Source organism: Bidens hawaiensis, unplaced genomic scaffold (assembly GCF_021521415.1).
Source record: "Bidens hawaiensis isolate Kalapana, Puna unplaced genomic scaffold, B.hawaiensis_p1.1 tig00017942_1, whole genome shotgun sequence".
NCBI lineage: Eukaryota > Viridiplantae > Streptophyta > Magnoliopsida > Asterales > Asteraceae > Bidens > Bidens hawaiensis.
In genome coordinates, this window is record NW_027492707.1 from 274,975 (window position 1) to 347,063 (window position 72,089).

At 36.5% G+C, this 72,089-nt stretch overlaps 2 protein-coding genes across 2 annotated transcripts in view; both read right to left on the reverse strand.

Annotated features, from left to right (window-relative positions):
- Positions 1-4,597: 4,597 nt before the first annotated feature.
- Positions 4,598-53,725, reverse strand: LOC143555005 (uncharacterized). Its single transcript, XM_077044647.1, has 8 exons — positions 52,922-53,725; positions 52,685-52,874; positions 50,840-51,072; positions 44,607-44,615; positions 29,380-29,545; positions 29,193-29,282; positions 20,995-21,311; positions 4,598-4,804 (listed from the first exon to the last, which is right to left on the reverse strand). Exons 1-8 carry the CDS (start codon positions 53,723-53,725, stop codon positions 4,598-4,600), a joined length of 2,016 nt encoding a protein of 671 aa, XP_076900762.1.
- Positions 53,726-64,802: 11,077 nt separating this feature from the next.
- Positions 64,803-72,089, reverse strand: part of LOC143554993 (calmodulin-binding receptor-like cytoplasmic kinase 3) — a 7,578-nt gene continuing 291 nt past the window's right edge. The window contains exons 1-4 of the mRNA XM_077044635.1: positions 71,836-72,089; positions 68,510-68,614; positions 66,083-66,257; positions 64,803-65,032 (exon numbers count right to left, since the gene is read on the reverse strand). The exon at positions 71,836-72,089 is cut by the window's right edge and continues 291 nt beyond it. Coding sequence (XP_076900750.1) covers positions 64,835-65,032; positions 66,083-66,257; positions 68,510-68,614; positions 71,836-72,089 — 732 coding nt within the window. The 3' untranslated portion in view covers positions 64,803-64,834. The remainder of the gene's footprint in view (positions 65,033-66,082; positions 66,258-68,509; positions 68,615-71,835) is intronic.

Sequence of the window (72,089 nt, forward strand, 5' to 3'; positions counted from 1 at the left end):
TTTGGGGTCGTTTCGCCTTCCGGACCCTTTGACGGTGTATCTTCAGAAGACTCATCTTCAGAATCATCGCCTAAATAGCTCCGCAGCTGCTGCACGCCATCTTCGGCGGATGCAAACTCCAGAAGCATTTGCTGAAGCGGGAATACTAGGTCATCATGTTCCTTTACCCGCGCAGCTCGCGCCTGCATGACGTCCAGACCATGAAGCGGATGATCCTTAAAAGAACGATTGCTTTGAGCATAATTCATCCCTTCATGGAAGCCCGTCACACGCCCAAGTGAAGAAGAAGCAGCCATCAGATTGGCAAAACTATCGTTAAGTTCTTTTCTTCCCTTGATATGGCGGACGACCTGTCAAGGTAAAAATATAAGTTTTCTTTATCAAAAATGGGAAATAAAACAACAATCATCAAAGTATAACTTACAGCATCAACCCCTCGAGTGAGGAACCACTGACGGTCCTTCTCCGCTCGTTCAGCTCGCAACTGAAAAGTTTGAGATTCCGCGGCTTTTTCTTAATGAGCTTTCAAGAGGGAGTCGTAAGTAGCTTGAACCTCAACGGCACTCTTGTTTTTGAGCTCAGCTTGCTCCCTCTGCAGCTTTAACTCCGCTTCAAGCTCCTGGATTCGAGTACCCTGACGGGTAACTTGATCTTCCAAAGCCGAGTTTGCTTCTTGAGCCCGGGCTAAATCATCTTTTTCCTTTCGATCTTTCGCTCGAGCAGCTTCAAGAACGGAATTTTGCTTTTCACAAGCTTCCTTCCATCGACGAGCAGAGGCAGCATTGCGATCCTGTTCACTTTTGAGGGCGTTTTCCGCGTCGACTTGTTTCCATTTAGAAGTATGAGCCGCAACACGGTGTTCCTCAGCCTCTTTCTTCGCAGCCTCAACAGCTCGACGAGCTTCTCCTACTTTCCCACCTAGAGTACGCCACTCACATAAGACTTCCTAACTACTGGCTAAAGCATTAGTCAGATGATAAGCTACATTTGTATGAAGGTCATGGCGAGAAAGATCACGCTGATATGCCTTCTCAGCAGGAGGCGCACAATGTTCGACGAAATCCATACAAGTCCCAGGATGAGAAAACCGGGACCCATTAGTAATATCCCATGGAGGGACAAACAGATCATGATTATCACCCAAGTTCGTATCCTCGTAGTAACGGGAACCCGAAGGTTTGAAACGAGTTGGGGTTGAGAAAGGCTGTTGTGGAGGAGGTCGAGGAGGAGACTCCTCAGTCCTGAAATCCTCCTCATCAACAGCAGGATTGTTCTACTAAACACCAGCATTACCCCCAGCTTGAAAAAGATAGTCAAAGCGAGTATCAGTTTCAGACTGGTTATTAATCCCTTCTGTTACAATATCAATCGGCGGAGTCGGCACCCTATCTTCTATGATAGTCTCAGTTGGAGGGGAGGTCGGCCGATCTTCCACAGTAATGCCACTTGGCGGAGTAGGCGGCTTGTTCTCCACCTCTTTTTCCGGAGGAGGAGATGGTTGCTTCTCAGTTTGGGGAGTTGGTGTCGGCAACATCTCAGATATGTTTTCATCGAAGATTAGTGGATCTGTATAAAAGTTATACTCAGATGAAAACATCCTAAAAAAGCATAATGCTTGAAGATAAACGCATACCTTCTATAGTATCAATGCGGTCCGCAAGACTGTATTGGGCTTCTTAGGGCGATGAGTTTTTCGTTTTTTCTTCGACGGCCCCGCCTCTGTATCCGCAACCTTTATATCCGAGTGACTTGCTTGAGATGTTAGAAAAGCTTTCTTTTTCTCCAACTCTGCTAATAAATATGACACAGAGGAAAATTCAGAAGCATCCTCATCAGAGTTTCCCTCCTCTTCGGAACTAGAAAAATCAGAAGCATCGCCATCATCATCGCTTGATGATAGAATGGCGATAATCCCGTCAAAAGTAATGGCATTAAGGGGGAGGAGGGTTTAGAACATACGCACCTGTTTCAAAGGTGGCATTTGAAGTGATAGGTTCAGCTTGAACCCTCTTGGGAAAAAGAAATTGAGACTTGGTTTTTTCAAGGATATGTTGGTCTCCCGCATCACGGATACTTATACGAACACAACCTCTATCCTCAAAAAGAGCGTTAATCATAGAGCTCCGACCTGAAATGATGGAAGCTTAATCATAAAAATATTCAAGGGAGAAAAGGCAATAAAAATAACTTACGCTCATTCAGGTTAACAAAAATGGGCTCCATAAATTCCGTTGGCCACAAACGGCTCATGCCTGCCCACACTAAGGCTTCCTCTGGCAAGGCCCGCATAGGTGTTGGCTCCGTAGTAAGAGCACGGTACCACTCACGACCCTGGTGAGCAGCCGTGACAACGTTTGGAAGAGCGGAGTTCACGGGGCGACGAACCATGGCTATAGGAACCACGTTCTCAGAAATCCAAAAAAACTTGTTCCGCCAGTCTTTGGATACCTTTTCAACTTCATATCCGATACTCCGATCGGAAAACCCTTGACATGTGTACCAACCATTACGGTTAGTAAGACGGTAAAAAACTGGAAACCAATCAATGTGTGGCACCATGTCATGTGCTATACATACAAATTCGTAGTGACGAATCTGCAATATAGCACGAGGATGCAGTTGAGATAAGTGGATCCCATATGCAGTTACCACTTTCTGCAAAAATTTCGTTATAGGTAAACGAAAGTTCCCATAAACGAAGTAATCGGCATACACAGCCATTTTCCCAGGCGGTGGGAAACTGGCTATAGAACTAGGGGAAGGAAACTCCGGCCCCCATTCAGGTGGAATACCGTAAGTTTCCAGCAATTTTTCATACTCCGAGTAATCCCATAAAACTTCTATCTCATCAACTTCAGTCTGAGCGTTCGACATTACAAATAGAATTGAGAAAGATAGAAGAAAGATATATGAAAAATTCAGAGAAACTAAGAAGATAATCAGACGAAAAGAGTGATAAAACTTCGAATAGAAAGAGTCTCTCTTTATTTATACTCATCGCAATTAGTGTGATAGGATATGAACAGTAGAGAGAGAAAAAGTTGCACAGTCGGGTACAGTGACAGCCGTCAAAAACGTTCCATCATCTGTTCACGCGCCTGCGAGTGGTCAACTTGTCCTTTCTTCATGATTATCCACACCAACAGAAGATATTTTCTACCTAATTCCAAAAGATTCAAAAACCCCAAAAATACGTTAAGTCCAGAATTTCACCCGCATAAAAGACTTCACTTGGAAGAAACAATGGACCGGGGGACTTATAGAGGTAGGGTATCAATAAGACCCAAATACCCTTAAGTACCACCCGCGGGTCACAGAGGAACCTCTAATAGGTCACCCGCGGGACATATGGATCACCCGCATATCATGGTAGAGGAGGAATGTCCTCATACCACCTGCGGAAGTATCCTGGCATCCTTAGAGGCCATCCGCAGGACAAGACATCTGTCCGCCAAAATGATCAGAAGGCAAAGCCAACGGGACAGTTGTCAATAACTAACTACACTCTAGAAGAATGTCCACGATTGTTACTTGAGGAATACGTGACCTATCAGCTAATGGGCAAAGGACACCTGGCCAAGTTGTTATAACGGTGCACATGGCCAGGGTGCGACCCGTCCTATCATTGGGCGACGCGTGTCCAGGTTGTTATACCCATGCACATGGGACGTATAGCTCAACCTATCATAAGAGGACACGTGTCCAGGCGGTTATCAAAGATCTTCTAGAAGAGGACAGCTGGCATAATCATCTTCCCACATCCTTCGGCTATAAATACCTTATCAAACGGTATGAGGTATTCATTCACTCACATACATTCTGACTACACTTAGTCTTTATACTTCAGTACTTTCTCTATTTACGAACGTTACTGATTCTCACGCCGGAGGGTGGTTACAGGAAGACCCCCTCCTCTTGTCCTTCCTGTAACGAGACTCACGGTGTCTATTTTGCAGGTTCCGGTCATTGGACTTTGGGAAGTTATTCTCATATCCTAGTTGTAGTTATCGTATTTTACTCTGTGGACACATTGGATCCAGGACCCATACCCGGGGATCGGATCCTTATTTCTTCAGAAGGGTATATCACTTTTTGATTTAACAAATCCTTTAAAACCAAGATACAACTTGGTAAAAGATCGGATGTTCTCAATCTCAGGCATCCACACACGTCGTAGGTGTTAATAATTCCTTGAATGTTTATATCGTCTAATGCATTTGTACTATATCTACCAGAGTCTTGTGTACTTGTATTTTTGTACTAATAATCAAACTATATCTGAAGTTTGTGGTTTCGAAATTTACATAATTCGACATTTTCCTCCATCTTAAACAATAAATCCTGTTGATGGTCGTGTTTGTGCAAGACTTAAGACTTTCGATTAAAAATTGGAACATGTATCGTTGAGATAGTTTATTTTCCTTGCTTTGTGTGGATAATCACGTCACTGAATCCATGCATCATTTAACTAATTAACTGTCTATTGACCTATTTAAATGGCTAGTAAACTATAGATAATACTGAGATTATTAGAATAATAAGTTAGAGTATATATAGTCGTCAAAGCATGAAAGTTTGATTGATTCAAATGAAAGCGTCAAGCATTTTCATTTTTTAAATACTCCACTCTAATGGCCCACAACTGCTCGGCCACCACCTTCATATCTGGGCGGTCCGCTCTTGTCGGTGCTGCACATTGAAACGCTAACTCAAATATTTTTCTAACTATATCAATGTCCAGAGCTTCTTTCATTTGAGGGTCAACCAAATCCATAATGTCACCTTTTATATACTTTCCAAATGCCTTCAATCAATAATTAAGCAGGTCAAAACGGTTCAAGCAGATTAATAACATTTACAGCCACAAATGCACAAGTGAACAAGGTATAATTAGTGCATATGGATGGAAACAGCGCTAAGAAGGTGCAAAACAATGTACGTACTAACTGATCTTGTAAAAAATGCTTTTAAACTTTTAAATACAGTACACAGTACAAGGACCAAGGTACACCTTTATCATTATATGTACGATGGTCCGATGGATGAATCGTTGCAACACTAAATCACACATGTTCGATTTGTATATAAAGAGAAGACGTCATCATCATCGATCATCAGTTGATCAATCAAGAAAGTTTGTTCATATAATTCTGTGTTTCATCTTTATTCTACCAAATCTGTTGTTAAGATTATTAATCTGGGTAAAAGATCGAGATTAAAAAAAAAAAGAAAATCCATTGTTTCCCTCAAACCGGTCACTCTAGCCATCCAAGGTTGTTCAACCTTTATTTCTCATGCAATTTAGTTATGGGTTCTTATTTTATTATCTGTTTTATCTTTTATTATCTAACAATTAATATCACATATAATTTGATTTTAGTTCCACAAACTATATTATTTAACTTTAAAAAAAAAGTTAAATGAAAGTAAGTCTTGTTTAGGGTTTTTTTTTTCCTTTAAAAATATTTTGATATATATTTTAATAAAGACAAAATGGCAAAACTAGTCCTTTATGTTTGCACGTTTTTTCAATGGTCGTCCTTTGACAAACTTAATGACAAAAAACATCCTTTATTCTTAAAAACTCTATCACTGTATGTCCTTTGTCCCTAACCCAGTTATCTTTTCTCGTTAAATCCGGTCATGTGCATTGCACATGAGGGTAGTATTGTAATTTTACATATTTATTTAAAAATTGGAAATAAAAAAGAAAATATATTTAAAAGTAAATACACTCTCTCTCTCACACACAAAGCCACCATTACCAGGTACCGCCGGCCATTAAATCCGGTCATCCGCCACCCACAGCCACCATTAATAGTCATCGCCAGCCATTAAATCCGGTCATCCGCCACCCACAGCCACCATTACTAGTCATCGTCGGCCGTCTCCACCTACAACCACCATTACTAGTCATCGCCGGCTGCTTTAGCCCTAAATCCACACATTAAAAACCCTAAATCCACAATACTCTTCAATCTTCATAATTACAAAATCAAAAACCCTAGCTTTAGCCCTAATCCATCTCCACCATCTCTGTTTAGCGATGATCACCACCACATCTTCGGTAACCATTACCACCATCGCCGGTGACAAACACCAGAGCGTCGCACCATCAATCCACCATCGCCGATTAAAAAAATTCTCTTTTTAACCATCATTTCTTCCTCAAATATTCATAACCCACCATTAACACCACCCACCACCCATCATCATCATCTTAGAAACCCGATTGGGAAATATCAAACTTTCTCCTTCCGATCAGTAGATTTGCGGGTTACCTGATCCGAGTTTCTCTCGGTTTCCTGGCTCTTTCGATGCTTGACAATAAACACCTATTTTGTGGGGGCTTCTTGTTCAGTAACTGTAGCGACAACAGGGACATGGGTGTTTTTCTTCTCGGGTTTTTCTGGGTTCAGTTTGAATTTGAGTTCGGGCGGAGACGGGTTTGTAGTACTGCTGCTAGTCTTGCTACAACAAGCACCCATTTTGGTTTCAGATTGGTTGCAGAAAGAAGCAGAGGGTTTAGTTTAATGAAGGAGAAATAATGTGATTTATAGTCGTTGGGTTTTAAATTAGGAATAGATTTGAATAGATATAGGGTTTCCGAGATGATGATGATGATGATGGGTGGTAGTTGGTGTTAATTGTGGGTAATGAATATTTGGGGAAGAAGATGATGGTTAAAAAGAGAAAAAAAAATTATTTAAAGCCTAAAATTTTAAATCAATTACACAAATAACCCCTGAGGGGTAAAAAGGCTAAATTGCCCTCACATGAGGTGCACATGACTGGATTTAACGAGAAAAACTAACCCTCGTTAGTGAAAATGACGAACCGTGCAATGTTTTTTTGAATATAAAGAATGTTTTCTGTCATTAAGTTTGTCAAATGACGTCCATTGAAAAATCGTGCAAACATAAAGGACGTCTTTTGCCATTTTGTCTTTAATAAAAAGACAAGTTCTTTAGAACTAATGGGTGCTAAAACTTGGGTTGGGTTGGGTAATAGGATTGGATTGGGTTGTATTTATATATTAAACGGGTGCCCGCGCGATGCGGCAGGTATTTGATATTCATGGTTCAGTCTGAACCTTTAAAATCGGTCATTGGTGTGGTTTTCGACATCAAAATGTTACTAACAGTTGGACACACGGGTTAACATAGGGCCGTCAAAACCAACCGTGAACACCCAACGTAGTAATTTATTTAATTTATAAAAGGGATTAGTCTGTAAAATGGTAACCAAGTTTCAGGATTGTTCCAATCAGGTCATTGGTTTAAGTTTTTATTCTAATCAGGTCACTTAACTTTTAAATTTGTTCCAATCATAGATATTTTTCCTGAATAACAGGTAATCCAATTCATTAACACTATAAGATTACCAAAATACCCTTTAATAATACAATTTCTAACAAATTATATATATATATATATATATATATATATATATATATATATGGTTCAAATAAAAAGAAGTTGTTTCCTAGGAATGGTAAAAACCAATAGAAAATTTTGACATTTGGCATTAAGACCGATGGTGAAAGAATAATTCTAGGAAACTATGTCAGTTATAATGGTGAAAGAGTAATTCTAGGAAACTATGACGGTTTTTGTTAATTTTAAATCTCAACCATTGATTGATATGATCCAATGGCTATGATTTATTCTTAGTCTTCTTAGGAAACTACTTATTTTAGGATAACCCACCCATATATATATATATATACCCTCTCACTCTGTTTCTTCACACCATCACCGGACCATAGTACCACACCACCTCCTTCCGTCGACATCCCCCGACACTTTTTTCCTTCTCCTTCTACGAGTTAGGTGTAATCGGAGCAGCACAATCGGTGATGTTTGGGTATAATAGCAGGTGTTTGCAGGCCGCCGAAAACCAAAACCGAAGGTGTAATACAAGATCAGTTCGCCGAAAACCACCTACGATATCAACACAAGATCGGAGCACGCGGTGGTGTTTAGGTGGCCGGAAAAACGAAATACACTCTCTGCCTCTTGTCATCCTTAGCACCGGCACCACCAAGACCAAGACCCTCGCACAACCCCACCAGGATCCCCATTTTTTGCAGTTGATAACTTGCAAAATATTATCGCAACGGAGATGGATATCGGGACATCGATGGTGGCGAAGTTTCGGCATTGGATGGTGACTTGGTTTGAGGGTGGTGGCCGCACTTACAGGTGGCTGGGGTTGGCATCGGCAATTCCTGGTGGCTGTGTTTACTCGGTTTATCTTATTTGTTTTATTAATTTATATAAATCCTAAATAACATGTTATCTCAGGTAAATTACTTTTAAAAACACCTAACTATCTATGATTGGAACAAATTTAAAAGTTAAGTGACCTGATTATAATAAAAACGTATACCACTGACCTAATTGGAATAATCCTGAAACTTGGTTACCATTTTACAGAGTAATCCCTTTATAAAACTATAGCAATATCATACTCAAATTAAAGTAAATAAAAGGCTCATTTTTATGGTGTAACTTTTTTTAGAAAAATATTAATGTACGAAAAAGTTATGGTCGTTTAAAATGTGCGGGGGAAGTCGATTTAAAATTGAAATTTAAGTTATTTTATGGTTAAAGATGAAGGGGTAAAATGTAACTATTATTTTATTTGACAAAAGTTCACTAAAGTTTAGGTGCGAAAATGTAAATATTTTAAAGAGTTAAAATAAACCGTATGAATTGTGTGTTTAATAGACAAGTTTGTCCTTTTTTTATATATGTACCTTGTGCATTATTGGTTGTAAATTACTTAAAATCTAGTGTCTTAATTTTCTCTTGTCTCCTATATTATATGGAAAATTGGTTTTAAATACTCTCAACTATGCTCTATTGGCAAATAACGGTCCCTACTTAACACTTGGCTGGTGACGGTCCCAACTAAAGGTGTATTTATTTTCAACGGTCCGCAACTAATGAAAAGTTAACTCCGTTATAATGATGCTTACGTGGCGCGATATGTTGTTAAAAACTAAGTATGTGGCAGCTTAAGTGACAAAGTTTCATTCTTTTATTTTTTTATTTCTCTCCCTCTCTCTTTATTTTCTGGAACTCAACCAAACACCACCACCACCTACCGTCACCAAACCCTAGCACCACAACCACCTTCTCATCAATCAAAATCAATTATAAGATCAAAAAGCTCTAATTTATATCAACAAGCATAATTCAATTCCTTAACAAAAAGCCCTAATTTATATCAAAACCTAACAATGCCGGAATACATATTCAGACTTCCGCCATCACCTTCACCGGAGACACAAATTGATCCGGGCTTACCGTCAATACGACATTGGCAAACAAAATAGTCCAACCTGCAACAAACCCGCTATTTACTCGGCTCGCCATCTCTTTGTAAACCCCTTCAGATCTGCTTGCCAACACCCTAGTGTCGGTGCCTGGTACATCTGTCACACCCTCAAAATCCACTAACGGAGTTTTACGGTCAGAGGGTGTGAACTAACAGGATCGGAATCATTAATTATAATCAAACCATAAAACAAAGTTTTAAAACCATGAAAACGTTTACGAGTAATTAAATGCGGAAGCGTAAAACCATAGAAACCAATGTTGCGTCACGCAGGACGACTTAAAACCCAATGATAACAGTCTAAAATAAGTTTGCATAATTAAAAGTGTTTCAAGCAATGCATGATCCTAAACCGCGCGCCCGCCTCAGCTACCTGAGAATAACATACTAAAAGTGTCAACACAGGGTTGGTGAGTTCACGAGTTCAAATAAAATAAAGCGTTAGCGTTTGCGTTCAGCGTTTTGCGTTCAGCGTTTTGCGTTAAGCGTTTTGCGTTACTAGATAGTGTTATGTCAATTATATATCTATAGGTAGCTAGCCTATAAAACAAGTATTACTAAGTGTTCGACACCGAAGCTGACTGTTTATCATTTGCCTTGCCACCAGGTCTATCCCGACCATGGTATGTGTTTAGCCAAGATTACACCCACTCGACCTCCAGTCGAGTTTAGCGTTGGGTGGGGTTTGTCAAACCCAGTAGTACTACTCAACAATGACTCGCTATTATCCAATATTAAACGGTTCGATGTGAATGAAGGACTTTAGTTAACGCGTTTGCCACTTAGTCTTTACAAGTGATATATAATCTATATTAACAAAATCTTAAATGCGTTTTCGGAGTATGTTATCTCCCCCAAGAGAAAAGAATTTGAAAACAGTTTAAAAGGGGTAAGTGAACTCACTGTTTGCAAAGTATTCCCAAAATAATTCACCAAGATGCGCGTCACAGAAAACTCTCTCTAGCGTTCTAAAACAACAAAGAGATTTTTCTAAGTGTCGGAATATTATCGAGTCTCTAGACCCGGCCTATGCACACAGCATGTTTCGTGTTTCGTTTGTGAATCGTGTGTGACTTTAACAAGTGTATTTGTGATACGTTACATGTGTGAGCAATTATTTACGTGTCATGTATTCATAATGTACATCACTAGCAATTACTCCCCGTAAGGGCAATTTGGTCAACACATAACAATTAACTAGCAATTATTCCCCACGAGGGCAATTTGGTCAAATCATGACAATCAATTAGCAATTATTCCCCGCAATGGCATTTTGGTCAAAACACGATAATAAATTAGAAATCACGTTGTTTCATGCAACTTTAACAAAATTCAGCAACTAGTTTCTTAACGACAGAATTCTACTTGAAAAACTAGTCTATCCCACCGATCATAGCATCACAATTAATTTACCAAAAATCATCAAAAAAGCATATATGTCCTAGGTTTCCAGAACATATTTTATTATATGTTTATTCCACATAGGTTTCCCACAATAATCAAATCATTACAGCAAACTCATAAAAGTCAAATTCATGCGCAACAGAATGTTATTTGAAATTCCCGTTAAACGAAAAATCCAATAAATGCAAGACCACTTGGGTTAGGTTTCTAACTCAAAAATTCAACTTCCAGAAATGGAACCAACCCAATTGGTCTCGTAGTTCATGAGATATAACATTTACAAAACAACCCAACAGTAGGTCTAACAACTCAGCTTTGCACAACGTTTTTGTAAAATCATAAAGGTTAACTTTTACACGTCCAAAAATTGCAAATTTACATTCTTTAGAAACTAGACTCAACCTAGTTTACTGTAGTATCAATTATCTCAATAAATTTTTACTTTTACACCCCGTTACAGTCAATCAAACATCAACAACACAATCTGTCCAGAAACTGTTTGCATCCAAACTCAACAATTTAACTATCTATGGACCACAAATCATTCATATAACATTCTAGATACCATAACTACTATCCATGCATATCAATTACACCATACATACATAGTTAGGGTTTTATTTGATCTCAAACTCAAAGACACAACAATTAACATGCAATAATATCAAAACTAGTTATCAAATCATCATCAATACATCATCAAATCAACAGCAATCATATGAACACCATACATACAAAAATCGGCCCCTAGGTTTTTCAATTAACCCATTAAAAATCGAAATTAAGTATAAAGGATGCAAGGGATAGTCGTTTATACCTTCCTAGCACCTTAATCTCCAATCAAAAGCTTGAATAATTGATTGTATGTGTGTATATGAGGCCGATCGCAGGGGGGGGGGTCTAGAGTTGCCGTCGGGTTTGGGAGAAGTGGGAGAGGGACCTAGGGTTTGATAATATTATATAATAATAACATGTTACACTTTAGTACTTAAACTTCCAAATGTTACATCTCTAGCTTAATTAACTTAGTTTTGCACATTGAGTTAACATTATATAACATGTTATCACATAACACATAATCCTAACACATAATTATCACATAATTATTGTTTTGACGTTTCTCGTTTATTCACCAATCGTTTGCGTCAACTCATTTGCGTTTCGGTGCAATTCCCGAAAGACTACAGATGTAGTAAGTGTCAAGCGTCATTTAAACCCTAGTTTAAATGTAATGAGGTGTGCGTTATAGATTCAGTGATCTAAAGTTTGAATTGACGGAGTTGAGTTAACGGAGTTAACCTGAAATTGACGATTGTCACATCATTCCCATGTTAAAGAATTTTCGTCCCGAAAATTTGAGTCAAGTCGTGATGAGTGTCTGAAAAAGTAAGAAAAATTTTCAGTTTGTCATATCATCCCCTAGTAGAAAGAAATTTCGTCCCGAAATTTAATTCATACCTCCGGTGATTTCTGACGGTTTGCCGGGTTTCGCGGTTTTCTGTGTTTGGTCAGCCCTTCAAAAAGGTGAGGATACTTTTTCATCATTTGATCCTCGTGTTCCCACGTGAACTCCGGTCCACGTCTCGAGTTCCAACGAACCTTAACAATTGGAATTTTGCTGTGCTTGAGCGTTTTGGTTTCCCAATCCAAAACCTCAACTGGTTCTTCAATGAAGCGTAACTGTTCATCAACTTGCAGTTCATCCAAAGGGACTACTTGAGTTTCATCGGATAGGCATTTCTTTAAATTCGATACGTGAAAAATATTGTGTACACTGCTGAGTTCCGCTGGTAAGTCCAGTCGGTACGCCACTGGACCAACGGGTTCCGTTATCCGGTAAGGACCAACATATCGTGGGTTGAGTTTGTTTCGCTTTCCAAAGCTAACCACACCTTTCCAAGGTGAGACTTTGAGTAACACTCGATCGTTCACTTGAAATTCTAGAGGTTTTCGGCGCTTGTCGGCGTAACTCTTGGCGATCTCGTGCTGCTGCCATGCGGTTTCGGATTTGAACAATCTTTTCTGAAGTTTCGAGTACTAATTCTGGACCAGTGATTTGGCTATCACCCACCTCTGCCCAGCAGAGAGGTGATCGACACTTCCGTCCGTACAGTGCTTCAAACGGCGCTGCTTTAATACTTGTGTGGTAGCTGTTATTATACGAAAACTCTACCAAAGGTAGGTGAGGTTCCCAACTTTTTTCGAAATCCAACACACATGCACGCAACATGTCCTCTAAGGTCTAAATAGTTCGTTCACTTTGCCCATCCGTCTGAGGATGGTATGCTGTGCTCATATCAAGACGGGTGTCTAATGCGCTCTGTAGTGACTTCCAAAAGTGCGAAGTGAAACGGGAATCTCGATCAGAAATGATTGAGACAGGCACTCCGTGTCTAGACACCACTTCTTTCATGTAGACGCGAGTCAGTCTTTCCATTTTGGCCGATTCCTTAATCGCTAAAAAGTGTGCCGACTTAGTCAACCGGTCAACGATCACCCAGATGGTATCGCATCCCGTCGGTGTCTTAGGTAATCCCGTGATGAAGTCCATTGAAATGTGTTCCCATTTCCACATTGGAAGTTCCGGTTGTTGTAGTAGGCCAGATGGTTTCTGGTATTCTATTTTGACTCGGGCGCAAGTCAAGCATTTGCTCACGTAGGTGGCAATGTCGGCTTTCATGTTTGGCCACCAGTAAAGTGCCTTTATGTCATGATACGTTTTATCTGAGCCAGGGTGGATAGAATATCGGGACTTGTGTGCTTCGTCCATCACCAGAGTTCTCAACTCTCCGTATCGTGGAACCCAAATCCGGTTCTCAAAATATCGGACCCCGTCCGTTTTGGTTTCAAGTTGCTTGTTCATGCCCCACATGAGTTCTGATGGAAGATTATCATATTTCAAAGCTTTGAGTTGTGCATCGCGAATCTGATCGGGTAAATTGGTATGAATCGTGAGTTGCAATGCTCGCACTCGTCTGGGTTTATCTGTTTCTTTTCTGCTGAGAGCGTCGGCCACTACATTGGCCTTGCCAGGGTGGTACTTGATGGCACAATCATAATCTTTAAGCAGCTCGACCCAACGACGCTGTCGCATGTTCAGCTCCTTCTGATCATAGATATGTTGGAGACTCTTGTGGTCGGTGTAAATGGTAAACTTGGTACCGTACAAGTAATGCCTCCATATCTTAAGGGCAAACACCACAGCTCCGAGTTCCAAATCATGGGTCGTGTAGTTCTTCTCGTGAACCCGTAGTTGTCGAGAGGCATAAACTATAACCTTCTCGAGTTGCATCAGCACACAACCGAGACCTTGTATCGATGCGTCACAGTGTACCTCAAAATTCTCCGTTCCCTCGGGTAGGGCTAGAATAGGGGCGCTACAGAGTTTGGTTTTCAACAGTTGAAAAGCGGATTCTTGCGCGTCACCCCAATTGTACTTAGTGCCTTTGTGAGTCAAAGCGGTGAGGGGTTGGGCAATCTTTGAAAATCCTTCGATGAAACGCCGGTAGTAGCCGGCCAGTCCTAGGAATTGCCGCACCTCAGTCGAAGTCTTAGGTACTTCCCAGTTTTTGATGGCCTCTATCTTACCGGGATCGACATGGATACCATTCTCGTTGATCACATGTCCTAAAAAGTGAACATCGCGAAGCCAAAATTCGCATTTCGAGAGTTTTTTGCGTACAGTTGTTCCTTCTTCAATAATTCCAGAATTACCCTTAAGTGTTCCTCATGGTCAGCCTTGTCCTTGGAGTAGACGAGGATATCATCAATAAACACAATCACAAACTTGTCGAGGTACGCCTTGCATACTCGATTCATGAGATCCATAAATACGGATGGTGCATTGGTTAGACCAAAAGGCATAACCGAAAACTCAAAGTGACCATACCGTGTTCTGAAAGCCGTCTTTGAAATATCTTCCTCGCGCACTCTAAGCTGATGGTAACCGGATCGCAGATCGATCTTCGAGTAATAACTCGATCCTTGAAGCTGGTCAAACAGATCATCAATTCGGGGTAAAGGATAACGGTTCTTGACCGTCACCTTGTTCAACTCCCGGTAGTCGATACACATTCGGAAAGTCCCGTCCTTCTTTCTGACAAATAAGACAGGGGCTCCCCATGGCGATGAGCTAGGTCGGATAAAACCCTTATCCAACAAATCTTGCAACTGAGTGGACAGTTCCTGAAGCTCCGCCGGTGCGAGCCGATACGGGGTTCGTGCTATGGGTACTGCACCGGGTGTCAACTTGATTTGGAATTCGACTTGACGAATAGGAGGGAGTCCAGGCAAATTCTCCGGGAAAACTTCCGGAAAATCTCGCACAATCGGTATATCTTCAATTCGCTTCTCCTCCACGGGTTTCTCAACAATATGCGCCAAAATTGCCGGATAACCCTTTCGTAGATACTTCTGCGCCTTCATGAGGGTAATGACGCTGGTGGTCATGCCGCTTCTCTCGCCCCGGATCGAAATGATCTCGCCGGAAGGGGTAGTAATGTGGACTATCTTGTCGTGACATATAATCTCCGCTCGGTTTTCGGATAACCAGTCCATGCCGACAACGACATCGAAACTTCCAAGCGTAAGAGGAATAAGGTCGATATCAAAAACATGACCTGACAGTTTTAACTTACATCCCGCAAGTACATGAGTCATTATTATAGTCTTACCGTCAGCTAATTCAACAGGAAACTTAGCATCTAACGGGGTTGGAGTTAAGTCTAAGAGTTGACTAAAGGCGTTCGACACAAAACTCCTATCAGCTCCAGTGTCAAACAATACAGAAGCAAAACAATCGTTCACAGGGAACTTACCAGTCACCACGTACGGATCATTGCGGGCTTGACCCGACCCAATAACAAAAGCTCTTCCTTTACCATTGTTTCCACCACCACTGCCACTTCCATTACCTCCATTGTTGTCGTTCTGTTTCAGCTTAGGGCAGTCCTTCTTAAAATGTCCCTCTTGTCCACACTCAAAACATCCCTTGGTTGTCATGGGTGGTTTAGGAGCACCCTTTGCCGCAAGGTCTCCTCTACATTCCTTTGCTTGGTGACCCATCTTTCCGTATCTCTGACACTTGACACGGTCACACGGGCCAGCATGATGATAGTTGCACCTATTGCACTTCGGATATTTCCCAGCATATCCGCTCGAACCCTGCCCGCCACCGTTGTTATTGTTATTGTGACCCTGATTTTTGAAGCTCCAGGTGAATTCGGGCTTTCGGTAGTGTTGCTGCTGTGGGGGGTTCGAGGATGAGGATCTGGTGTTGTCAAACTTTCTCTTTCCATAGCTCTGGTTGTTGTTGCTGCTGTTGTCAGTACTCGGGTTGTCACGGGCTTTAGTGGTTGAACCCCTAGGTGGTAGCGCACATTGGGTCACTGCTTGATCCGTTAGCTTGTGAGCTAACCGAATCGCTTGTTGAATCGTGGCTGGTCTGGAAGACGTTACCATGCCCTGAATTTGTGGTGCTAACCCATCAATATACATTTCAATCCTCTTACTCGGCGGGTCTACCATCCGCGGACACATCACAGCTAACTCGTGAGAACGGGTAGTGTAGGCTTCGATTTCTGAACCCACCATCTTCAATGACCAAAATTCTGACTCCAACTTTGCAATCTCCTCTCTCGGACAGTACTCTTCTCACATCATGTTTTTGAACTCCTCCCAGTTCATCGTGTTAGCCAGTTCCAATCCAAGAATCTGTACGTTCGAATTCCACCAAGTGAGGGCAGAATCCTCAAGTGTTCCAGCAGCGAATTTGACCCTACTGGCAGGGGGATAAGTACACAGATCAAACGCCGATTCGGCCTTCTCAGCCCAACGCAGGAAGCCTATAGCTCCCTCAGTGCCCTTAAACGTACTGGGCTTGCAGTCAAGGTAGTTCTTGAAGGTACACGTTCCAATTTGACCTCCAGCTTGGTTCTGTACATGTGCGGCTAGAGCGGCCGCCGCGTGGTCGTTCAGCAGAGTTTGGAGTTCTGCTGCAGTCAGGTTGATGTTACCATGTCCGTGTCCAGCGTTTCTTCCAGCCATCTAGGTATTATCATCCCGAGATGTCATCGCCTAAGGACACGTCCGAGTGTGCCTCTGGCTCAGCCGGTTCTTCCTCCGGTTCCTCCTCGGGATTTTCCTCGGTTTCCCCTTCAGGCTCTGCCTCAGGTTCCGCTGCGTTCTGAGCAATTTGCGTTTGTAAGACATCGCAACGCGCTAGAGCTATCCCAGTTCGGGTCCTTGCCTCTTGGAGTTGCTCTTGCAAGTCTATCATCTCGGCTTGCATCTTTCTCATAATCTTCATTTGTTGATCACTAGCCTCTTGCATTTCCTTCCTGGCCGCTGTCATGCGGGCAATTTCCTCCTTAGTCTCGGTTCCATCTTTTAACAGTCCGGAAACGTTCGCTCTCGTATAGCGCATGTAACCCACGTCACGCTCCAAACAAGAAACGACAGCTGCGAGAACTCGCTCTACAGGTTCGGTTATGGGTGGTAGGGTGTTGGGGTAAGCAGGGTGGTTCGGGTGAGGTAGCGGGGGAACTTGTTCATGGTAGACCATACGCCTGATCATATTAAGGTACCAATCCCAGCTAACTTCGTTTTCGTACATGCCTCCTGATAAGCGGTACCTCTTCGGTGCGGGAGCTTTGAGTTCCGGGACTACTCGGGGTGGCGATGCGGTAGGTAACTGCGGTTCCTTCCCGTGAGCATGAGTCATCAGATCGGATGATGATGAGGGTGGCGTCAAAATCCCTACAGGTAAGCCGTGTATGCGCGCGTATGAGTGAAAGAGGTAAAGAGATAAGATAACAAAGACTACACAAATCTATGCAGTGCGTATCATTATAACTAATGGGTCGTCGCGGTTATAGTCTAGTATGCATGCAGCTTCTAGTTCGCTATAACCAATGGCTCTGATACCAATCTGTCACACCCTCAAAATCCACTAACGGAGTTTTACCGTCAGAGGGTGTGAACTAACAGGATCGGAATCATTAGTTATAATCAAACCATAAAACAAAATTTTAAAACCATGAAAACGTTTACGAGTAATTAAATGCGGAAGCGTAAAACCATAGAAACCAATGTTGCGTCACGCAGGACGACTTAAAACCCAATGATAACAGTTTAAAATAAGTTTGCATAATTAAAAGTGTTTCAAGCAATGCATGATCCTAAACCGCGCGCCCGCCTCGGCTACCTGAGAATAACATACTAAAAGTGTCAACACAGGGTTGGTGAGTTCACGAGTTCAAATAAAATAAAGCGTTAGCGTTTGCGTTCAGCGTTTTGCGTTAAGCGTTTTGCGTTACCAGATAGTGTTATGTCAATTATATATCTATAGGTAGCTAGCCTATAAAACAAGTATTACTAAGTGTTCGACACCGAAGCTGACTGTTTATCATTTGCCTTGCCACCAGGTCTATCCCGACCATGGTATGTGTTTAGCCAAGATTACACCCACTCGACCTCCAGTCGAGTTTAGCGTTGGGTGGGGTTTGTCAAACCCAGTAGTACTACTCAACAATGACTCGCTATTATCCAATATTAAACGGTTCGATGTGAATGAAGGACTTTAGTTAACGCGTTTGCCACTTAGTCTTTACAAGTGATATATAATCTATATTAACAAAATCTTAAATGCGTTTTCGGAGTATGTTATCTCCTCCAAGAGAAAAGCGTTTGAAAACAGTTTAAAAGGGGTAAGTGAACTCACTGTTTGCGAAGTATTCCCAAAATAATTCACCAAGATGCGCGTCACAGAAAACTCTCTCTAGCGTTCTAAAACAACAAAGAGATTTTTCTAAGTGTCGGAATATTATCGAGTCTCTAGACCCGGCACATAATACCTATGCACACAGCATGTTTCGTGTTTCGTTTGTGAATCGTGTGTGACTTTAACAAGTGTATTTGTGATACGTTACATGTGTGAGCAATTATTTACGTGTCATGTATTCATAATGTACATCACTAGCAATTACTCCCCGTAAGGGCAATTTGGTCAACACATAACAATTAACTAGCAATTATTCCCCACGAGGGCAATTTGGTCAAATCATGACAATAAATTAGCAATTATTCCCCGCAAGGGCATTTTGGTCAAAACACGATAATAAATTAGCAATCACGTTGTTTCATGCAACTTTCACAAAATTCAGCAACTAGTTTCTTAACGACAGAATTCTACTTGAAAAACTAGTCTATCCCACCGATCATAGCATCACAATTAATTTACCAAAAATCATCACAAAAGCATATATGTCCTAGGTTTCCAGAACATATTTTATTATATTTTTATTCCACATAGGTTTCTCACAATAATCAAATCATTACAGCAAACTCATAAAAGTCAAATTCATGCGCAACAGAATGTTATTTGAAATTCCCGTTAAACGAAAAATCCAATAAATGCAAGACCACTTGGGTTAGGTTTCTAACTCAAAAATTCAACTTCCAGAAATGGAACCAACCCAATTGGTCTCGTAGTTCATGAGATATAACATTTACAAAACAACCCAACAGCAGGTCTAACAACTCAGCTTTGCACAACGTTTTTGTAAAATCATAAAGGTTAACTTTTACACGTCCAAAAATTGCAAATTTACATTCTTTAGAAACTAGACTCAACCTAGTTTACTGTAGTATCAATTATCTCAATCAATTTTTACTTTTACACCCCGTTACAGTCAATCAAACATCAACAACACAATCTGTCCAGAAACTGTTTGCATCCAAACTCAACAATTTAACTATCTATGGACCACAAATCATTCATATAACATTCTAGATACCATAACTACTATCCATGCATATCAATTACACCATACATACATAGTTAGGGTTTTAGTTGATCTCAAACTCAAAGACACAACAATTAACATGCAATAATATCAAAACTAGTTATCAAATCATCATCAATACATCATCAAATCAACAGCAATCATATGAACACCATACATACAAAAATCGGCCCCTAGGGTTTTCAATTAACCCATTAAAAATCGAAATTAAGTATAAAGGATGCAAGGGATAGTCGTTTATACCTTCCTAGCACCTTAATCTCCAATCAAAAGCTTGAATAATTGATTGTATGTGTGTATATGAGGCCGATCGCAAGGGGGGGGGGTCTAGAGTTGCCGTCGGGTTTGGGAGAAGTGGGAGAGGGACCTAGGGTTTGATAATATTATATAATAATAACATGTTACACTTTAGTCCCTAAACTTCCAAATGTTACATCTCTAGCTTAATTAACTTAGTTTTGCACATTGAGTTAACATTATATAACATGTTATCACATAACACATAATCCTAACACATAATTATCACATAATTATTGTTTTGACGTTTCTCGTTTATTCACCAATCGTTTGCGTCAACTCATTTGCGTTTTGATGCAATTCCCGAAAGACTACACATGTAGTTAGTGTCAAGCATCATTTAAACCCTAGTTTAAATGTAATGAGGTGTGCGTTATAGATTCAGTGATCTAAAGTTTGAATTGACGGAGTTGAGTTAACGGAGTTAACGGAGTTAACCTGAAATTGACGATTGTCACAACATCGCTCTAAATCTACTCGGCTCGCCATCAATCGCGGGTGGTAGTGATGGTGGTGGTTGATGGGTCTTTGTTGTAAGGTGGTGGAGGATAGATGAATGAAGGAAGATGGTTGTGGCCGAAATTTTGAATACCGTGGTTGGGTGGTGGAGGATGGTTGAATTTTGAAGAATGTGGAGGATGAATGAACGAATAAAGGAAGATGGTCGGGACGTACAAGTTGTTGTTGTTGTTGTTGTTGTTGTTATTATTATTATGCTTTGTTGCCACGTAAGCTGCCACGTACTCAAGTTTATGACAACAAAGCGCGCCACGTAAGCATCAGATTAACGGAGTTAACTTTTCGTTAGTCGTGGACCGTTAAAAATGAATACACCTTTAGTTGGGACCATCACCAGCCAAATGTTAAGTTGAGACCATTATTTGCCAATAGAGCATAGTTTGGAGTATTTAAACCAATTTCTCATATTATATATAGATATATGAACAGGGGAAAATTAGATTTTCTTTTTTATGAAAAAACAAGTTGGGTTAAATTGTGAATAGCCTAATGGGGGTGGTCTAAGAGCCGGCTAACCCATCGGCTCGTACTTCTATTCGCTTCAATACAAGTATACAATCATCAATACGAAATGTATAACTTGATGATGCATATGCATAAAAAATAAAAAGAACAAGAAACTTACCCATCTTAGTGTCTCATACTCCTCATAAGATCTCCCAGATTTGATGGGCCTACGACCCGTTAGAATTTCTATAAGTAGAACTCCAAACGAGTAAACATCACTTTTTGGGATGAGTTGAAAGGTTCTCATGTATTCCGGGTCAAGATACCCGTCTGCGCCTTTAATTACTTCTGTCACAACATATGTTTTATCAATCTCTGCACCTCCAACATATGATTTATCAATATCTGCAACTCCAAAATTGGCCACCTTCGCTCTCAATCTCTCGGTTAGAAGAATATTGGACGACTTAACATCCCTGTGGATAATTTGTTTTATTGTTTAAAATGAAAAGAATAATAATTCAAAGTGTTTGGCAATGATTATTTGAAACCAATTACAGGAAAATTAGCCATATAAACATATCGGCTTCACTAGAAGGCCCGAATCAAGTTTAGCTCAAACAAGTTCTAGCTAAAGTCTAAACTCACGTTCAGTAAACGATCTCAACCCTATGCTTGTATAATGAGTTTGAATAGTTTCGCAGTGTAAACAAGAATGCTTTAAATATTAATTTACTATTTTTATTTGGCAAGTTGGAAAAGAATAATCCCACTTTTTGTATATGGGCTGATAATAATTGTAATTTTAAAAATCACTAACAACGGACTTTTCAACTATTTTTGTCTCAATGGACCTCCGTTAAAAAACACTTAAGTTTGTTAAGTTTTTTTCCGAGTTTCATACCGATGTTTTTGGGCTTTTGATAGGAAGAAGAATACGAGTCGACTTATGTAAAATTTATCTCGAAAGGGTGATCCAAACGACGAAACAGTGTTTAAATTCTCGGGTGTTTGAATTTCTAAATTAACAAAAATCAAGCCAATTTAATCAATGTTTCAAGAGTGTTTTACACCAGTCGACTTGTATTCTTCTTCTGATCAAAAGCCTTAAACGTAAGTTTGAAAATCATAAACTATATTGCCGTAAAAAAATCACAAACTATATTTTCATTTTAAAGTCAAAATTAACTCACAAATGAAATTTGTATGTTTCTTTTTTCTTGTGAGACTTTATTTATTTTTATTTTTTCTTATTGATCTTCAACACAACCCGTGACAAAAAAAAATTAATTCATATAAATTATATGAAAAGTATAATAAAAATACAAACAAAAAATAACTGCAAACACATATAAAAATAAACCTAAGAAAAACAATAAATTAGTTATCATTGTTTTCATATTAAGAATAAAAATTATTTTATCATGTTTCTTGTTGAAACATATTATAGAACTATATGCATTAAAAATACGCGTTTTTAAATCAGTGATGTTACCCTAATTAAAATAAATTTTTAATCTTCAACCAAATAATAATAGTTTTTATCAATTCAGTTACATACTTTCTTAGACAATCATTAAGTTTTCATGTTATTTTGTACTATTTTCCATAACAATTTTTTATTTACTATAGTGATAGTAATAATAATGTCATAATGTTTCTAAAACAAATTATATTTATATGATATTATAATAATATTACCAGTAATAATTTGTTTCAAACCCATGTTGTTTAGAGGTGAGGCTATGGGTTATAGTGTAGTTTTCGTTGGTACCATATTATCATTTACATGATTAGGTGAAAATGTGTTGATAAATTGTTAGTCTAAATACTATGCTGAAATATTACGAATTTGGAGCTATAGGTTGAATTTTAAAAAGTAATTTTTGTGGCTCATAGTATTATGCGGACGTGTAATTAAAGCTAAAGTTATTTTTGGTACTAACATCGATATCACACCTTAATTAGTTGAACTAGTTTTACTCCGTGAGATAAGAAACTTACTTTTAAGTTAAAGAGAAGACAATTTAAAGATAAGAAACTTAACTTTAAGTTTTATTTGTACTAAAATAGAATATCGCGCCTTAATTAGTCGAATTAGTTTTACTCCATCAGATAAGAAACTTACTTTTATGTTAAAGAGAGATAATTTCCTATATATTTTAATTTGTTTTGCAATGACAAACAATAAAAGTCAAGAACAATCGCTATCAAGAGTTGACTTATACTTAAAAGACACAACTTTTTTCACATGACCAACTTTATGTCGATTTATCAATAGTGAAGAGTAGAGAGGACATTAAATTAGTCATACTTGATAAAAAATTAAAGCTTATACAAATAGAACAACAAATGTTGTATACAATGTAATATTTGGAAACTTATTATGAAGAAGATTATTTTGGTATGTATTTTTTAAGGGTGCTGCTAAACGTACCCTCCTTACATCATTTTTACTAAATATACACCCCCGTTAATTTATTAAATAAATTATTGTTACATCTTAATATTATTTATATACATATTAGTCCCTACAATATTTTTTTCACTTAATAATCTCCACTACACATATATATATTTTTAGCTTAAAACCTTTTTATATATGATTTACTATAAAACGATTACAATAAAGTGGCAGGCAAACGAGCAACAAGCTGCGCCGCAACCCCCTTTTGAATAGCAAAGCCAATTCTGCTAAAAACAAAGCTTTGAGACCTAGAAGCTGAAGAGGTTCCGTGTACGACGCGCTGAACCTTACTAAAAACTTTCACAGCCTCTGGGTCAGAAAACCAAATGTATCAAAGGCAAATGGTAGAAAGACATGTTGATTATCTAAACAAGCTTTCTCATGTTTAACAACTTTGCCCAATTCAGCCTTCAACTACATATATCAAATTAAAAACTATCAAGTATTATTATTAATTTATTTTTTTACTATTAATACTGTAAATATTTATAATATCTTTTTTTAATTTTAATAGTATGTATATATATTTATAATATCCTTATTTTACCTCTTTATCTTTTACAAAATAAACCTGAAACTCGAAAACCTAAAACCCTAAACCCGAAACACGAAAATCTAAAAACCCTAAACACTAAATCCGAAACCTAATCCCTGAACCCGAACCCTAAACCCTAAACCCGAACACGAAACCCTAAACTCGAAATCATAAAAAAACGCAACTTGTAAAAAAAATATGAAATCCTTATTTTTGTGCTAATTTGGTAATTATATGATTTTAATGGGTAATATGAAAGTTGATTTTTCCAGGGGGTACGTTTAGCCTGACCCATTTTTTTAACATATTTTACATCTATATATACTATTAAACCAATAGGCTTTAACTCAACTTCCCCTCTTCCTATTGGTTGTTTCCTAAACTTTCCATCTATATCTACCACATCTCTAATTTTCATTTAAATAAAATAAATCAAAATTAAATTAAAATAAGATACAATCAATTCTCTTTAATGATTCTCTTTAAATTTAATTTAATATTTAATTTAATAATGATTAACCAATTTATTTATTAATTGATTACGATTTTTATTATTTATGTTATTTTTATTATTCTGTATATTATAATATAACTTAACCTAGAAACCTAAATCAATTTTCCTCTTTCACGCCTCCATTCTCATTGACGGTTCCATCTGTTCCACCTATCATTGCCTTCAATTCATTTATCTGTCAAATTCACGGTCCACCATCAACGTTAATTTATTTGAGATAATTAATTGATATTTCATCCATTGGATTCAATATAAAACAACCTAATATACAAGATTACGGATTTAACTTTACTATAATTGTTTCTAATTTTATATTTATGAAATATCAATAGGGATACAATTTTTATTTGATTAAGGAATTCTTTAATTACGGAATTTCTAAATTTTAATAAATTGCGATATATCATTTGATCATTTGATTAAAGTTTTGACTAAGCATCCTTAAGGGTTACTAGAAATACGGATTTTGACCTATTGACTAATTCAAAATTAGTCAATCAAAGATTTTAATATATGAGGCTGATTCTAATTTGAAATATATGCTAATTTATAATTATTATTACTACTTACCGTATGTTATATCAATGACTCAATTTTTAAATTGTTGTTTATTATATTAAAGTTGTGTTATTGTTAATACATAAAAAAAATTACTTAGTTATTTTTACACAGCTTATAACAGTCACTTAATTATTGAAATGCTTATTAGTTATATTATATTGACTATTTTTATATATTTCAACCATATGATTCACAATTTAAATATATCATAATTGATTATAATTTTAGATATTAGATATACGGTAATTGATAATCATTCAAGATATACGGTAATCATTTAATTAATTGAATTGATGATTAATTATATTCATATAAATAAAAAAATTAGTAGCTTATTTTTCCACATTAAAAAGTTAATTCCGTATGTTTAAATATAGTCTAGAATTAAATATTTGAATTGAATTATTTTGTATTTATAATTATACTTTATCAACATTACATTTTAGTAATTCAAAATTTAAAAATCCCTTAATCCTCATTCCCTAATTTTCGTCCATGATTTAATGTCATTGAAGTTTCCTAATTTTATGTTTTTAATTAATTCCGTATACACATTCCTTGTTTGTTCATTCATCTAAAATTCAATCCTTTACTATGAGCTATATATAAATACTTCACTTTCCCACAAGAATTCTAACACTATCACACCAAATTGAGCTAAAACGATTTTCTTGGTTTTTAAGGTTTATATTTTTGTTGTTTATATCATTCATTTTGTTTTTTAGTTTTTGGTTAAAAGTGTTATTGTTCAGAAATTAATGTTTTGCTTTTTTTTCACCACCAGTGGAGCCAACAAACATCACAATGTTGAACCAATTGAATGCGCTAAACAGTGACTGTGTCCTCAAGGTGCATATTTTGAAACTATGGCTCAAATCCAGGAGAAGATTGGTCGATAGAAATGATTTTGCAAGACGAAATGGTATATTCAAAGTCTGGACCAAATTTCTGTTTAGTCCAAATAATATATTGTTTAACATTTATTTAATTTTATCATTTCAGCTTATGGCTCCAACTAGAATAGCTAATGTCATAGATGGAGCATTTGCTGCAAAAATGTCTTACTTTTTGTACAAGATAAGATGTATATTTTTTTTTATTATTCATGTATTTATGTATTTTTCACAATTCATGTAATTTAATTGATTTTTATGTAATTAGTCTTATAAATTAATTTATTTCTGTTTTTAAGAACCAAATTTGAACACTTTTTTTAGTTTTAATATTCTCCAATCTTAATAAACTATACATCTTTTACATTTGACCAATTTTTAATTAGGCATAAATGTCAAGAATTACCGATTTGTCTAAATTATTCCGGCCAAATTAAAAAATAAACTAATAAAATAAATAGAAAATAAAAATTTTCCATTTTTTATATTTGACTAATTTTTAGTTAGGCATAAAGGCCAAGATAAAAAAAGAATTATCTAATGAAATTTATTGTTAAATACGGTGATGAAGCTAAAATCTTGACAATAATTTTGTGATAATTAAAAAAATTAATAATATATTGTTTAATTAGTAAACTTCTAAAAAAATATAAAGTTTTTATAATAATATTTACATTTATTTATTTCTGTTTTTAAAAACCGAGATTGACCTCTCTTGCAACAATCTTTTGTAGTTTTTAATAGTCTTTAATGTCAACAAATTTTCCATCTTTTATATTTGACCAATTTTTCATTAGCATAAATGACAAATTTAATGTATACTGAAATTTTAAATTATTTATTTTCGATTATACTCGAAAGTTAATAAGTTTTGTATTAAATACACATTAACTTATTTGACCAATTTAATATGCCGTTTTTTACTTATTTCAAATTTATATTTAAAAAATCTTAGATATTCACTATAATTACTTATTTATGCTAATTATTGTTCATTTTTAGTTTTAATGATACATTCCAATCATTTATACATTTATTTATTTCTTCTTTTAAGAACCGAATTTTGATCACACTTTTTTAGTTTTTAATAGTCTCCAATCTCAATAAACTTTCCATCTTTTATATTTGAATAATTTTTAATTAGACATAAATGTCAAGAATTACCGTTTTGTCTAAATTATTCGGGCAAATTTAAAAAGTAAACTAATAAACTAAACAAAAAATAAAAATTTTCCATCTTTTATAGTTGGCCAATTTTTAATTAGGCTAAATGTCAAGATTAATGTATAAGATATTGAAAAAATAAGTTAATGAAATCTATTGTTAAACAAGGTAATGATGTTAAAGTGTTGACAATAGTTTCGTGATAATTAAAAAAAATTAATAGTATATTGTTATTTATCGAATTTCCAAGAAAAATGGAAAAATTTATAATAATATTTACATTTATTTATTTATGGTTTTACAAAACTGAAATTGAAGACTTTTGCAACAATCTTTTATAGTTTTAATAGTATTCAATGTTATAAAAATTTTCATCTTTTATATATAACCGATTTTTAAAATTATTTTATTCACCTTTTGTATGTATTAAAAGATGAATACATTATTAGTGTCTTAATAATGGAAAATAAAATACGTAACTACATTGAATGGTTTCCACATCCGGACTGTTATTAGCAGCCATATGGATATGTATTTAGGGTTGCCAAAATGTATTGTTGTGCAAGTTCGTGTCATGATTTAGAACATGTTTGAGCTAATATGAGTTATTAGCATCTTGAGTTAAAATCATAATAAGTTCAAGTCAATATTAGAGTGTATACAAGTTATGGCTCTATGAATCGTTAAACAAGTCATATAAGTCAATTCATGTTTGTAAGTGTTTAGTTATTAGCTATTAAAAAATCCAGTTTGTTCCTATTTATATTAATCTTTGACAACAGCGAAATGCTACAACCTTGTATACAAGGAAGTATTTAGGGAGTTGTAAATACTAAATTTATGATACTTTTGTTAAATAAATAGTTAAATTGTACATACTTTTGTTCGTGTTTATTTTAAATTACACTTAAATTAGTTTTTCTTATATCTTGTCAAAGTGAAAGGTACTTAAACTATCAAAAAAACACGAGGCTCACAGTTGGATGCCAAACCTTACATGTTGAAGAGATAAAATAATTTTCGAATTAACTATTGGATATATGTGAAGGGAATGTTCGGGGGGGGGGTCCAAACGACGACGAATGAATGTACAAATTTCCGATGATCTTCTAATTAACAATTCATTATATCCAATATATGATTTAATAGACTTTGTCTATCCTCGATTTTAGACAAATTCAATGAACTTACTTTCAAGAACGGACAATATTGTCGGTTAAAATTATATTTGTCGGTTAAAATTATATGTGTTTATTAGACGATTTTTATATTTCCACCCGTGGCGCCCACGGGTCAATAACCTAGTTTAATATTTACATTCTTTTTAGTAATATGCTTCATAAATGTTCAGATCTTAGACTTAATTCATGGTTAAGTATTACTTAGAGAATGTAAGATTTTCTTTTAACAACATACTTTTTATGTTATAGCTAATACTTAATTTTTTTTAATGTATTTGTGTTTTGAATTTAATAATATTTATTTTTACTATTTCAGTTAATGTGTATCTGATAAGACAGTTTAAATGTTGAATTCAATATATGATTAAGTTTTAATTACAATGTTTTTTTTACTCACAGTATATGTTATAAAGATATTTTAACTTTTCATTTATCTCTATTAGTCTTTATATGGTTTTATATTTGAATAATAATAACACGGTAATGCCTTATAATTTATGTAAATTATCCGTTTTAGAGCATTCCTAATGGGTTCTTCATCTCCATATTTAAAATTTAACTAAAAAACACAATTTCTTTAATTTTGTACATCATTTTCTAAACACCTCCCCAACCCATTCTTCATTACCATCTCTATATTCTTTTTTTATTATTTTTTTCTTTTTCTTCCATTTATAATTTTAACTACTAACTATTTTATCTTATTTTTATTTTTAATATAAATTGATTTTTAATATATTTTATAGAATGGTAGTTGAAAATGAAATGTTGTTGTAATGCTCTAAGTATGGACGCTTCCTATTCTATTTTACTAAAATTTAAAAATGTAGTTTGAAGATAGGGGATGGGTTGGACTAGTTATTTAGATGATTTTTTTTTAATTTTAGAAATAAAGATGGGTATGGAGAACCCATTTGGAATGCTCTTATAAATATAACATATGCATTTGATTCAATTTAAAATATACGTATATATATATATGACGTTTTAAATATTTTTCAACGGTGTGTAACACGAGTGATATCCTAGTGTGCATTATGATTATCGATTTTAGGCATTACCGGTGTATAGGTGGAGATATGTTAAACCATGGGCGATATCGATGCAGATTCCAAGTCTGTGACCAAATTCCAAAAAGTTTCCATGAATACCTGAAATTGGGAAATGAATAAATTACTTTTTTCACTAAACGTATGTATGTGTACATATTAGTAAAATTATGAAGTTAAACAAAACTGAAAAACTTACCATCCAAATGTCCTATAAGGGTACCGTTTGTAACGTATTCCGTGATGATCAAATGCTCGCTGCCTCCATCAACATAGCCAAGAAACTTCAATATATTCATGTGATCAACTTTGTGAAGAAGTTCAACCTCATTCCTATATTCAATTCCTGTAGCATCAAAATGTTCCTACATGATTTTTTATGGTTAAAAGTTAAAACGGGTAAGAAAACCCATTTTTAATTTTAACACTTAGGGTTAATAGGTTATTTTTACATCCTAGGTACTTCATAGTGCGTGTGGGCCCAATCGTTGTTTCTGCATGTTTTTTTTACTATTGTCATTTTTAGTAAATATTTGATAAGTCGGTGTTACACGAATTTTGACTATGTAAACAATATGTCACTATTGGGTTGACTAAGGTTACCCGTAGTGTGAGCGATAAGTGATAACATGCCCAATCTTGGGCGATAAATGGAGTGCACACCGCCCCATGCGATAAATGGGGCGACAAACGGGGGGGGGGGGGAGTTTTTTTTTCGCAGGATCAGTGTGGGTTTATTTTATTATTATAATAGTATGTGTGCGTGATATATATATATATATATATATATATATATATATATATATATATATAATTGCCTACCATGTGTAGGGTCAATATTCTATATTAGTTTTAGGATTGTATATTCTTTATATTTGCTTAGTGTCGGTGTATTACATACCTGGTACATTTATTTTGTAAGACGAAATGTAAAAGTTGAAGAAATGGGGACCCTATATAAGGGGTCACTTAACCCATTTCTCTACAACGTCCTTCACAATTCAAACAACTCCTTGGAAATAAAATGTGACAATCGTCAATTTCAGGTTAACTCCATTAACTCAACTCCGTCAATTCAAACTTAAGATCACTAAATCTATAACGCACACTTCATTACATTTAAACTAGGGTTTAAATGACGCTTAACACTTACTACATGTGTAGTCTTTCGGGATTTGCACCGAAACGCAAACGAGTTGACGCAAACGATTGAGGATTAAACGAAAAACGTCAACATAATAATTAGGTGATAATTATGTGTTAACATATGTGTTACTTGATTATATTGTGTGTAATGCTAGACAAGAAACAAGAACTAAGTTAGTTAAGTTAGAAAAACAACACTTGAAAGTAGAGGGACTTGAGTGTAACTTGTATGTCTATAAATATATCATTAACTTAACCCTAACTATTATTATTATTATTAACCCAAGTCCCGATCGGAACCCTTCACCCCATCCCTTGGCTGCCGTCCATCAATACACACACATACAACATCAAATCAAGTGTTTGATTGAAGAACTAGGTGCTAGGAAGGTATAATTGATCATCCTTTATATTCTTGTTGCTTGATTTTGATGTTTAAAGGGTTAATTGAAAACCCTAGATGAGCCAATTTCATGTATGTATAAAGTTAACATGATTGTTGTTGATTGATAATGATTTGATAACTAGATTGAATCTTGTTGCATGTAAATTGTTGTGTCTTTGATTGGAGTTCAAACACAAACCCTAATCAAGTATGTAATATGTAATTGATGTGCATGGATGGTGTTTATGGAGTTTAGAGGATCATATGAATACATGATAGTTCATAGGTTGTTAATATGTTGAGTTTGGATGCAAACAGTTTCTGGACAGAATGTGTATATGATGTTTAAGTGACTGTAACGAAGTGTAAACGTGAAAATTGGTTACGATTATTGGTACTGCAGTAAACTAGGTTGAGTCTAGTTTCTATAAAGTATAAATTTGTAATTTTTGGACAAGTAGAAGTTAACTTTTATGATTTTACTAAAACGTTGTGCAAAGCTGAGCTGTTAGACCTGCTGTTAGGTTGTTTTGTAAATATTATATCTCATGAACTACAAGACCAATTGGGTTGGTTCCACTTCTGGAAGTTGTCTCATTGAGTTAGGAACCTAACCCAAGTGGTCTTGCATTTATTGGATTTTTCGTTTAACGGGAATTGCAAATAACATTCTGTTGTGCATGAATCTGACAGTTATGAGTTTGCTGTAATGATTTGATGATTGTGAGAAAACTGTGGGGAATAAAAATGTAATAAAATATGTTCTGGAAACCTAAGACATATGTTCTTCTGTGATGATTTTTGGTAAATTAATTGAGATGCTATGATCGGTGAAATAGTACAATCTTTCTAGTAGGATTTCTGTCTCGGTGAAACTAGCTGCTGAGTTGTGTAAAAATGCATGAAATATGATACTTGTTATATAATTGTTATGTTTTGACCAAAATACCCTTGCGGGGAATAATTGCTAATTGATTGCCATGATTTGACCAAATTGCCCTTATGGGGAATAATGGCTAGCTAATTGTTATTTGTTGACCAAAATGCCCTTACGGGGATTAATTGCTAGTAACGTACGTTATGAATATATGACACGTATATGATTGCTTACACATGTAATGTGTCACAAAAACACTTGTTTAAGTCACACACGATTCACAAACGAAACACGAAACATGTTATGTGCATAGGTATTATGTGCCGGGTCTAGAGACTCGATAATATTCCGACACTTAGAAAAATCTCTTTGTTGTTTTAGAACGTTAGAGAGAGTTTTTCGGTGACGCGCATCTTGGTGATTTATTTTGGGAAATTCTTCGCAAACAGTGAGTTTCACTTACCCCTTTTAAACTGTTTTAAACGCTTTTCACTTGGGGGAGATAACATACTCCGATAAACGCATTTAAGATTTTGTTAGTAAATTATATATCACTTGTAAAGGCTAAGTGACAAACGAAACAATTGAAGTCCTACACATCGAACCGGTTAATATTTGGAATAGCGAGTCACTGTTGAGTAGTACTACTGGGTTTGACAAACCTCACCCAACGCTAAACTCGACTGGAGGTCGAGCGGGTGTAATTTTGGCTAACACATACCATGGTCTGGAGGACCTGGTGACAAGGCACTTACTAAACGAGTCACCTTCGGTGTCGAACACTTAGTAATACTTGTTGTGTAGACTAGCTACCTATCGATATATAATTTGACATAACACTATCTGGTAACGCAAAACGCCGTAACGTGGTTACGCAAAACGCAAAACGCCGTAACGTGGTTACGCAAAACGCAAAACGCCGTAACGTGGTTACGCAAAACGCAAAACGCAAAACGTGGTTACGCAAAACGCAAAACGCTGTAACGCAAAACGCTGAACGCAAATGCTAAACGATTTATTTTTATATAACTTGTGAACTCACCAACCTTGTGTTGACACTTTTAGTATGTTATTCTCAGGTAGCCGAGGCGGGCGCGCGGTTTAGGAACATGCATTGCTTGACACATTCTAATTATGCAAAACTTATTTTTAACGGTTATCATTGGTTTTAAATCGTCCTGCGTGACGTAACATTGTTTCTATGGTTTTACGCTTCCGCACTTATTTTCATTTAAACGTTTTTATGGTTTGATTATAACTGATGATTCCGATCCTGTTAGTTCACACCCTCTGACGGTAAAACTCCGTTAGTGGATTTTGAGGGTGTGACAGATTGGTATCAGAGCCATTGGTTATAGCAAACTAGAAGTTGCATGCATACTAGACTATAACCGCAACGACCCATTAGTTATAATAACACGCACTGCATAGGTTTGTGTAGTCTTGTAATCTTATCTCTTTACCTCTTTCACTCATACGCGCGCGCATACACGGCTTACCTGTAGGAATGTCGACGCCATCCTCATCATCATCCGATTCGATGACGCATGCTCACGGGAAAGAACCGCAGTTACCTGCCGCCTCACCACCCCGAGTAGTCCCGGAACTTGAAGCTCCCGCACCGAAGAGGTACCGCCTATCCGGAGGCATTTACGAAAACGACGTTAGCTGGGATTGGTACCCTAACATGATCAGACGTATGGTCTATCGCGAACAAGTTCCCCCGTTACCTCACCCTAACCACCCTGCTTATCCCAACACCCTACCACCCATAATCGAACCTGTAGAGAGAGTTCCCGCAGCTGTTGTTTCATGCTTGGAGCGTGACGTGGGTTACATGCGCTATACGAGGGAGAACGTTTCCAGAATGTTAAAAGACGGAACCGAGACTAAGGAGGAGATTGCCCGCATGGCAGCGGCAATGAAGGAAATGCGAGAGGCTAGTGATCAGCAAACGAAGGTTATGATGAAGATGCAAGCCGAGATGAAAGACTTGCAAGAGCAACTCCAAGAAGCAAGGACCCGAACTGAGATAGCGTTGGAGCGTTGCGATGTCTTGCAAATGCAACTTGCTCAGAACGCAGCCGAACCTGAGGCAGAGCCTGAGGCGGAGCCTGAGGCCGAACCTGAAGAAGATCCCGAAGAGGAGCCTGAGGAGGATCCCGAGAAAGATCCCGAGGAGGAACCCGAAGAAGAACCGGAGGAAGAACCGGCTGAGGAGGAGGCACACTCGGAGGTGTCCTCAGATGACGACATCTAGTGATGATGACACTTAGATGGAGGGGTTGTCTCCATCCGAACTATTATTTTTCTATGATTTTAAGGATTGATTGGAAATACTTTGTAGCGAATACAATGGTTTTAATCATGAATTTTTATTTAGACTAATATGTGGTTGTGATGTGATGTTGTTTCTTATTTCTTTCTTACCTATCTTTTATTACATGTATGGTGTGTTGTATATGAAAGAAAAATTCATGTCTAACATTTTATACTGTGATTCTAGTAAATGGCTGGAAGAAACGCTGGACGAGGACGTGGTAACATCAGCTTGACTGCAGCGGAACTCCAAACTCTGCTGAACGACCATGTTGCGGCCGCTTTAGCCGCACATGTTCAGAATCAAGCTGGAGGTCCAAGTGGAACGTGTACCTTCAAGAACTACCTTGACTGCAAGCCCAGCACATTTAAGGGCACTGAGGGAGCTATAGGCTTCCTGTGTTGGGCTGAGAAGGCTGAGTCGGCCTTTGAGATGTGTAATTGTCCCCTGCCAGTAGGGTCAAATTCGCTGCTGGAACACTTGAGGACTCTGCCCTCACTTGGTGGAATTCGAACGTCCAGATCCTTGGATTGGAACTGGCTAATGCGATGAACTGGGAGGAGTTCAAAAACATGATGCGAGAGGAGTATTGTCCGAGAGAAGAGATTTCAAAGCTGGAGTCGGAATTTTGGTCACTGAAGATGCTGGGTTCGGAAATCGAAGCCTACACTACTCATTCGCACGAGTTGGCTGTGATGTGCCCGCGGATGGTGGATCCGCCGAGCAAGAGGATAGAAATGTACATTGATGGATTAGCACCGCAGATTCAGGGCATGGTGACGTCTTCCAGGCCATCCACGATCCAACAAGCGATCCGTTTAGCTCACAAACTGACGGATCAGGCTGTGACCCAAGGTGCGTTACCACCTAGGGGTTCGACCGTTAAAACCCGTGACAACCAGAGTAACGACAATAACAGCAACAGCAACCCGAACAGCGGGAAGAGGAAGTTTGACAACACCAGATCTTCATCCTCGAACCTCCCACCGCAACAACACTACCGTAAGCCAGAATTCACTCGGAGCTTTAACACTCAGAATCACAACAACAACAACAACGGTAGCGGGCAGGTTTCGAGCGGATATGCTGGGAAATATCCAAAGTGCAACAGGTGCAACTATCATCATGTTGGCCAGTGTGACCGTGCCAAGTGTCAGAAATGCGGAAAGATGGGTCACCAAGCGAAGGAATGTAGAGGAGACCTTGCGGCAAGGGGTGCTCCTAAGCCGCCTATGACGACGAAAGGATGCTTTGAATGTGGGCAGGAAGGTCATTTCAGAAAAGATTGCCCCAAGCTGAAACAGAATGACAACAATGAGGGTAGTGGAAGTGGCAGTAATGATGGAAGCAATGGCAAGGGAAGAGCTTTTGTGATTGGGTCGGGTCAAGCCCGCAATGATCCGCAAGTGGTGTCTGGTAAGTTCCCTGTAAACGATTGTTTTGCTTCTGTATTGTTTGACACTGGAGCTGATAGGAGTTTTGTGTCGAAAGCCTTTAGTCAACTCTTAGATGTAACTCCAATTCCGTTAGATGCTAAGTTTCCTGTTGAATTAGCTGACGGTAAGACTATAGTAACGACTCATGTACTTGCTGGATGTAAGTTAAAACTGTCAGGTCATGTCTTTGATATCGACCTTATTCCTTTTACGCTTAGTAGTTTCGATGTCATTGTCGGCATGGACTGGTTATCCGAGAACCGAGCGGAGATTATATGCCACGATAAGATAGTCCATATTACTACCCCTTCCGGCGAGATCATTTCGGTCCGAGGCGAGAGAAGCGGCATGACCACCAGCGTCATTTCCCTTATGAAGGCGCAAAAGTATCTACGAAAGGGTCATCCGGCAATTTTGGCGCAGATTGTTGAGAAACCCGCGGAGGAGAAACGAATTGAAGATATACCTGTTGTGCGAGACTTCCCGGACGTTTTCCCGGAGGATTTGCCCGGACTCCCTCCTATCCGTCAAGTCGAATTCCAAATCGAGTTGACACCCGGTGCAGCACCCATAGCACGAGCCCCGTATCGACTCGCACCGGCGGAACTTCAGGAGTTGTCCACTCAGTTGCAAGATTTGTTGGATAAGGGTTTTATCCGACCTAGCTCATCGCCGTGGGGAGCCCCTGTCTTGTTTGTCAGAAAGAAAGACGGGACTTTCCGAATGTGCATCGACTACCGGGAATTGAACAAGGTGACGGTCAAGAACCGTTATCCTTTACCCCGAATTGATGATTTGTTTGACCAGCTTCAAGGATCGAGTTACTACTCGAAGATTGATCTACGATCCGGTTACCACCAGCTGAGAGTGCGCGAGGAAGATATTTCAAAGACGGCTTTCAGAACACGGTATGGTCACTACGAGTTTTCGGTTATGCCTTTTGGCCTAACCAACGCACCAGCCGTATTTATGGATCTCATGAATCGAGTATGCAAGGCGTACCTCGACAAGTTTGTGATTGTTTTCATCGATGATATTCTCGTCTACTCCAAGAACGAGACTGACCACGAAGAGCACTTAAGGGTAATTCTGGAACTATTGAAGAAGGAACAACTGTATGCTAAACTCTCGAAATGTGAATTTTGGCTTCGCGAGGTTCACTTTTTAGGACATGTGATCAACGAGAATGGTATCCATGTCGATCCCGGTAAGGTAGAGGCCATCAAAAATTGGGAAGCACCTAAGACTCCGACTGAGGTGCGACAATTCCTAGGACTGGCCGGCTACTACCGGCGTTTCATCGAGGGATTTTCAAAGATTGCTCAACCCCTCACCGCTCTGACTCACAAGGGCACTAAGTACAATTGGGGTGACGCGCAAGAATCCGCCTTTCAACTGTTGAAAACCAAGCTCTGCAGCGCCCCTATTCTAGCCCTCCCCGAGGGAACGGAAAATTTTGAGGTACACTGTGACGCATCTATACAAGGTCTCGGTTGTGTGCTAATGCAACTCGAGAAGGTTATAGCCTACGCCTCTCGACAACTACGGATTCACGAGAAGAACTACACGACCCATGATTTGGAACTCGGAGCTGTGGTGTTTGCCCTTAAGATATGGAGGCATTACTTGTACGGTACCAAGTTTACCATTTACACCGACCACAAGAGTCTCCAACATATCTACGATCAGAAGGAGCTGAACATGCGACAGCGTCGTTGGGTCGAGCTGCTCAAGGATTATGATTGTGCCATCAAGTATCACCCTGGCAAGGCCAATGTAGTGGCCGACGCCCTTAGCAGAAAAGAAACAGATAAACCCAGACGTGTGCGAGCATTGCAACTCACGATTCATGCCAACTTACCCGATCAAATTCGCAAGGCGCAACACGAAGCTTTGAAAAATAATAACCTTCCATCGGAACTCATGCGGGGCATGAACAAGCAACTTGAAACCAGATCGGACGGAGTCCGATATTTTGAGAACCGGATTTGGGTTCCACGGTACGGAGAGTTGAGAACTCTAGTGATGGACGAAGCTCACAAGTCCCGATATTCTATCCACCCTGGCTCAGATAAAATGTATCATGATTTAAAGGCACTTTACTGGTGGCCGAACATGAAAGCCGACATTGCCAACTACGTGAGCAAATGCTTGACTTGTGCCAGAGTTAAAATAGAATACCAAAAACCATCTGGTCTACTGCAACAACCGGAACTCCCTATGTGGAAATGGGAACACATCTCAATGGATTTTATCACGGGTTTACCAAAGACACCGACGGGATGCGATACCATCTGGGTGATCGTTGACCGGTTGACTAAATCGGCACACTTCCTAGCGATTAAAGAAACGGACAAAATGGAAAGACTGACTCGTGTTTACATGAAGGAAGTAGTGTCGAGACACGGAGTGCCTGTCTCGATCATTTCCGATCGAGATTCTCGTTTCACTTCGCACTTTTGGAAGTCGCTGCAAAGCGCACTAGGCACCCGTCTCGATATGAGTACAGTATACCATCCTCAGACGGATGGGCAAAGTGAACGAACTATTCAGACCCTGGAGGATATGTTGCGTGCATGCGTTTTAGATTTCGAAAAAAGTTGGGAACCCCACTTACCTTTGGTAGAGTTTTCGTATAATAACAGCTACCACGCAAGTATTAAGGCAGCGCCGTTTGAAGCGCTGTACTGACGGAAGGGCAAAGTGAACGAACTATGATATGAGTACAGTATACCATCCTCAGACGGATGGGCAAAGTGAACGAACTATTCAGACCCTGGAGGATATGTTGCGTGCATGCGTTTTAGATTTCGAAAAAAGTTGGGAACCCCACTTACCTTTGGTAGAGTTTTCGTATAATAACAGCTACCACGCAAGTATTAAGGCAGCGCCGTTTGAAGCGCTGTACGGACGGAAGTGTCGATCACCACTCTGCTGGGCAGAGGTGGGTGATAGCCAAATCACTGGTCCAGAACTGGTACTTGAAACTTCGGAAAAGATTGTTCAAATCCGAAATCGCATGGCAGCAGCACGAGACCGCCAAAAGAGTTACGCCGACAAGCGCTGAAAACCTCTCGAATTTCAAGTGAACGATTGAGTGTTACTCAAAGTCTCACATTGGAAAGGTGTGGTTCGCTTTGGTAAGCAAAACAAACTCAACCCACGGTATGTTGATCCTTACCGGATAACTGAGCGCATTGGTCCGGTGGCATACCGACTGGACCTACCAACGGAACTCAGTGGCGTACACAATGTTTTTCACGTATCCAATTTGAAGAAATGCCTATCTGATGAAACCCAAGTAGTCCCTTTGGAGGAACTGCAAGTTGATGAACAGTTATGTTTCATTGAGGAACCAGTCGAGGTTTGGGATTGGGAAACCAAAACGCTCAAGCACAGCAAAATTCCAATCGTTAAGGTTCGTTGGAACTCGAGACGTGGACCGGAGTTCACGTGGGAACGCGAGGATCAAATGATGAAAAAGTATCCTCACCTTTTTGAAGGGCTAACCAAACACAGAAAACTGCGAAACTCGGCAAACCGTCAGACATCACCGGAGGTATGAATTAAATTTCGGGACGAAATTTCTTTCTACTAGGGGATGATATGACAAACTGAAATTTTTTTCTTACTCTTTCAGACACTCATCACGACTTGACTCAAATTTTCGGGACGAAAATTCTTTAACATGGGAATGATGTGACAATCGTCAATTTCAGGTTAACTCCGTTAACTCAACTCCGTCAATTCAAACTTAAGATCACTAAATCTATAACGCACACTTCATTACATTTAAACTAGGGTTTAAATGACGCTTAACACTTACTACATGTGTAGTCTTTCGGGATTTGCACCGAAACGCAAACGAGTTGACGCAAACGATTGAGGATTAAACGAAAAACGTCAACATAATAATTAGGTGATAATTATGTGTTAACATATGTGTTACTTGATTATATTGTGTGTAATGCTAGACAAGAAACAAGAACTAAGTTAGTTAAGTTAGAAAAACAACACTTGAAAGTAGAGGGACTTGAGTGTAACTTGTATGTCTATAAATATATCATTAACTTAACCCTAACTATTATTATTATTATTAACCCAAGTCCCGATCGGAACCCTTCACCCCATCCCTTGGCTGCCGTCCATCAATACACACACATACAACATCAAATCAAGTGTTTGATTGAAGAACTAGGTGCTAGGAAGGTATAATTGATCATCCTTTATATTCTTGTTGCTTGATTTTGATGTTTAAAGGGTTAATTGAAAACCCTAGATGAGCCGATTTCATGTATGTATAAAGTTAACATGATTGTTGTTGATTGATAATGATTTGATAACTAGATTGAATCTTGTTGCATGTAAATTGTTGTGTCTTTGATTGGAGTTCAAACACAAACCCTAATCAAGTATGTAATATGTAATTGATGTGCATGGATGGTGTTTATGGAGTTTAGAGGATCATATGAATACATGATAGTTCATAGGTTGTTAATATGTTGAGTTTGGATGCAAACAGTTTCTGGACAGAATGTGTATATGATGTTTAAGTGACTATAACGAAGTGTAAACGTGAAAATTGGTTAATATTATTGGTACTGCAGTAAACTAGGTTGAGTCTAGTTTCTATAAAGTATAAATTTGTAATTTTTGGACAAGTAGAAGTTAACTTTTATGATTTTACAAAAACGTTGTGCAAAGCTGAGCTGTTAGACCTGCTGTTAGGTTGTTTTGTAAATATTATATCTCATGAACTACGAGACCAATTGGGTTGGTTCCACTTCTGGAAGTTGACTCATTGAGTTAGGAACCTAACCCAAGTGGTCTTGCATTTATTGGATTTTTCGTTTAACGGGAATTGCAAATAACATTCTGTTGTGCATGAATCTGACAGTTATGAGTTTGCTGTAATGATTTGATGATTGTGAGAAAACTGTGGGGAATAAAAATGTAATAAAATATGTTCTGGAAACCTAAGACATATGTTCTTCTGTGATGATTTTTGGTAAATTAATTGAGATGCTATGATCGGTGAAATAGTACAATCTTTCTAGTAGGATTTCTGTCTCGGTGAAACTAGCTGCTGAGTTGTGTAAAAATGCATGAAATATGATACTTGTTATATAATTGTTATGTTTTGACCAAAATACCCTTGCGGGGAATAATTGCTAATTGATTGCCATGATTTGACCAAATTGCCCTTATGGGGAATAATGGCTAGCTAATTGTTATTTGTTGACCAAAATGCCCTTACGGGGAATAATTGCTAGTAACGTACGTTATGAATATATGACACGTATATGATTGCTTACACATGTAATGTGTCACAAAAACACTTGTTTAAGTCACACACGATTCACAAACGAAACACGAAACATGTTATGTGCATAGGTATTATGTGCCGGGTCTAGAGACTCGATAATATTCCGACACTTAGAAAAATCTCTTTGTTGTTTTAGAACGTTAGAGAGAGTTTTTCGGTGACGTGCATCTTGGTGATTTATTTTGGGAAATTCTTCGCAAACAGTGAGTTTCACTTACCCCTTTTAAACTGTTTTAAACGCTTTTCACTTGGGGGAGATAACATACTCCGATAAACACATTTAAGATTTTGTTAGTAAATTATATATCACTTGTAAAGGCTAAGTGACAAACGAAACAATTGAAGTCCTACACATCGAACCGGTTAATATTTGGAATAGCGAGTCACTGTTGAGTAGTACTACTGGGTTTGACAAACCTCACCCAACGCTAAACTCGACTGGAGATCGAGCGGGTGTAATTTTGGCTAACACATACCATGGTCTGGAGGACCTGGTGACAAGGCACTTACTAAACGAGTCAGCTTCGGTGTCGAACACTTAGTAATACTTGTTGTGTAGACTAGCTACCTATCGATAAATAATTTGACATAACACTATCTGGTAACGCAAAACGCCGTAACGTGGTTACGCAAAACGCAAAACGCCGTAACGTGGTTACGCAAAACGCAAAACGCAAAACGTGGTTACGCAAAACGCAAAACGCTGTAACGCAAAACGCTGAACGCAAACGCTAAACGATTTATTTTTATATAACTTGTGAACTCACCAACCTTGTGTTGACACTTTTAGTATGTTATTCTCAGGTAGCCGAGGCGGGCGCGCGGTTTAGGAACATGCATTGCTTGACACATTCTAATTATGCAAAACTTATTTTTAACGGTTATCATTGGTTTTAAATCGTCCTGCGTGACGTAACATTGTTTCTATGGTTTTACGCTTCCGCACTTATTTTCATTTAAACGTTTTTATGGTTTGATTATAACTGATGATTCCGATCCTGTTAGTTCACACCCTCTGACGGTAAAACTCCGTTAGTGGATTTTGAGGGTGTGACATAAAAAGAGAAGTTTTCTCTCTACCACCTATCTCACCAACTCCACGTTTCTTTCTTATATTTTACAAACTAAGATCCGAGATTCGAGTGTTGTTAATGATTTCCGCTAGCTAACAACACGGATTGATCTGAGTAAAGTTGTTAGATCCATCCAAAGAGGACCTACAATTGGTATTAGAGCTTTCGGGCTCGACTAGTTGTAGATCTTGGGTCACAACCTTGGATTTTGGTCTTGTGTGTGAAAAGACTAATTTTTTTGAGAAAATAATTGATTTTCGGGTTCTTGTGTTCTTGAAGTTATTGAGATATTTAAGTTGTTTATGCTCAAGAAGTTGTTCAAAATATGTAAAAGTTGATGTTGTTTGGTGTTTGAATCTTCAAAGTTCGTGTAGGTATTGATGTTTGTGAAAGTATTCTTGAAAAGTAGTCATAATTATGCAAATAGATGAGTTTGAGAAAGGTGATGGAAAGTGAGTAGGTGCTATTCCATATTTAGATTCTAATTAATCTAGTTTGAATTCACTTGTGATTCAATTCATCCAGCCCTCATTAGAATACATTGGTCTGCTCGTTTTCACTCATTTCATTCGCATTCAATTCAGATTAGATTACAATCCTAGACTTGCATACAATCACTCCCTCTTACTCGCATACATTCCTTAGTCACATTCAAAACCCAAGTCGCATACATCAACTAGCATACACCAATTCGCATACAATTACCAGTCTTAGTGACTTGACCTCAATCATCAAGTCAATTGAAATAGATGACAAGCTAAGAATGGGTAATCATGTTAGTTCTCTTTCGAAGTCTGGTATGACAATTGGAACCGGTGTGATTTCCGCATTCATAAGCCAAACCAAATCCACTGTTCAGAATCCAAGTTCAATCTTCAAGAATGCTGGTTCATCTCATGTTTCATCTAGTTCAAGTTCAAGCACCATTCAATCTGTTGTTGATCAAGCTGTGGCTCAAGCACTTAAAACTCATGAAATCAAGTCTACTTCAAACACTCCAACTTACACTACTTCAAAGTCGATCTCTACTGATGACTCCACTATGGCTTTGATTCATGCTTTTCTATCAAGTCATGAAGAGTTGTTACAAGGAAAGCTGCTTCATCCGTCGTTTGAACAAGGAGATCTTCCCGAGATCAATAAGTATGATCTCAAGAAAATGGATATAAAATACCAGATGGCCATGGTTGTTCATCGTGCCACAAACTTTATGAAGAAGAACAGAAAGAATAGTTTCAGAGACGGGAAGAATTTGGGTTTTGAGAAAGACAAGCTTCGCTGCTTAAATTGTGGGGAACCAGGTCACTTTGCACGTGAATGCACAAATCCGCCAATGGCAGTGAGATATATTAAGATCACTGAGATGTCTGATAATGAAAGTGGCCAGAAGTCCGATAAGATAATCATCCCAAACTACTCCTCTAAGTCAAGGATCCCCAAAGTCAATCATGGAAGCAAATCAAAAGGGAACTTAGAGTCGAGCTCAAAGGCGATGATTGCTAGGAATGCTGAGTCAAATGTACCTGATTGGGAAGAAGATCAATTTGAAGAATTGAAGAATCCACTGAACTTTGCTGGGATGGCATTCCCCAATCAGGCTGGCACCTCTTCAAGCACCTCCGATGAGATCCCTACACCTGCCTCGCTCATTCCCGAGGTACACAAACTTTGCACTCAAGAATGTATAGATAAAGTTCTTCATTATAGAAATCACAATGCTAAAATTCTTGAACAAATTCGTAGCATTAAAGTTCAGAATGATGATCTTAAGAAAGCTGCAAAGATTTATACCACTAGGATCAACACTCATGGTAATGATATGGCAAAACTTAGGTAAAAGGTCACTATCGCTACATATTTAGCTCAACATCATGAAAAACATATAAATGAACTAAATGCTAAAATTTCCAAGTTAGAAATTGAGTTGTCTCAAAAGAAAATTAACATAGAAAACTTTGAGTTAGCCTCCGAAAAGCTGAACAAACTAATTGGGTCACAAATGAAGTTAAGATTAAAGACTGGTATAGGCTATGATAATTCGGTTGTACCTCCAACGTTTAACAATAACTATACTAGCCTTCCTCACTTTGATTTTAATTCTCCTCCTGAAATGGTCTATGGTATTTGTCATGTACCCATATCAAAGACAGTTGTTCCTGCAGCTCTCAAGATTGTAATTTCAGATAATTCATCAGTTAATCCTAATAGTGATTCATCTTCTGCAGCAGGTTGTGTAAAAGAAAATGGGTGTATGGAAACAAACATGGGTTATGGAGATAAAAATTTGCTTTTTGATTCATCTATTGTCAACCATGTCTGTAATAATATTGATTCCAAAAACAGTTGGAACAATGATGTAATTGATGAGAGTGTTCATGTTGGCACGACTCTTGAAAATGAAAATGATGTTTTCATTTCTGATAGTGACTGTGAAACTACTTTTGATGAAACCATTGTTGATAGAAACGTGCATGAAAAGGTATATGTGAATACTAACTTACCTAGTTGTTCGACAAATAGTTGTAAACTTGAGGAAACCAAAGTTAATGAAAATTGTTTTGAAAAGGAAAAGGCAATTACATCTAGTAAATATGTCCCACCTCATAGAAACAAGTTTTATCAATCTACTAAGCAATATTATCAACCTCAATTGTACATTCAATTTGATAGTAGCTACTATGGTTATTATCCACAAGATTATGTGAATTCTTTCTATACAAATGTTTTTGATGATCTAGGTCATAGATCTGACAGCTTGTTTGTTCCCGTACAAGCATCTCCATATTCACCACCACCTATGTATTATAATTCTGACGGTTTCTATAAGGAAGATAGAAGAAAATTTTGTTTTGTGTGTGGTAACCCTTCTCACCTTGCAAGACATTGCAAGAACTGGCATGATATGAAAAGGAAAACGAACAGTCGGTTTAATCAATTCAGATCCAGAGCTAAACCAAGCTCAAGGAACAGAAATGATCAACATGGCAGTTCTGCCAGTAAAATAGACGTGAGATCCAAGAATAAAAGGAACGACAAACCTCCTTTTTGGATAACCAAGAAGGAGAGAGCTAAAAGGAGTTCGAAGACTGAAAAGTCTAAGGATTCATCAAAAGGAAAGCAGAAAAGACATCCAAAGATTGAAAAATCTGAGGATGTTATTTTAAATCCAAGAAGGAGATAGTCTCGAAAGTCTTTTAAAAACAGGAAACCCGCACGTGCATGGAATCCTAAAGACTGTTCCTCTGATTCTGACACGCCCCATAACTTCATAAATAAATATGAGAAAAGGACTTTTGACAACCTTGTGGTTGACCCTCCCGAGACAACTAAGTCTCGGGAACTTGTATCTAATTAAACTGCTAATGTGTAGGGTTAGCCAAGACGTTATGTAAATAGTATTTGGTATTTGGATAGTAATTGTACCCGACACAAGACAAGGGACGAATCCTTGCTATTTGACATAAAATCGTTCGATTGCGGATACGTTTCTTTTGCTGGTGATATAGGTGGGAATATTTCTAAACAAGGTAAAGTGTCAAATGGAGTCCGACGTTTGAAGACGTCAACTTGGTGGAACAACTAAACCAGAACCTCCTTAGCATCTCTCAAATCTGAACCGAAAGCTTGTAACAATAGAACGGGTTGATTTTGATGACAACTATGCAGACCTGTTTACAAAAGCTTTTGATCGTGCCAATTTTTGTTTCTTGTTGAGTCACTTGCCATGATTTTTTTTATTAAGTTTTGTGTTATTATTTTTACCTGATTTTTATTGTAAAATTAGTTAAATTTGAATTTGTTTTATTTTACTTTATTTTATTTTTCTTTACTTAAAAATTATTCTATTTAGCTTAATTTTTCTTTTATTTTGACATTTTAAACTTTATTTTCATCTTGTTTTTAATATATTTTTTTTAATTTCAATTTATTTTATTACTAAATTAGATTTTTCTTTTATTTTATTATTTTTTTTCTTTTATCTTTTTGTATATAAAATTGTAAATATCTTTCAAATATGTCACAATTATAGAGGGAGAAAATGAGTTAATTTTAACTCACCAAAAAGATTTTACCTTTGTTAAGAAAACAGAAAATTAAGTCATTTGGCTTGAAAAAAATATTTTATATTTTTTTGTAGTTCAATTTTGCTAAGAAAATCTGAAAAAGTATCAAAATTATTATCTCTCATTTAGATGGAGCCCCTGCTTAGAGGGAGTCAGATAATATTGAAATATAAGAAAATTTTGAGAAATCGGTCCGACCTTTGGAAAATGATAGAAAATTGTCTTAGGTGACCTAGCACATGAAAACAGTAGATCAAAAGCCAACATGATCATTACTTGATGTGTAGATAGGCTTGACAAATTAGTAAATATTATAGTGATATAAACTTAAATACTTGCATATGCTAGTGTTACACTCTTATGAAGCGGTTGCCGACTCCAATATAAATCATATCAATGAAGGCAAAAATCTTAATAGTCAGTCATACACGAGCCCGTTAGTGATTGGTCACAATGAAAACTTATTTCTTGCTTTAAATTCAAATATTGAAATATCAAAAATTACTGAAAAAGCAGAAAAACTACAAAATACTCAAAAAGTATTCTAAATCAACAACAAAAATATTGATAATTTTATCAAACAAAAATGGGTATATTAGAATCACATAACGTGGGGAAACAAGTAAGTCTCAAACATTTTATATGAAGGCGTAAGTCAATAAGACTAGTAAGTCCATGGTTCAACCTTTGCATATTGTTTAAAATATAAGTTTGCAAAAAGTTTATGAAAGCTCAAAATGTTTTGATCAATCATTTAGGGGGTCGGAGTCAATTCGATGTGATACTGATGAACACAACGTATTCCCGAGGTATGATGAAGTATGTAACACGTTGGATTAACAGGGGATCACACAAGTATTGTGTCTAACTATACCTTAACGTATCACGGTGAAATCAAAATACTTGTTAAGTTTAAAGTGGAACAACATATCTACAATCGACTTTGGGTTCTTGGCATAATAATATCCAAATAGAAGTGTGATCTAGGACATTATAGACAATGTGATTCCATGTTGTGATCTTTCTCGCAAAAATATTAAAGTCATTAGAAAATTATGTAAATATTATTCTTATATAATATTAATTTCATCTTTACTTCTATTATTTCATTTTTCTTGTTTCAACTTTAATATATATTTGAAATATCTGAAATATGAAAGTTCCAAAAAGATTTTAAGTTTTTATGTGTTCGTACATATTTTATTAAACCTTTGTTTTATTCAAAATCATGTGTTTTGTTGTCAAGGCCGTTCATACAAAGTGCGTTGGAAACTTGGGACTTAAACGAATCATTTACAAGTTGAGGGACTGAAATTGATATTTTATTAAAAGACATGATAGAATAAAATTTCAGCGTTATTCTACAAATACTTCAAAACAAGAGCATGTTTTGAAAAAGAAAATTCTTCTTTAACCCTCCATAGGGTCTGTGAACGAATCTTATTCGCTCTAAGTTTTGTGCAGCAGTACATGGACAGGTAGATCAAGATCAAGTGTTCTGGGTTGTATGGACTGAAGTTGCCGATGCTGAAGCGCTTAAAAGAAAACGAGAACGTGACAGTTGGGGTTGAACCTAAAAAGGAGCTAATCATGTATGAAGATCAGTCAAAAGACAAAACAAAGAAGCAAGTCGGCACAGGAAAGTGAACAAAAGAAAAGTAGATGTCAAGCCTCCCGCATATGATTTTTTTAAAATTTGATGCTGCCGATCCTTCACATTGAAGTTCAAGTCTTCAAGATCGGAAAATAAAGAATTGTCAAGATCCAATCTCGTTCAAGCTCTTGGATCAAGAAAAGTACTAGTTTTCAAGAAATAAAGACGGAGCAAGGAACTTGGTGAAGGTTCCTGGACATACTCAATCCTAGAGGGAGATTGTAGGGCCAATATTCTATATTAGTTTTAAGATTGTGTATGTCGTTATATTTTCTTAGTGTCGGTGTATTACGTACCTCAGTACATTTATTTTGTAAGACGAAATGTAAAAGTTGGAGAAATGGGGACCCTATATAAAGGGTCACTTAACCCATTTCTCTACAACCCTTCACAATTCAAACAACTCCTTGGAAATAAAAAGAGAAGTTTTCTCTCTACCACCTATCTCACCAACTCCACCTTTCTTTCTTATATTTTACAAACTAAGATCCGAGATCCGAGTGTTGTTAATGATTTCCGCTAGCTAACAACACGGATTGATCCGAGTAAAGTTGTTAGATCCATCCAAAGAGGACCTACACCATGAAATCCTACGTTGTCCCCTATATTCTCTAGAGCCACCAGATTGCTTGATTTCTAAATAAAGGTTTCAAATGCATTTGACCAGAAATCGCGGGTACGCCAAACCCAGATTGTCTTTAAATGGATTATAACATCTCATTTATTTGTGAAACTCTTTCATAATCAAACAATAATTTTCGCGGGTCATGGATCTCACCAAACCCGGATAACCCTTAAACGGGTTATAATCTCATTTATTTGTGAAATAACTCCTTAATTATCAAAGAATAATTTCCACGGGTTATGGGTTTTACCAAACCCTAATAGCTCTCAAATGGGTTATTTATTGGTAAATACTTTCATCCTCAAACCCTAATTTAATTTATCTTCTTTAAATGTTCTCCATTGCTGGTCTATCATCTCCATCGCCGGTTAACTTCCGATACTACCCGCCATCGTCAACTACATCAACGTCCCCTTTTTCATTAGACAAATATTTGTGTTCATGTTTGCTCATTTACAAAAATCAACGTGTTCGTGTATTTTTGTTCGTTAAAAATCTAAAAAACATACACATCTCAACTGCCCAAACGAAAAAAAATATAATAACAAACTAATATATATGTATTAAACTAAAACAAACTACGTTAAAAAATAAAATAAATCATCATAAAATAGCAAAACGATTAAAAACAAAAAACTTAAATAAACTCCAGTAATACGGAGGGATCAAACTAGTGTGTGTGTGTGTGTGTGTGTGTGTATATATTGAGCTACACCATCATTACACCTCTAAACCCAAAACCCACAAATTACTGACTAGGCGCCAAATAACGCAAATCACCCCACTTGATAGCTCCTCCACTAAACATATCCTAACATGTTTGCCACGATCTGATTATTGCATCAGAACCACGTTCCCATTCAATGCCATGCAACTTTCATGTGTTCCTTTGTTTTTGTTTACTTATGTTTGTAGTGGTTAGTTTTCTTTATAGTTAGCAAGCAGTGGGTAGTAGAATATAAGGCAATTTATAACCGGTAGCTTTTGTTCTATGATTAGGAATGAAAAATGATAATTTAAGAATCAACTCTATCTTCTATCTAAATTTTTAATTTGGATTCCTTCTATTTTCTTGGTTAAATTGAAGAACCACATCGATCATAACACAGCCCCTTTGATAAACATATCGGGTTCAAGTTGACTAAAACTACCTGTTTAGAAAACGAGTTGACCCGTTAGCTGGTTTAAGTATTTAAAAGAACTTTTTATAGTTATGTTTTTGTTTAATCCCTGTTCCATTTTTTTATATATAATATTTGTCATTTCCAATCCAAATTCACAATTTTTATTATTTAAAATAAATAAACTCATATTACTCATTTATTCTATTGACTCTAAATTATATATGGGTTAAACGAGTCATTTTAGGTCGACCTAAATTTGTGCGTGTGCGGGTTAAGGTTGAAATCTTTGACACAAAAATTAATATGGGTCGGATGGGGGTTGCACATTTCAACCTGCCAACCCGACACTACCACATAGGTTCACGAAATGCCAATGCTCATTTCTACAAACATGTCTCACAATGTCGTATCTGTTCTATTTTACGTCAAATCAGACCAGAAACAAAAATATTTAATGACAAAAACCGTTAGGACAAATTAATATGCTTAAACTATGTCTATATTGTCATTCCCAATTTGATGGGGTGGTAGGATGGCTTGGCTGTAAATTTGGTGGTCTAAGGGCGCATTCGTTTCACAGAATTCGTGGGAATTTAAAGGAATTGGAATTAAAATCCCATGACATAACGTGTTCGTTTCGTTTTAATTGGAATCTTAATTCCATTTTGGTGTATTCGGTTCAAAGAATTGGAATTCAATTCCTTCACATTCCTTTAAATAAAGGAATTCCAAATCCTTACAAAATACGGAGGAATTCATTGGATTCTTTCCTTGGGGTTTTGTTTTTTTCTTTTTAATTCTTTAACGAGGACAACGAATAAAACATTTTACTTTTTTTTATTTTTGGAGTTATGAACTTTTTATCATTACTTTTAATATTTTTGAGGGGTTTCTAATCTTAATAGTTAACCCTAAAAAAATTCAAAAAAAAAATCATAACGCCTAATATAAATAAAAAACAAAAAAACTAAAATGTTTCCGCCGTTATCCTCGTTTAAAAAAACGATTTCATTTCATTTGTCAAACGAACACATCAAGAATGGAATTGGATTTCAATTTCTATTGAAATGTTTAGATTTCAAATCCAATTCTTTCATACTCCAATCTTATGCAAATTCTAATTTCACTCTATTCTGTGAACGCGCTCTAAGGGTTCAATCCCCATAGTGTGTAATATTTACTTGTTAAAAAAACTGCGCCTACGCTAAACAAAGAATAGAAAAGATCATGGACTTTTGAGACACACATTTGACTTTAAGTTTTTCAAACGGCAGGTTATCAACTTTTTCTAGAAGAAATGTCAAGATCATATGTATCAATTCTACAATTACAATGTGTAACCATGCCTTGTACATAAGCAAGTTCTAATTCCCAAAAATCATGTTATATTCCAATTATGGCAAAAACTATGAAGAAATTAATCCTACATTATGACTATTTAACTACTCGATTGCAATTAATCAGATGAATTTTTTTTTCATTGTCTTTTGTTAAGAAAATAAACATGCCTGTTCATAATCGTTTGTCAAAATTCTAAAGGAACAATTCACAAATGTAAGCCGACACAAACAAACATAAATAAGCAAACATAAATGAACATAATAAACAAATGATATTACCTTTTATTGCCCGTTTTATTGCACCAAATCGTCCGTCAGGTAATTGAGCTTTGTACACGGTTCCACAACTTTCACCAAGCTTTAACGATGGCGAAAAATTTTGGGTGGTGGCTCTTGCTACCTGTCTCAAGGTTAAATGAACCGACCCAATCCTATGAAGTTTTGGAGACATCGCGAATCTGTGAGGACTAGGTGGTACACGCAGTGGACTAGTTGGAACCTCTTCCAGAACAGATTTTGTTTCTAAAGAAAGTTGAATACATTGCAATTTGCAAATCAGATATTAATCCAAAATGCCAAAAGATGTATTTGACGATTGTAAGTTTTTTAAAAAACTGTTAGCAATGAAAATGGTTTCTAATGGAACCGATCCAAAGGGAACAATTTGAATTATATTTATTAGTCTCAAACAAGGAATCAAAACGCGGCGGTGCACTGACAGTATCGATCGGCCAGGTTCGTAACCTTAACGGTAATAAACCTAAAAAAATAAACATACATAATAGTATTTAGCACTCGTATAATTTATGATAAAAAACATATTTAACATAACAAGTAGTCTTTTGGTAAAATCCGTGTAGTAAAAGTGAGGAATTGAACAGGGTAACCGAGAGTTTTAAATGTAAAAAAATCATTAAAAAAACTCTCTTTTTCATGTTAGCACGGGATTCCCTAGTTCTCAATTTTTTGTGGTTCCTCAATTAACCCATCATATATATGTATTATACTCCCTCCGTCCCATTTTAAGTGTCTTAGTTTGAATTTTCAAGTCTTTCTTTTGCAACTTTGACCGTAAATATTTTTATTCGTGTCATATAATACTTGATAAAATTATATGAATGGATTGGGTTTTAAATGTATTTTACATTGATATAATTTTCATTAAGTATTATATGACACGAACAAAAATATTTACGGTCAAAATTGCAAAAGAAAGACTTGGAAATTCAAACTAAGACACTTAAAATGGGACGGAGGGAGTATTATTTATAACATTGTCCAGTCTAGTCTGACTAGTGAACATGTATGGCAATTGTTTCATTGGTTTAATTCTGAAAACATTGGATAAAAAACTAAAAAACATATATATGAAAAAGGCCTTGTTGATTGGTTTCATTTACAGCCCTAAGTAACATAGTGAATGTTCGTAATTCATCTTACTTGAACTCGGTTCCGTGGCAAGAACAGTGTGGGCCGTATATATATTTTTGGATCCAGAGTTGGGAGGATCAGCTTAACAACATAGAGAGAAAAAACAAGAAAATAAATCATATTCAAGATGTAAAAACCAAAAACCAAAAAAAAAAAAAAAAAAATGCATGACACTATAGTACTCTAAAATCTTGAGTTGACCCCAATATGGCAATATTTGATGTATGTTCTTGCAGATAATTGTTACAAGCACTGCAACTACAAACATTTAGTAGGGGACTTCTCAATCTTAACGAATGTAAGTCATTCAAGAATTTGATAAAAGTAATAAATCCGTTCTGATCTTTGAGAATGGCATTTACAAAAATGATAATGTCCTTCCTATACTTATAGAAAAGGTTATTTTGTAAGATAAATGTGTATACACTCCATGCCATCTTTTTTAATTTCCAGGACTTGTTAAATGGACTACAATATACCATTGTTGTACTAGGGCTATAAAAGTAAGGGGCTGTTTGACAATCTTGTGTTGAATTAATAAGCGGCCTAGTCGATTAATAGATATAGGTAGGCTCTGAATCATTCAGTATGTCTCAATGACTTTTTAGTGAACCAAACACACTCTAAATTTATAACACGCGGACTATGCAATTAAACCCAACCATATATATCACACAGCACTTATAAAGGAGTTTGGATATACCAGAGTTAAGCCTAGACCCGAAAAGTAAGTGCTGCATTCTATGGGTGAAACCCATTGAACTAGCACCCTGAGCAGAACTGGCATATTGCTCCTGTAATGCCGTTGAAAGCTGAAGAGTAGACACATCAGTCATTGTTGGGCGCTCTTTTCTAGAGCTTTTTAAACAACGGTCTGCAATCCGGACAAACACCTTCAACATTTTGGAGAAATTTGATTTGTGATATTAGCACAAACAACCTGATCTAATCGTCGTTCTTTGATGCTCCTTTTAGCCCAACCTGCCAAATTAATCCCATCCTCTACAAAGAGTGTATCCAGTGCACACCTGCCAGATAGCAACTCAAACAAAACAACCCCAAAGGAATAAACATCTGATTCCTTAGTCAACTTTCCGGTGTTACAGTATTCTGGATCTAGGTACCCAAATGTGCCTTTAACTTTGGTAATCACCCCAGAAGATTGTTGACTTATAACTTTCGACATCCCAAAATCTGAGATCTTTGCTGCCCAATTCTCATCAAGAAGAATATTTGAGCTTTTCACGTCTCCATGTATAATTTCTTGTTTGGTATGCACACCACTGTGAAGGTACTGTAATCCTCGTGCCGCACCTATGCTTATCTTTAGTCGATCCATCCACGATAAAGGAGTTCCAGCTTTGTGCAAATGATGCTCAACGGTCCCGATGGGCATGTACTCATAAACTAGTATCTTCTCGTTGATTTCGGAACAATAACCAATTAAAGAAACCAGGTTATGGTGTCGTGCTTTGGTAAGCATCTCAATTTCGGTCATGAACTCAGCTGCCCCTTGGTTAGAAAATGTATCCAACCTTTTAATGGCAACAAAACATGGAGTAGTATCTCTAGTAAAAATATGACCTTTGTATACATTTCCAAAACCTCCCTTTCCAATGATCAAATCAACATCAAAGTTCCAAGTAGCTAACTGAATATCTTCAATAGAAAAACGAAGAAATGCGCACTCGGTTGCTAATGAATACAATTTCTCTTCAACTCTGGTTGCCACTAAAGGGAGCATCTCTTGATTGGATATTGAGTTACAGGATCACTTGTAGGACTATAGCATAGACTGAGAAAGAGAGAAAAAAAAAGGTAAGATAAAACCAAATTAAAGTATAATCAACAAACGCGTCTTAGAGTTCTGTAATCCGACTCAATTAGAGCCGCCTGGATTTAAATATCCACGTGTTATAAAATCACAAATAACATTGTACAGTTTATTTGCAAGTTGAAGTTTACAAGAAATCTTCATGTTGATCAAGAATAATAATGTAGTAATTCACATCCACATAAAATTAATAGTTGACCCACAGTCGTTGATTATCAACAAGTAGATATGATTATTGAGTGGTGCTTCTTCTTCATGGGGCCACATGGAAAGACAGCTAACAGGTTAGCTATTCTAGTAAGATTATATGCGTTCAAAACTTTTTACATTGGGACTTGTATGACACGTGACGTCCCAGTTAATAATGGAGAGTTTTGTAAAAAAATATTGTAGTGATAAATATCCCTTGTAATGATTACTTGATTATTGTACATTAAATAGGATATAAATAACTTAAATATTTGATTGATTAGAGTTTGTGGGGGAAAAAACCTAATTGGTTAGGGGATTAGACGGTAGGGTCGTTTTGTGAAAAACGTTGAACACCAAAACTTTGCACAAAACAATTTTTTGGCAGGGGGGGCTAAACGCCCACTACAGATGGTCATACCAAGTAATTTAAGTATTTTTCTAACTTTCCAAACTTCCAAATTTTTTAGGTTTTTTCTTATTTTCTAGTTTTCTAAAACAATTTTTTAAATTGTAAAAAATTTGAACACTATGTGTGGTCTAACCAAGTAATTTAAGTTTTTTTCTAACTTTTCAAACTACCAATTTTTGGTTTTTTTATTTTCAAGTTTTCTAAAACAATTTTTTAAATGGTAAAAACTTGGTTATTTAAATTGAACAATTATAAACTTGATTAATCTTTATTAATTGTTATGTTCAAGTTTAACATGAAGTATTAGGTGGCTAAAAAAATTAATAAACTATAACCAAGTTTTATATTTTGTTGTTTCATATAGGTTATATATGAATAATTTCACAAAAACATAATAACTTTTAGTACTTCTAAGGTTTTATTTATAAATTTTGACTTTTGGGCAAACTAATTCACAAAAATGTACGATAATCAACTCGTTTCAACATAAGTAACAACTCGGACTTTTCAAATTTATATTCTTATTGTTTGCCCGACCCGTTTATATGTTCGGGAAATTTTACCGATAAAATATTGCGTTTATCGAATTATTATTTTATTATTATTGGTTATCATATTATTATTTATTATATTTATTTAATATAAAACAACTTTATTATATATCCAATTTTAACCATGACCATGTACTTTAAACCATTTTTGATTCCATCTTCATAGTAGAGGGACCTTTTAGCAAAAATCTGATAATAATAATCGTCACCCTTTTACCCATTGTCCAAACCCAAACCCGAGACCCAAATAACGAACCCGTATACCCAATATCGTTAGCTTGGACCTCAATTCTCATCACAATCAATCTTTGGATTTGTTAATCTTGCCATAAACGACCTCACCGGCGTTCTAATTATGTTACATCAATCAATTATGATTCTTATTACTCGTTATTACGGAACGACATATCTCGTAAACCATTATACATCATAAAAATTGATATAATACAATTAATATTGCAGAAACCATTTTGATAACCTCGCCCACTAAATCCCAAATACTAATCGGATTAATATAACTTTCTGGTACATGTTCTTCATCGCTTAAGTGCCGGCTACTCTTCGATCAAATTAGCGATCAATTAGACTTCATTACAGGTTATTAGTTATATGGATTTGTTTGTCGTTCTTCCCTCGTCATTAACCCTATGGTTAATCGGTCAATCAGTAAATTGGCCGATTAATTGTTAGATTTATATCATAATCTCAATCAGTAAATTGGCCGATTAATTGTTAGGATTTATATCATAATCTGGGTTTGTCTGGTTTTAAGGGTTCTGTTGCATCTCTAAAAAAGTTGGCACCCAACTCAGTTTGCTTGGGGTGCGAGTGTTAGGATTGCTTGGCTGGGGCGCGGGTTCGAACCCCCCCCCCCCCCCAAACTTGTTTTTGATCTTATTTTTGGTATAAAAAATCATTTAATTTGTTTAATAAATCATGTGAAATATAGTATAAGTATTATAAAGTTAATAATTAATTTATACTTTGCTATAAACAACATATTAACGAATCACTTTTCCGAACCTTGTTAAAACTTATGTGTACATATATATATATATATATATATATATATATATATAGAAAGGGTTAAAATAAAAATACATAGTTTTGTAGTAGAGTAGGAATGACACAAAATTTAGAGTTAGGAAACTATGCAGCATAAATCCTTAATCGTAGGAAACTATTTGGTATTTTAAAAACTATCAATCTCAACCACTAGATCATAGATCTAATGGCATAGATTTATTCTTACTCTTCCTAGAACACTATTTCTTTTTATTATAACCCACCCATATATATACATATATATATATAGGGAGGGGTTATCGTAAAAAGATGTGTGTGTCTAAAAAGTGTAGGAAGAAATATGGATGGTTGGATCTTGGTTATCAATGGCTAGGATGGAAAGATTGAGTAATTAGAGGAGTGTTTTATTTTTAAGGCTTAGAATGGTGTGTTAATGGTCAGTTTTGTCATATAAGTTTTGGTAGCATGCAGAATGTCAACTTAATAAACTATGAAGCTCCTACTTTATATGGAAACATAATCAATATGTAATTATCATTTTTTAATCCAAATTTAAAAAATAACACCAAGAACATCACAACTCAAGATATATTACAATGTGTTTTAAATAAAATAATAATCAAAATTTAAAACAATACCAAATTTAAAACATAACACCAAGAACAAAAACACACTTTCATTAACACAAACACACCACCTTAATTACCCGAAAGCCACACTATTATTATATTTTTTATGTAGGTTCGTTCAAAATATCATCATTTTTCTAGATCGTTCATCCAAACTCATTGTGTTATTTTTATGTGTTTGTTGTGTTAGAATTACAATAACTATTAACGTAAATATTATGATTTAAACATAACACACACACAAAAATAATCGTAAATAGTATGATTTATACATATAACACAAAGAAAAAAACTAAAAAAGATAGTGATTGCATATGGCGACAAAATGTACTATGAAAAATACAATTTCTTTTTAATCAAAAACTAAAACACTAAAATTTACCCTAACAATAAAATGCAAACCAACTAAATACAAAATCTTTTCCTATAAATTAACCTCAATCAAAGCACAACTAAAAAAAATAGAATCTCCTTATTGATTCATAATTTTGTGAATAATTACAATAAACAAAAGCACAATGACAATGAAAAAGACACCATAACTCATCTAAGAATAATTATAATAAACACATTTGATTGTATTAGTTAAAACACTACAGTTATGAACTAAAACACTCCACTTAAATGCCAATATCTATAAAATAATTATTATAATGAACATATGTATAAATTCGTTGTTTCTTTTGGATGAACTAAAACATTATGATGAACAAAAACATTATATTAAATAAACAAAATTTAGAGTCGTTATTCATGAATTATGTTTACAATGTTGAACAATATGGTGGAATGTTATCAGGCCGAAATTGGCTTCCCTCTGTTTTTTTCTTGAAGATCATAATGAATCCTGGAGTCTTGTTACTCTTGTAGTCGGTTAAAAGTTTGAACCCTTCGTCTTGTTTCTTTAACCAATTGCATAACCTTCACATTTTCCTTTTTTTATTGTTTATAAAGGCACTAAATATTGAGAGGGCTTCTACACCATATGTTAAATTATTGTTTCTTTAAACAAGAAGAGAAGAAATGAAGGAAAAAGAAGCAAAGTAAATGCAGATCCAAAAAATGTAGCTGACCCACGATGATGGCCAATTGATTAGCAAAAAAAAAGGATAATATTCTTTTTGTTATTTACATTCCATAATGAAAAAAAATCAATGATTACAATCTTACCCTTACTTGATCTATTAAATCTAACGGTTTAGAACTCTCCATACACTTTTTAGAAAAAACTTACTTCTTATTATAATCTTGCTCTCTCTCTCTCTCTCTCTCTATATATATATATATATATAGGGGAAGGTTCATGTACATTTTAGTCTTAACATGAGAACGTAGGAATACTAATTATAAAAAAATGAGAACATAAGAAACAATTCCAACTACAATACCAATCTACATAAAAAATGATTTATAATAACAAAGAAAAAAACCTAAAAATTACAACAAAAGAAACAAAATCAAGAACAAAATAATAACAACATATACCAACAAATACTTATAACAGTAAAAGAAAAAAATATAATAATAACAACAAAACATAAATAAGCAAATACTTATAACGTCTCATAATCGAAATTTAGCAAATACGAACAAAAAATAACAGCAAACACCTATGAAAATAAACCTAATAATAACAATAGATTGATTCTCACTGTTTTCATGTTAAGAATAAAATGTATTTGATCATGTTTCATAATACATATAGAAAAGGTTTCAAATAAGAATAAGGAGTTTCATAAGAATGGTAAGAACCAACAAATTTTTGACATTTGGCACAAATTATGGTGAAAGAATAAATCTAGGACACTATATCGGTTATAATGATGAAAGAGTATTTTTAGGAAACTATGTCGGTTATTGGTAATTTTAAGTCTCAACCATTGATTAACATGATCAAATGACTATGATTTATTCCTAGTCTTCCTAGGAAACTACTATTTTTAGGATAACCCTTCCATATATATATATATATATATATATATATATATATATATATATATATATATATGATTGATTTCTTTTGAGAACCGCTTTGAGTTTTAAGAACTCGAAAGAACTCAACGTAACAATTTTTTTGAATTATTTTTACACATGTATAATACGTAAGTATAAGTAATGTACAAAAGAGTACAATATTTTTTACACACCGAATCCACTTATTACACATGTGTAACTAACATTTAAACTTGTGTGTAAGGCCCCGTTACCGGTAACCCTACTTACGTGTTGGATTTACTCATAAACACAGTTCTAAATATCAGAGTTAATTAAAACATTTACGCGGAATATAAAACTTTCATAAAACTTTACATAATTCATAACTTGTCTCAAACATTTATTGTCTTTCACATTAAAGCATTAAAATTAACACATCATAGGTCTTCGGATGCCAGATTCTTGTTCAGTGCCATGTGTCTCCTCAAGCGAGCTGCCTCATCCTACTCACCTGCGTGCATACTAAAAGTCAGCTACGCTGAGTGAGTTCTAGATAATCACATAATCATACCATTCACATAACATTATATTCTTTCATTCATACTTTTATACTTTCATACTTTCATACTTTCTTACATTCATACTTTCATACTTTCTTACATTCATACTTTCTTACTTTCATACTTTCTTACTTTCTTTTGTATTAACTTACTTTCATATCTTATGTTATAAAGAGCATTACGCCCTACATTCCTCGAGTATTATTAGGGCTCGGTACCCTCTTTCCTCGAGTATTATTAGGGCTCGGTACCCTCTTTCCTCGAGTATTATTAGGGCTCGGTACCCTCTTTCCTCGAGTATTATTAGGGCTCGGTACCCTTCTTCCTCGAATATTAGTAGGGTTCGGTTCCCTAGTTCTCGAATATTAGTAGGGTTCGATTCCCTCTTCGTTACCATACAACCATACATCATACCTCGAGTATTATTAGGGCTCGGTACCCTTTTCGTAACCATACAACCATACATTATCATTTCTTTCTTCTATTACCTCTATCATGTTCATACACATAAACATACATAACATACTTACCTTATACATAGCGTTACAACCTGACAGTACGTGCAATATCCGAAGATCGTTCACGTACCATCAAGCAATCATTCATACATATCACATCATTCACATAAGGCATACACTTATCTCTTAGGATAAGCGTATTAACAAACATATCGAGTATGCACACAGCCCTGAAAACATAACACATAAATGGGGCTAGAACTCACCTGAACACGGTTACGTTCTCCGTTGATCGTAATCCCTTTCTTCAGTTGTGCACGGCTGACTGTATAACAAGTATACATATCAATTTAACTATCACTACTTATAACATCTTTCTAGTCTTAATTACTACCCACAACGAACGGGGGTCCGGGGGCAGCGCCCCTGGCAGCGGGGTCTAGGGGCGGCAGCCCCTAGCAGGGTCCAAGGGGCAGAGCCCCTGGCTGGGGTCGAGCTGCCAGGTCAGCTTGGAAAAATTTTTATTTCCATTAACTGTCTTAACACATTTTTCATTAAATTTTAAATTTATTTTCTAAACGAACTTCACTTCAGGCGAAGTTAAACCTCGGGCGAACTTGGCTTCAGGCGAAGTTAAACCTTAGGCGAACTTGGCTTCAGGCGAAGTTATCCTTGAACTTGGCTTCAGGCGAAGTTAAACCTTAGGCGAACTTGGCTTCAGGCGAAGTTATCCTTAGGCGAACTTGGCTTCAGGCGAAGTTATCCTTAGGCGAACTTGGCTTCAGGCGAAGTTGTCCTTAGGCGAACTTGGCCGTAGGCGAAGTTACGCTTGAAGGCGAAGTTACGCTTGAAGGCGAAGTTCATCAGGCGAACTTAATCTTGCAGGCGAAGTTATCGCGCTGCAGATCTGTTTGCCCATAAATCCTTCGTTTCTTAGCCAAATAACTCGATTTTGGTACCCACGGAATCGTATGATCGGCGCCTACAAATCCCAACCATCAAATCGGCCTAAAATCGACGTTTTAGGGGTCCGATTTGGGCAGTTTGGGTTTCGGGTCCGGTTAACCCATCCAATCCTAACCATTTTCAGTAATATTAGCTTTGTTGGATTTGTTCTTACCTCACCAACTCAGATCTATCAGCAAAATATCGGGTCTCGGCTTCGAATCTTGATCGGTTAGAATGTGTGTGTTTTGAGTGTGTGAAGAAATAGATGTAAATGAAGATATTTTTGGGATTTTGGGGGTATTTATATCCCTGAAATCCCATTCTTATTTAACCCATCTCAATTAATCCACGTCCAAGACCCGCTCCCTACCCGATACTAATTAATTACGCGAAATCACTAAACATAACTTCCTTTATTCATCATTAAAATTTTTAGGATGTTACATTGTGTAATCATAAAAATTACTTATTCTCTCTCCTGATTAATTTTTTAATTAGATTTATTCTCAGCCACATATTTCATACTCATTTAATTAAATGTGTGGTCCATATTAAGTTTTTAAATTCATACAACTCATCAAGGTTCTCAAAATATCTCTCATATATATATATATATATATATAATTGTGTAAAGGTTTAAATTGTATAGATTTAAAAAATTTTTGTTTTAAAATACATAATTACAGTATAAAAAATATTTTTTACCATTTTAAAATAATGATTTAATCAAGTATTTTTTCACAAATGTATTTTATATATACAAATATTTATATTATATATTAAAACTTTAATGGTTATGAGTATAAATATTTTATGAACAATTATATACAATATTTATTATAAGTAATCTTTAGTAAAAAGAAACTTTAACAAATTATTTTAAACTCTCGATACCGGTCGATCTCAAATTATTAGTAATATATATTACATCTATAATACTCTTAGTTAAAAAGGAATTATTTTTATAGTTATATATCTTTAAATAATCTTTATGAAATAAATATTAAATAGATTATTCTAAACATTATCCGTTCATATCTCGAATCCATATTATCCATTTATTAATACATAGTTGTTTCTCCGTTATCACTCTTCACTCCCCTATTTTACTCATTTTATCTTTTGGGGACATATGCATAAGTTAGATATTTTTATATTATTAATATTATCCACACTAGCAACTATTATTCTTGTATATATCAGTTTGTGCCTAACTTGCAATTTGCTTACTTGCTTTAATTGAACGCATGCGAAGAGGTCCAACATATTTTAGTATGAGCATACGACAGTCGTAGTGGCCGACGTCCAATTGCATGACAATGGTTTCACCGACAACTTAGTTTTGGTAACCAATGCCCGATTCGCATGGCAACGGTTTAGCCATTTCTTTATTATCTGATTGAATTGTGTACATGCTTTGGTTAAATTGTTTATCTCACAGGAACAGTTTGCATTTCTCTCTATTTATTATATATTATATCACTTAACAGGTGTTTTACTCACTCAACCTCGTGTTGACAAAAATCAATTTTTTTTCATCGCATATGCAGGTTACCATGTGATTTGATATATTCGGATTTATTGAAGAACTTAGAGTTTGCTATGCTAGAAAAGAGATATCAAGATTTAATCTGATTTAAATTATTTACTTTCTTATTTTTTTTAATTATGGATGATATATTTGTTTATTTGGATGTTGTTGAATATTTAAATTAAATAATAGATATTGTCATTTTAATTATTGCATGATAGTACCTTGAGAGCTGTGAGCAATCAGCTCACGCCCCGACATTTCCATTTTAGGTTGGGTGTGACAGATTTGTATCAGAGCCGAAGGTTTAAGATAGGTCGTTAGTGGTGCCTTAGTAACACGCTTAGGAACCCCATACGTGCTTATTTGTTTGCCTTATGTGTTCAAATTATTTGTTTACAGCTTTCTTAGATAATTATTTAATTATTGTTTATTATTATTATATTGTCATGCACACACACACACAACTCCTACTATTCATTCCTCAACTTGTTTTGAATGTTATTTTTTTTGGAGTTCATCATACGTGGTGGTTCACGGGATACTCAAACTACTCATTTTTATCTCGTTAGTTCGTTATTTAGTTGGTACAGTTAAAGTGTCATGTAACGCTCATGGGCCGTCCAACTTTTTTGCATTGATAATTCGTTAATTAGTTGGTACAGTAAAAATGACACGTAACGCTCATGGGCCGTCCAACTCAGTTGTTTTTATTGTTAGTTCGTTGGGCCATTTAAACTGCCATGGAATGCTCATGAGAGGCCAACACGCAAACTTTGTTTTTGTTAATTGTTTGTTAAGTTAATTTAATCAAATAAATTTTAACTTTTAAATTGACCTCATCTAGTTATCACGCATTAATCATATTGACTACATTACCTCATAAGTATTTACGCAATATACCTCTTATCTTACAGTCTTTTACCTTTGTTCTTCATAGAATGTCTTCACTAAGAAACCACCGCCGTCATCAACGTTCCTCTGGTTCTCACGATCACCGTCTGTTTGCTAGAATCAACAAAGCGTTTGCTGCTGCTATGCCCACAATCATAACCCAAATCCAAAGCCTCAACTCCAATGGATCTGCTACTTCGACTGCACCGAACAATTATGACTTTCGTAACTTCTTGAGTACCAAACATACTTCCTTTCATGGTGAGGAGAATGCCATCAAGCTGCTGCAATGGTTCGAGAAGATGGAGAATGTGTTCATCCATTGTGAATGTCAGGACGCAAAATGGACTAAGTTCGCTTCGAGCGTTTTCAAGGACCGAGCTGTCACATGGTGGAATGCCTTGAATGCCGACCAAGGACCTGATTTGGTTGTAGGCATGCCTTGGGAGGATCTCAAAGAGGCTATGAAGAAAGAGTTTTGCCCCGAACATGAACTGCAAAGTTTTGAAGCTGAGTTTTGGGAACTCAAGAAAATCGGTGGGGATAACTCCACCTATTCCAACCATTTCCGTGAACTTAGCCGTAGCGTACTCCACCTTGTAACCCCCGAGAACCGTGGCATTCAGAAATACAATCGTGTTTTACCAAACATTTTCCGTAATGCTGTGGTGAGTCGTGACCCCATAACCATTACCATTGGTGAAGCTATGGACCTAGCTACTTCCCTCACCGATAGTCATGTTAGGGATGGAAGCTTGTCCCGAAAGGATTCCAAGCCTACTCCCGACAAGACCGAGACCGACTCATCCTCTGATGCTAAAGCCTAACCTAAACCTGCTTCAAAAAACAACAATCACCGCAACAACAACCACAACAACAAGCGTAAGGCCAACCATCAAAACTATGCCGTTAACCAACCCAATAACCAACCTCCTCCTAACCGACACCAAAATGCCCCGAACAAAAAGTCCTACGCGGGACCTCATCTCCTATATACCAAGTGTAACCTTCATCACTCTAATTGATTTGATATAGAATCGAGTAGAAACAAAGAATTGATTGAACCCACTTTTATTAAATTGAACAAATTATTTTTGATGATGAAGATACCCTTATACATTAAAAGTGTCTATCCTATATCTCCTAGTCACTCTCACAACAGTGTTTTTGTTGGGAGATTTTATGGAAGAACAAAACTACCATCCCTCACCTCCACATCACTCGCTCTTTCCTTCACCTCACCTCTGACTCCTAGTATTAGGTGTATGCAAGTTTAATAATTCAATTCATGATGAAGATTTTGATATATCTAATTAACCTGTTTGTTTTAAATTCTTGAAATACGCTTTAATATCCTTCTGCATGTGTACGTCTAGTTTTGCAACATCAATTGTGTTGTTTAATTTATTTTTTCCCAACTTGATATTGATCGATTCTCCTCATCTTCTTCGATCGATTCTTTTTCAAAGGGAGGTGATCGGTCATGAGTGTGAAGATTTTACTTAATATGTTCACAAAATTTCATGATTCCACATGTTACTCCATATAAAACATCATATCCTGTTGATATTAGTTGCGCGAGACTTAAAATGTTCGATTAAAACTTGGAACATAGTATCGTTTGAGCTAGATAGTTCCTTTTCCTTGCTTTGTGTGGATAATCACGATCTCTTCAGCTATTTTATGGTTAACTATATACAATTTAGATAATACTTAGATTATAAGTATAAAAATCTAGATATCACAGGTATTAGAAGCGTGTACATCATATACCAACCACGCATAGGCTTATAGCCACATGTCACAAGTTGTCAAAGCATGAAAGTTTGATTGATACAAATGAAAGCGCCAAACTTTTTCTTGTTACCTGAAGCTCACCCTCTTCTTCAATTTCTAATATAGTCCATTCTAATGGCCCACAACTGCTCTCCTACCACTTTCATATCTGGGCGGTCCGCTCGTGTCCCAGCCGTGCATTGAAAAGCTAACTTAAACAGTTTTCCAATGATTTCACTGTCAACAGCTTCTTTCATCTGAGGGTCAACCAAACCCATTATTTCACCTTCATTGTACTTCTTATATGCCTGAAATTAATCATCAATATAGTCAGGTTGAGAGTAATTGGTACCCCATTTTCATTTCAATCAAAAACCCTTTGACTCAATAGAGATAGAGAAAATAAAAAATAAAAGCTACCAGAATTGACACATTTAGTAATTTTCTTGGCATACAAAAAAGATGAAACATTTAGAAGTTAGAAACCCGATTCTTGGTTCTATACTGATGCATAGTCTTATGATCTGGTTCAAGCAAATTAATAAACATGCTTTTGGGCATGATACTAGCTTATACTTCCTATTCAGTTCTATATAAAAGCATCAATGCACAAGGTACAAACTTGATGATGCATGTGCATAAGGGATGAAAAGAACAAGAAACTATGTTGCACGGAAACGCCACCCGGGTGCCGTACCCCGTCCCGGAAACTCGCCGGGGACGGAAACGCGGTCGGGGACGGCTAGAAACGTTTCTTGACTGTCTTCGGGATGTTGGGGGCGGTCGCTGACCGATTCCAAAATTCGAATCTTATTTCGAAACGTTTCATGAACGTCGGGGACCATTATTAAACGCTTCCGGAAGTTAAAGGGTGTTTCCAGACCGTATCCGATGAATTCCGGCGCCACATACAGTATTCCGGCGCCGGAAAACGGATGAAGAGGATGAAGGAAGAAGAAGAAGAAGGCGCTTATTAAATTAGGTTTAGGTTTAAACAATAAACCCCTTTGATCTTTCAATTGTTTGCATTTAGTCCCTAAACTTTGTTAATATTTACATAAATAGTATTAAATTAGGTTATGCATTTTAGCATTTAACCCTCACTATCTAGATTAGCTTACATTTGGTCCTCAATTTATAAATTTATACATAAAATGTGTAAATGACATTATATATAAATAAAAATTATATATTTATTTATTTGTTACTAGTAATTAATTACATATGTATATATATATATATATATATATATTTTTTTTTTTATATGTATTTATTGTTGTACCCGTTTCTTGATTTTTTGAGTTTTGCCGTTTCCCGTTCCCGTACCAGTTTCCGTGCAACATAGACAAGAAACTTACCCATCTTACTGTCACCTTCTCATCAGGTGGTCTCCGGCACTCGACAGGCCTACGACCTGTTAGAATCTCAATAAGTAGAACCCCAAACGAGTAAACATCACTTTTCGGGGTGAGCTGATACGTTCTCATATATTCCGGATCAAGATACCCGATGTTAAACGTGTCCAACACCAAACTCAGATTGAAGACTCCAAGAATCTTGGAGAGTATTTAATATAATAATAATAAGTTTATTATTATAGATAAGTTGGTCTTATCTTTAATCCTAACTGTATTTGGATTCAAATTCTGTATTTGAGTTAGTATAGGATTAGGAACCGTGGGTTTATATATACCCTAGGTTCAATGTGTTAGTAATTAATTAAGTTTTTCTCGTTAGTCATTTTCTTAATAAAAGAGTCGATCGTGTGTTGATCAAATCTCGTGTTCGTGTTCTTGATTCACCCGCTAAAAGTTTAACAAGTGATATCAGAGCCTGGGCTCGTACCGGGAAGCGGTTTGAAGATCGGGGCAGCCTCCACCGGCGAGTGTGTCCGTCGGTGGAGGGCACGCGTAAAAGATTGGCTTCTGTCGCAACCAGAAGACTTTACAGTAGTAAACGGAGACCGGTACGGTGTTTCGCGTCAATCATTGTCGTGCGGGAGTGCCGCTTATGATGACACGGGACCGTAATCTGGAGTGTTCAGATAAATTGCGTGCAACCAAGGCCCCCCTTCAAGTCCAAGTATTTGTCTGCTATTTATTTTAGTTCGACAAAGAAGTAACAGCAGGTTAGAGTTTGGCGTCTTATTTGGTCGCTACCAGAAGACTAACAGCAGTAGTGGATGGAGACGGTGAGGTGTTTTGGGTCGACCATTGTCATGCGGGAGTGCCTTTCAGGTGAACACATGCTAATTGATAAAGTGGTGAAACTTGTTTCAATGGCAAGTTGGTAATTGTTGAAAAGTTATATGTTGATGGTCAAACTTTGTTGGCTCATGCCAAGAACTTATCATGAAGTTGTGGTTCCATAAGTTTAGAATGGTGATCAACCGTGAGATTGAGTGGGTCAAGAATCAAAGTCGCAGGGTTCTGTTAGTTTCTTATTACGAGTAATAAATAAATTAGAACACTTGTTTGTCAAGAAAATAATCTTTCTTATTGTTCAGAATTACAAAGTGTTTCCTTCTTGTTCGAATATAGAAGAAGCAATTGGTTCAGTTTGAAGTTGTTTTCTGCGTGACGTTTAGCTGTTTCATAGCGGTTCAGTGGCGAACCGATGAATGTTGTCTATGGGTGTTAATAGTGGTTACAAGGTGGTTCAGGTCCGCCAGTATAACGGAGTGCAACGAGGTTGTGTGTCAACTTTGTTTTGGTGTTCGTCACGTTGAAGGTTACAGTGATGATGTGCCATCACCGTATGTCGGGATGGTTAAATCTCCGCGTGTCAAGCAATGATGTTGTGCCATGATCGTGTGTCGATATGGTTAAATCTCAGTGTGTCAGGATGGTTAAATCTCTGTGTGTCGGGGTAGTTTAGTGGGTTGGATCGATGACCCAACAGTCCGAGTGGTGGCGTTACCGGGCTGTCTAAACGAGACAACATCAGATGTTCGGGGTTCGGTTTCAGGACCAAACTGTAATGTACAGGTCAGCAACGATTCAGGTTGTTGAGAACAACGAGAGATGATTACAGAGCTAGAACTGGTGGCTAAATATGGTCACATAGTTATGGTTTTGGGGCTGTCAAAAAAGAAGACAGCGGGCTCGATGGTTTCGGGTTTGGTTTGTACGAACAGTGGGTTCGTAGGAGACCACCAAAGATAAGGCATGCAACATATGCGTTTGGAAGTGAGTTGAATGATAGCCTAGATCTTGTGTAGATTAAGGAGTAACGAACCAAGACGCAACTTCGTGTGAAGGCGTGTGATGAGTCCAAGAATCAAGTTCAAAGAGATACGGGTGTTGCGGGTCGTGAAAGACCTTGGATGAACAAGTATGAATCTAGAGGGAGTGTTGGAATTGAACCCTTGTGCTGATGTCGGATGACGTGACAAGTTGTGTTGAGTCAAGGGTTGTTTCGAGCCAAGGTGTTTCATGTGTGTCACGATTAGAAGAAGTTTGGTGTTGAGAGGGAGTGTTAAACGTGTCCAACACCAAACTCAGATTGAAGACTCCAAGAATCTTGGAGAGTATTTAATATAATAATAATAAGTTTATTATTATAGATAAGTTTGTCTTATCTTTAATCCTAACTATATTTGGATTCAAATTCTGTATTTGAGTTAGTATAGGATTAGGAACCGTGGGTTTATATATACCCTAGGTTCAATGTGTTAGTAATTAATTAAGTTTTTCTCGTTAGTCGTTTTCTTAATAAAAGAGTCGATCGTGTGTTGATCAAGTCTCATGTTCGTGTTCTTGATTCACCCGCTAAAAGTTTAACACCCGACTGTGCCCTTTACTTTGGTCAAAACATATGTTTTATCAGGCTCTGGATCTCCTAGTCTTGCAAATCCAAAATCGGCCACTATTGCTCTGAATTTCTTAGTTCAACCTCACTTCTAAATTCACTTGTTAGAGCATTAGAATGTCCCTATACAATTCTTTACGGTTAAAAGTTAAACTACTAATGGAAATTGTTGATGCAACAAATAATTAGACGAGGGTGATATCAAGATCTATAAGGGTTATGAGCTTGTTCGGGTTTTGCTTGTGGATCGATTAATGATTCTATGAACCCTTCCTTGCACAAGCTCTTATATCAACTAATGGAGTTGATCGGACTGTACAACACAGAACACCAATTATTTTGAGAACAAACTAATTTTGACTCTTTTCTTTTATTCATTGTCAAGGAAAAACTAATTTACCCTATCACTTTATATATTTGGAAAAACTTACTAAACAAGTAATCTATTTAGAGTCGACTTCTTATCGAAACAAATTAATGGTTATAACAGTAATAGACTCCAATGACTTTGGATTATTTATATCTCCTTCTTTTCTTTATCTCCGACGGATAACTCCACGTATATAGTGAATTATCCAACACAGATTGACACGTTTCATATGGCAAGGTTTGTGATGCAACCTTTAGAGTGGCCGAGTTAACCTCAGAAGAAACTAGGTTAACGAAAGAACATAAATCTTGGAACAATTTTCTTCCCAATTTTTCCGATGCAGAACACTTGCAATGTTTAAGGGAAAATGTGCTAAACATGGATCCTAAATTTTGGGTTATGTAGGCTTCGGCCAACTTTGGGTCAACCCGAACTATCAAGGGTTAACCCTAATTAGGTTATACCTATATGTAGATCTCATTGTACATGTAATCCTAATTACTAATAAATTACAAGCCATAGTTGCTACCCGTGGATGTAGGTCAGTCTAGACCGAACCACGTTAGATCTCTCGTGCTCGTTTACTTGTTTTCGTTCGTGTTTATGTGTTGGATTCCAGACCAAACGCTAAACTTAAGCAAGAAGTAAAATATGCAAATGGGTTAGCCGCACTCTCCTAGCTAGCTAACACACGCAACATGGGAAAGAGAATAAAAAAACTAAATGCAAACTCGAAAAACAATTAAACTTGGCTGATTGTTTCATCCTTCTCATTCGGCTGGGCAGTAACCAGGTCAAGTTCCTATCAGTTACGATTAGGGCCTAGTGGCTTGTATCAGTTCAACTATTACAAACATCTATGTAGTTATTAATTCTTTCCTAGAATAAGCAAGAGAAAATTGTGGTTTGACCACATTTTGCGGTTTTAGTCCAATAGTTTCAAATTTGCGGTTGTCGTCCAATAGTTTTGTTTTTACTTGCAATTAAACCCGACCCAACAAACCCCATTAACCGTGTTTGTTAAACCAATCGGCATGACCTCACGTGAGAGGCAATTTTGTCCTTAGTTGGTTGTGGAATCGTTTAACACATTTATCTACCAAATGTGTCATTATCGCAGCCACCAGAGATGAATCGTAATCCTCGTTTGTTCGTGTATGGTTTGTGGAAGATAAAGGAATTAACGACGTATGGTTTAATTGCAAGTGAAAACAAAACTATTGTAGAAAATTGCAAATTTGAACCTTTTGGACAAAAACTGCAAATATGGACAAAGCACAAGGACGAAAACCGCAGTTCCCTCAATAAGAAAAATCAAAGATCAAATGTATCAGCTCTGAAATTGACAATTAGTCTGTTTGACCCAAAAAGTCAAAGTTGTGCTCTCTTTTTTTCGTGTATAAACAAGTCCTAATTCCAAAAAATCATGTCATGTTCCAATTATGACATGAATTAAGAAGGAAGTAATGTTGCAGAAAGAGATTAATTAAACATTATAAGTATTAACTATTTAACTACTCGCATTACCTTTATTGCTCGTTTTATGGCAACAAGTTCACCATTTGGTAGTTGAGCTTTGTACACCATTCCAAAACCACCTTCACCAAGCTTTAACGACGATGAAAAATTTTGGGTGGCTCTTGCCAGCTCGTTCATAGTCAAATGAACCGACCCAATCTTATCAAGTTTTAGAGACATCGCAATTCTTTGAGGACTACTTGTCACGCGTAGTGGGCTAGCGGGAACCACTTCAGAAACAGAGTTCATTTGTATAGATGATGTCGAATCCACTGCAAAACAGATATAGTAATCCAATTTAATCAACCACAATGCCAAAAAAATGTAGTTGATGACTGTAAGTTTTCATATAAGATTTCTTTTTATAAAAATTATTAGCAATGAAAATGGTTTCTTTTGGGACCAAAGTAATGACAACAGGTTTAAATAGAACCTGTCAAATGCGGTGAAAGATGCTACATTTCTATTTTTCTTGCAAACAAATTCTTAAATACATTTCGATGACGATGATGATGATGATGCTTTTGCAATGACCAAAGCATTATCAAAGTTTTGAGTAGGGAAGGTCACCTTAGTAATATACAAATAAATTTGAAAATGAATCATAATTAAGATGTAAACAACGAAAAGAAACATGACTACAATACTCTAAAATCTTGTGTTGACCAAAATTTTTTATGTTGTTCTTACTGATTATTGTTAGAGGCAGTGCAAACCACAAGATTTAGTAGGGGACTTCGCAATCTTAATGATCGTAACTCTTTTAAACATTTTTGTTGATCTTCAAGAACAAGAATTGGGGAAATTCTCTTATATGCAATTATGAAAGAGCATGTGCAATTAAAGACAACCAAATATATCACACAGCACTTATGAAGGAATGTGGCTATACCAGAGTTATGCTTAAGCCCGAAAAGTAGATGCTGCATTTTATGGGTGAAACCCATTGAACCTCCAGACTGAGCAGAACTGTCAAATTTCTCTTGCAATGCCATTGATTGCTGAAGAGCAACCACAACATCAGCCATAGTCGGTCATTTTTTACTAGAGCTTTTCAAACATCGGATTGCAATCTGGATAAACTCCTTCAAACATTTGGGAGAAATTGTTGAATAATATGAACACTAACAATCTGATCCATCCGCCGATCTTTGACACTTTTTAGCCCAAATTCCCAAATTCCATTCCTCCTCTTTAAACCTTGTATCGACTGCACACCTCCCAGATAGCAACTCCAACAAACCAACCCCAAAGGAAAAAACATCTGATTCCGTAGTCAACATCCCGGTGCTACAGTACTCTGGATCTAGATACCCAAAGGTGCCTTTAAGGCGGGTACTCACACCAGAAGACCGTTGATCTATAATCTTTGACAACCCAAAATCTGAGATCTTTGCTGCCCAATCCTCATCAAGTAGAATATTTGAGCTTTTCACATCTCGATATATGACTCCATGCTGGGTACCGACACCATTGTGCAGGTAGTCTAATCCTCGTGCAGCACCTATGCTTATCTTGAGACGATGCATCCAAGATAAAGGAGTCTTAGCTTTGTGCAAATGGTGCTCAATGGTCCCATTGGGCATGTACTCGTATACTAGTATCATCTCCTTGTTATCATAACAGTAACCAATTAAAGACACCAGGTTACAGTGCCGCAACTTGGT

Excerpts from the sequence above, each read along its gene's own strand:
- LOC143555005 (XM_077044647.1), bottom strand. The coding sequence starts at position 53,725 with ATGCTCCCTTTAGTGGCAACCAGAGTTGAAGAGAAATTGTATTCATTA. Across the intron at positions 52,875-52,921 it reads AAGAACGACGATTAGATCAG|GTGTTTGTCCGGATTGCAGA; the intron begins GTTGTTTGTGCT and ends AAAATGTTGAAG. Across the intron at positions 21,312-29,192 it reads ATATCTCCACCTATACACCG|TAAAACAAATTATCCACAGG; the intron begins GTAATGCCTAAA and ends CATTTTAAACAA.